The sequence below is a fragment of the Lissotriton helveticus genome, chromosome 3_1, assembly GCF_964261635.1.
Source record: "Lissotriton helveticus chromosome 3_1, aLisHel1.1, whole genome shotgun sequence".
In the NCBI taxonomy this organism is placed as follows: domain Eukaryota; kingdom Metazoa; phylum Chordata; class Amphibia; order Caudata; family Salamandridae; genus Lissotriton; species Lissotriton helveticus.
In genome coordinates this window covers 1,239,200,844-1,239,272,932 of record NC_136061.1, presented here as the reverse complement: position 1 = coordinate 1,239,272,932, position 72,089 = coordinate 1,239,200,844, and positions in this window count along the sequence as shown.

Here is a 72,089-nt window from a genome sequence, read left to right as displayed (position 1 = left end):
TGCCCCAGCACACACACCCCTATCAGTCGGCATGGCAGACTTTGGTGCAGACAGAGATTACGCCTAAACAATGAGAGACCTTACAAACTGATGTTTCTCACCCCATCAAGCCTCTCTATCATGTATCCAGGCACATCCTCTCACTGCTGGCACTGAGGGGACGAGTGGGGGGACTTCCAACATATCAGGTGGTCCTGTACAGTTATCATAACCTACTGTAAAGAAATCTTGGGCCACATTAAGGAAGTTGTGGGATTCCCCATTCTGTCCTCATACCCATAGTTATTCTAGGCATTTGGCCCTCAGACCTTCATGCAATGACTCACGCTGACTGGAAACTCATTAGCTATCTTCTTCTCGCAGCAAGCTAGCTCATTGCACTTAGATGGAAACGAAACAGAAAATCGCTCTCTCCATATCACAATGGTTTGTCCGTATCTGGCATATCCTGGCCATGGAGCAGATCTCGCACACTCTGACGCACACAGACAAACAGTTTCAGTGCATTTGGGAACCCCATATCCAATTTTTAAAGCGCTTAGAATTCACTTGCTTTAGCCCTGTGCGGCTTCACCTGCTCCAACTCTTTGACCATACCATCACTTGTCTCCCACCTCCATATTCCACATCACGCCTACACTCGCGATCAAGGGAGACTCGAGACCCTGTGACATGCAAGGGATACCCCGTGCCCTTTTCCCGCCCTCTCATCTGCTGATCTTGACCTGTTTCTATGTTGTTGAAATTCTGTATAATAAATATAAATATAAGAAGTTGCAAAGCGCCCTCTTCCTTGCACCCATGGACACAAGCAGCTGCAAGATGATATACTTAGGCAACTATGTCCCTAAGGGCTACAGCCTGTCTGATGCTCTTACAACATGCCAGACGCTTGTCAAACTACCAGCCGTCTGCATAGGCTAGAGCAGAAAATTCTACATGCCCCTTTGAGCCCCAGGAGGCTGCTTACTGTTGACTTCCACTACAGGTTACCCATGATACGAATCACAATGCTTGCTTAGCATGTGGCGGAGCAGTGTACCTACACGCCGCCGAGCTCTTGGTAGTTCACTTATTATCATAGCTTGCAACATGTTTAAAATGTACTGTGACATTGTTTGACCTCCTTTTCTTTCTTCTTTCTCGGCACAGTGATGGCTACTATGGCCAATCGTGTAAGCTAAGATGCACTTCAATAGAGACCTATTGTAGCCGAGAGGCGTCAACAGTGCACTGGAGGTCGATTGTCTGTTATGCCTTGCTTGTTGAAAATAATAAACAGACTTTCAGTAAAAAAAAACTATTCAATGATGACGTTGAGGTTTTAATAAATATATAGGAAAAATAACTTTTAGAAGGTTACCTTACCTGAAGTTCCCAGGACTAATGTGCATTAGCACTCCAGATTCTTCCAGCTGGTAATTAGCCTTGTATATGCGTGAAATGCTCCCAGGACAACAGGATGATCTGAATGGGCTGAGATGACTCCTTGAAACCTCAGACAATATGCAGGGTGGAACTGTGGGCATCCTTTTTTAATTCTAAAGTGTCAAATTCTGATTGAGTGTTAAACCCTGCTTGTCAGGTCTGCTGGGTTCACATTACAGTTGGGGAACACTTGAATGGGGAAACAAAAGGATGATAAGACAGTTTTTGTGGATCCACAGTCATGTTGCTGAAAGAATCTGATTTTGTCCTATCAGGCTTTTGTCTCTGGGTTTACATATTACCCTTGGGACAACTTGAAAGGGAAGGGAACAGGATGCCAAGATAATTATAGTGTGTTCACTATCTAGTTACTGAACGACTGTGCTTTTATCATACCAGGCTCCTTTCTCTGGGTTTATTGTGGATACAGTGGCTGCCGTAAACTGGATTTTAGTGTTAGATGTGGGAAGACATTTAGATTACCATTGTACACTCCCCTCTCACTCCCCCCACACAAACCCAGCCATCAGAGCCAAAGTTTAGTGTAGCTGAATACGTTATTAATTAGGGCATGGCCAGGAGTCATTCCCACTCACTTACTGCCTGGCATAAATGTGACACCTCCAAGCACCCACTACAGAACATTTTCTGAACCTGAGGAAGATCAGACGAGGGCTACACCTGCAATCTGTGATCTGAGAGGAGCCCTGAAGGGCTGGACCTTGCTCCCAGAGCAAAGCAGTGGACTCCAAGGGTAATAACGGTGACCTCCTGTTCAAACTACAGAATACAGCCAGCTGCAAGAGGCCTTTTGGGTAACTGCCCAGCTGCCCTGTGGCAACTAGACCAGCACTGGACTACTTCTGTGCTCTGCCTGACACCCTGTGAGTATCTTAGTGCCTCTTCTGATGTCCTGGTATATTTTAGAAGTGTACTTCTGGCTGTTCTGGATTTGGGCTTAAAGGACTAAAGTCTGATGGTAAACTGTTTGACCAGGCAAAACCTCGTTGATGTATACGACCCGTGCTTCATAGCAGTTGACCTCAAATTGTATATAGGTTGTAGTCTATGGTGAACATTGCCTATTATTGGTGCTTTGTGCATGTTGGTGCTATTTCTACTTAAAACTTTGAAAATTCATATCTCTCTTTTCCTTTAATGGATGTTTCATTTTGGTTTTAGTTTGTTTATTACATTTTACACAATTTTTCTAATTCAGTTTTTTTTTTTGCTGTATTGCATTTTTGAATTTATTACTGTTTTGGTAGTACATTAATACTCTAAACATTGCTCTAAGTTAAGCCTGTCTGTACTGTGCCATAGCTACTAGAGGGATGAGCACAGGTTAATTTAGATACAAGGGAGGTGGCACCACACTGCTTCTCACTCCAGCCCAGTTCTCCCCATTGCATTTTGGTAAATCCAGAATGATTACTTCAAAGTTGCTGTAGTTTTTCACCAAAGTTGGAGGCAGGTAGTGCTGTTATCTCTAGACATGGGTTTCTGGCTTTAGACCTTCATCAGTAGAGAGCAGAAGTAGTAGAGAGCAGAGAAAAGTCACCTAGGGTTGCTGAAATGCTATCCAAGTCTTTACAGGTCATAGCACCACTCCACAGGTGTTCAGGTGCATCCCAGGTGTGCTTGTTAGCTCGTTGGTTCAAGGGAGCCTTTTAAATACAAGGGAGGAGAGAGCACACTGCCACTCATCCCAGCACCGTTCATCTCATTGCATTTTGTTAAATGCAGTACGCTTACTTCAAAGTTGCTGTAGTCTTTCAGCAACAGTACCACTCCACTGGCACACAGGTGAATCCCAGATGAGCTCACCAGCTCGTTGGCTCAAGGGAGCCTTTTAAATACAAGGGAGCAGGGAGCACACAGGTTAATTTAGTAACTTTGAGGGTTCACCTTGACGAGGGTTGTGATTATTCCTTGAGGTGGGTAGTCCCCCACCCCAAATAATAATCTGATTTCTTACAACTTTTGATATGCTAAAAGCACTCTCTTGAGCTTACTGCCACCCTTCCATCCAATATAATAAAGTGCTCTAGGAACCATTTCAGGAATTCTGGGACACATGGATGTTGACTGCCATAAATTGTGTCACAGGTCATTTTACCACTGATCTCCCAAACCCTGACCTATTAGTGGACCCAAAACTGAGCATCAAGAACATTAACACTTGATCCTCACCTCAGAGTAGCAAAGCAGATCGAACTAAGACTAACTCAGTGAGATGATGCAGGGTTAGAGAGCTGAACTCACAATATCTTTAAAAGCATATAATACATCAAAGTCCAACCAGTGTTTTCCTTTACCAAAAGAAAAGAACTTTGTTCTACCACCAGCGCAGTACTATACGTGCAGTGACACAGAATATGACTTTGCATGGGGCAAGCAGAAGGCTATGGCTAGAAGTTGCAAGGTTATCCAAACCCTGAGAGTTGTCCTGCAAGAATGTGTTCAGGCCCCGCTCCCACAGTCGCTTCTAGCTTCTGGCTAGCCAGAGTGAGCACTGGGAGTCGTAGTCCAGCCAATACGGCTCCTGATGGTAAGGACCCCACTATAAGGTTATGCCACCCTAGTGACCTGCCCCACTCTCAGTAAGCTTTAGTAAGGGGTTTGTTTTAGGTCCTACCACCATTTGTAGCTGTCTGTAGGTGATGACTGCGATCTCATCCAACTCCGCCACTCTGATATGGGAGCAGGTAACAATCTTCACTTGCAAGCAACCCACACTGGGGTATTGAGGACATAGCAGCTTTGGAACCTTGCAGGAATGCCTGTTAGACACTTTTGGCTCCATATGTTGTCATTGTCATGGGAGAATCCTTCAGGTAGTCATGCCAGCCTAACACAAAACCTCCCACAGAAATGATGGGACAGTTCACCCCAAAGGAACATTGACACCAGGTCCCTTAGCGAGATTGTTAAGGGAGCCTAGTAGGTGGCTAGAGTTGCAACTCAGTGCCCAGGCAACACTTTTCCATGTCACAGCAAACAAATGTGGGTAGAATCAATGTAAGTGTGTAGTTTATTTATTGGTCTTTGGGAATTTGAGCAGAAATATTGCAGTTGAAGTTTACAATCCCAAGCTGAGGCAAAAATGTCTGTAAACTGTTCTTTCAGATCTTAGGACAAATGTGTCATGCAAGGGACATTCGTATTCCAGCACTTTTCAATTTACTTAAAAAAAATTAAACTATTCAGATGATCATAATTGCAATGTCAAATAGCTTTTTGTAAGGTTGCTAGGGGTGTAATAACGTTTGTAGTGGATGAGTCTTCCCTTTCTTGGGTAAGAGGAAGAAACTGCAGCATAAAAATGCACGAAAGCATGATTGTTTCACCTTTATAGAGGCTGAAGTCAGAAAATGTGTGGTATGTTATGTTTACCTGAAAGTGGATCAGGTTAAATTGCTCCAGAGGCCTATCTTTAAATTCAAGACAGCCAAATTAATTGTATTACATTTAAATGTATTTGCTTCGATGCTAAGACTTCGAAAGAGGTAAAGGGGTATATTGGTCCTGCAACTATTCAAACCATAGGTCTTCACTCTTCACACAAATCCCACCAGAGAAAACACACATATTTGTTTTTAACTAATTAGTAGAATTTGCAATCCGCATGTTACACATAGATTTATTTAGATGCTACTTCACATCCACTCTTCTCCACCAACACTCTTTCAGAGGATGGAACATGTCACCTGAAGGTAAAGCAGATCTTGCAGAAGACATCTCAACAACCTGGGCTATCATACTCTGATAGTAGGATTTGGTCAGCAGAATATACATTACTCATATATATTACCTTTAAACTGGAGACTTAATTTGAGGCTCAGAAGCGCCAGCATAAACAGGACTTGGTGTTTTCCATTTCTGCTTTGCCCCTTCCATCTCCCTGCCCAACTCTCCCACCCACCTCCAGCACTACCGCCACCCCATGACACCCCCATCATCTGGGCACCGGCAGTGCTGCTTCTGTATCATGCTTGTGTTTTTAAACGCCAAGTATAACCCGTTTAGTACCTGCATCCTGTTTGTAGATTTACAAAAGCATTCCTTGTTTTTCCATACCGTTGTCTGCTGCGCCGCTTGGGACTCACCAATCACTAATGTCTGTGTGTTTTCACTTCCTTTTTGGTTAGCCTGGGCACTGACTTCCTTTTTTCGTTCAATCGGGAGAAACATATCATTGTGTTTTATATGTTTTACTACCTAACGCTCCTTGTGGAATATGGCTATTATGCGATATTTTGAAAAAGCCAAATCTCCTCTCCTGAGCTATCCAAGTGAGTTTTGGACTCTCTTCCTTGTAAACATCGGATTTGTTTTAAATTTCAGGCCTTAACGGTCGTTGTTGCTGACATCCCAATTCTCATGAAGCAAAATGTAATAACATAGGCACATCAACACTTTAACTGGTGTGTCTTTTGTAAATCTTACAGTTGCTTATTTTTCATTTTATGAAGAGATTTAAGCCACCCCTTCCCTCCTTTTGCATTCGTCTCTACTTTGCAGTTTGTTTAACTCTGTGCAGTGTGGAACTACATTTTCTTAGTTTTGCTGCAAATATTTCAGTAGTTTAAACCACCCATGTTTTTCACTTGCCTATTTTGCCTCTGTTGATCTTTGTTCTGATAAACCCCGGCCTGGAGGCTTGTGGTACACCCCACCAGGTAAATGGGTGTGGTTTTTCATTGCCTGAGTGCATTAACCATCCTTCATTGGGTTGCTCTTTGTCTTCAATTATAAAATATGTCCCCCCCCCCCCCCCCACCCCCCTTCCCCACGCCACTTCTCTCTACTTGTCTTCATTGTCGGACTGGAGCAGAAAATAGGCGGGCACCAAAATAAAAGTATCCCACATTAGCAAATTAAATAGCTAAGAAGGTGGCCCATATTTGCAAATTGGTGCAGTTTTGAACTTGTTAAGACCAGTTGTGTAGGTGTTTTGCGTATGGGGTCACTGCATGCATTTTAGCTTGCTGCAGGCATTGTTTGTGGTAGTCTCAGACCATTCAGCAGACCATAGAATAAGCCCATAAAAAGACAAAAAACGATCCCACGCACTAATATGTGTGACCAGCCCTTGGGGCACTTCCTGATTGCCCCTTTGGCAGTGCTGCGATTGGAGAACATTTACTCCAGGAACACATAAATTGGGGGTTAAAGTGTGGTAGAGGAACCAGGGTGGAGTCAAGACGGGCGGAGCTTGAAAAGCAGAGTCTGACAGTCAACTTATGCATTTAGTAAATAAATAAAAAATCTGCTGCAAAGAAATTGCCAACAAGGACAAAAGTGACTGCAAATCTGTTCTAGCTTACTTAATTGTTTACAAAGAGGCTGTATTTTAAAATATCTTACAGCATTAAGACACCCGCTGCAGAGATCTTTGCGTACCCAGCAATTTTGAGGAGATTTTAACAGTGGTGAGATCACACTGGTGATTCATGCACTTCTGGAAGAGTTCTGTGTTTTGTCCAATCACAGTTTTGACTCATAAAATAGCATTGAGGATTAATGTGCATGCTGCTCAGCGCATCGTTCTACATGCAGGTCACAGACTTATATTTTTTGTAGCAAGATAGTACATAAATTACAATCCTTCAAAAATAGCACAGTGATCTATTTACCGGCATCAAGGAGCTGCATGTAAACTGTTAGTTATGAGCTGAGTTCCATATTTCTTTTTCTCAATCTGTTGTTATTCTAAGATTGCAAAGAAGGGCTTCCCTGGGAATTAATACATTTTTCTTATTACAGACAATCCTACTCACTGTGTTACATTTTATATCCTGACCTGGTGTTTCTCTTTAGCCTTCACTCATAACATATATGTCTAAAAGTATAAACGATATGTGAGTCCTACAACTTATTACCCTCATTGTCTTAAGTGACATTTCCTGTGCATTGATACACATACTTGTATGATTTATCGTATCTAGGTAAGTGATGTAAAGTAATCTGACACCCTACAGGGGGACGAGTAGCGCTATAAAAGAGCTAAATAGAAAATCAATTTGTTGGTGTCCTTTAAATCCTTACTAGTGTAATTACACGCACACATAGATAAATCTTGCATTCTTAAAGTGCAAGCACATCTTTTACATATGGGGTGTTGAAAAAAGCCAAATATCTGCCTCTTAATCTTAGTTTCTGTAAAGTACTTGGGAATCGATATGCTATGTGCCTTAATTTCCTCCCATTGCATTGGCATCTAGTTGTTAGGCTAGACTCCTTATTGCTCCCAGCCAGGATGATACTTGAACAAGAGAAGGACAGATCGCCCTTTAAATCAGGATTTTTTTGGGCCCAGCTGGAACTGAAAGCCCCCTCAATACCTGCAGTTTGCTGCATCAAAGGTAATTCAGACTATATGTGGGGCTGATGAATTGCCTGTCAGTGTCAGAAAATAATACTAGGGCACACACAACATATTTTCCTGGTTCTGCTGCCAGAAATAGCTGCCTAAACCAGGATCTGGCGCAATTCCCCTACTTTACAGCACTGCCTATAGGCCATACAGACCCTGCATGTGTTCTGCACAATTTGTAAGTATCTTCTGTTTCATATTCATGGCATATCCCATCAGGTCTCTGTCAACGTCATAGTGTTAATCTTCTTAGATATTTCCATCCCATGAATCGGCCATTTTGCTCTTCTTTTTGTAGGGTACTGATTGTGCCAGAAAAGGACAAACATACGGTGGAATCGACCTTATCTTGACTGAATTCAGCTGCCTTTCATCTTCATTAGTGCCCCTTTTAGATGTGAGTTGACAGCACATGTCAAACAGATCGGATGCTTATCGTATACTAAAAGGGGGCTTTGGGTGCAACCCCATTACATCATTGTTTTTTTCACCAGACTTTTTCATCAATTAGCTTGAGATTTTGTCAATTACATCTTGACTCAGGCCAGAGGAGTTATTCTTCTAACCTAATGCTGTTAACTGTTATCATGCACTGTTCTGCCTACAATGTAGGGTTTGCATTAAAATGCCAAAGGAATTACTTCATAACTATCGGATTCTATGTCAGACCGGAGGCTTCGTATTTTGCGTTGTCTTACTTTACTGCAGGCACAGCAGCCAATGAGAAACAACCATGTTATGAAGAAAAATCTTCTATTCCCATAAATACTTCTTATGACATCACTGATAAAGCAGAGATGTTATTTTTCATCCATTTACCACAATTTACACAGAAATGGTTTGTGACACTATTTTACATGATAATGACAATGGGCGTCTTAAGATGTACGTTTCAAGAAACATACAAATGAAGTTCTGATTTAGATAATGCATCTTAAAAGCATGCAGAATGTTAGAAATAGTTTTCTGATAACACATAACAGTTAATAAGTTGATGTAAAACTTTACATTTTAGTAACATGTGATCTTATGCTTCGATAAACGTGGTAAATAAATGATAATACAGAACATTTCCATTTAAGAATAAAGTTGCTTCATGTGTTAGAAAATGGATAATAACACTAGAATTTGTAACATGTGCCCTGATATTGACATGTGTTACACGAGGTTATGTTATGATTTGCACTTCGTAAAAGTTAATTTCTGATGTGCTTTTAACTCCTGTATGATATATTAACGTATAACGTGCAAAAGAGACTTAAAAATGTTATGTGAAATGATAGTGGGTATTAAAAAAAATTATGAGTACCCTTTACTTACATGAATTAATTGCAATTCATAATGAAGTGATATTAATATGATTGATTGAAGAATTAATATACCATTCTGTGTAATGTGAGATTCATATTTTAGCACAAATTCATCGCGCATGAGCTGTATTTCATGAAGACCTCAAACTTTGCTTCCTTTTCAAGTATAAACTTATGAACTGAATAGACTGAAACCTATGGGAACCTTTTATAAAGCTACAACTTGTGTTCTAAAACTCAATCAATTCATTTCATGTTTGTAGCTTACTTTACTAGACTTGCAACAAAAATGCTACTACCTAGAGCAATGCTTGAGAAACCGATAGACAAGAGATGAGAGCATGAACTCGCTCGCGTTCTAAATGCAACAAATGATTATATGACTAAACTACAGTGGTCTTAAGGAAACTGCGAGTAATGGATTACTTAATTCTTCTGGATGTGTATACTTTAATCTTACTACATCATCTCATTCTATCAAGAGTGAACAATGGTACACAGTGGTCAGCAAATTTGGTGATGTCAAGGGGTGTAAACCTGGATGTGATGGAGTATAATTGCCTACATTTTGAACTAAGGAGCGTCACCCTTTTAACCATCTTGCGGTAAAGAGACTGTTGATTGGGACTTCCAGAAACAACGCAAACTGTGACGAAATACTGCGTTTACTGCCAGCTGGTATTCTATTGTAGTGAAACCTTTTCGGCTGAAAGGGTTAGCGTCAGAACACCTGTGGCATTGACGCTGCTGTGGGGACAGAAGCAAATGATTCTGTCCATGAACTGGAACTGGCCATTTGGAATTTACTGAACTTTCCTCATAGGGTTGGTATGAGATGTGAAAGGGCGAGATTTTGATCGATACCTTATATCTATTGATCCAAACCTCGATCTGGTCGACTGAACCTTTGTTGCCTGTCTTGGAAGAAAACAGTACACCTATCTGCAAGTTAGTTCACCCAATAAAGGACTCTACTCTCAAAGATCACGGACAACTTCTAGGTTTCAAAAGTTTATTGTAAAGATATAATGAGCTGCAAATACAGACATCTCAGAATGAGATTCACGAGATACACAGGTCCAATTACATACATGTGCTCTCGAAAAGCCCTCAGACGAGCAACAGAAATCACTAACACAAGTTCTAAAAATAGTAAAGCTATCAGCATAGACGCATATCGCTCCTTCATTTAGATTGGAGGAAAACAAACACAGGTTAGTCGTCCCTACCCTGTTCTAGATGGTATCCCTACTTAACCAAATCCCAACCTAACAAAGGTGTCAGCAATGAATGACCCCCAAGGGAAGTCACCCACTCTAAGTCTCTTGGTGAAAACCTAAAGTTCTCCAGTCATGACCCCTCACTGCCTACCCATCCGCTCTCTAAAGGGTCCTCAGGTCTCTGCTCTAACTCCACCCAGGGGTGCTGTCCCTAATACAAAACAGTCAACAACATTTGAGACGCCCCTTGCGAAACGCCTCTCACGTGGTGCAACTTCAGGCTTTTTCCATGATGCTTTGTATTGGGCCTCAGACGTTAGAGTTGACCTTGCTTCTCAGTCTCTTCTCCGGCCCGCTGATACCCCTTAAACATTCCAGAACCCTCCTCCATGTCTGGGCCGTCCACTGAACAGACCTCTATTCATTCATTTATAATTGGATCCCCCCTTTCCTGTTGCAGACAGATATCTGCCGCCAAGAACCCAACTCTCATAGACTTCTAAAAAGGCTTGCAACATTTCTCAGCCCAGACATGTACGTGTAAATCAATGCTAAAACATTTCAGGCCTACAATATTTCTCATTATGATTATAGCACTCAACTTCTTCATTTAATTAAAGCATGTTAATACTCTTATTTTATTATTCAGTAAACATTTTTATAAATCCTGGCCCATTTATGCAATGACCAAAAACGTTAAAACAATCTGTGTCGTGAAAAGAAACACCTTCCCTTTTAGCTCCAGCTCTGGCCCTGAGGCCTACCACGTTCTGCTCTTAACCACATACCACCTTATGTTTTATCAGCTTCACGACATGGATTCAAAAATAATCACATCTAATAAAGTCATATAATGTCACACATTTCTGTATTAGTTCCACTTCTACTTAAATCTCTATATTAGCTATACATTTAGAATATTTCAGATACTATTAGCACTCATGGCATTTCTCTTCATGTTTTGTGCTTACTACAGGTAAGTGTGATGTACTCATACAATTAAATCAGTTTGCGCTCTCTCAGTTCCCCCCTTTGATGACCTCTCGGGGTCATCACTAACATTTAAACTGCAGTTATTGCTGGCATTCTCTGCGCTTCCAGAGCTCTCAGACTCCTGTACTGATTATCTTGTATGGCAGCCAATCTCTGCAGCTGCTCTCTTTGGGCCCTTTCTGACCTTCTTGCTCTGTACCATTTGAATACCCTCACCAATCCCCACAATATTATCCCACAGATCAATATTATGATGATAGGCTTTAGGATGTACCATACAAAGCTTTTGCCTAAGGCGGAAAACCACCCTCCAACTGTACTCATTCCGTGGCCCACCTTTTCCCAGACATTTTCTCTACTCAAGTCTTCGATCTCCTTGTGTATATTAGTTATGTTCTTAATAACCTTCTCAAGGGGCTTCGAAAGGTCTGGAATGTAAGTGCAACATTCCTGGACCTTCAAAGCCTTACAGACTCCGCCCTCTTTTGCTAATAAGACATCTAATGCAAGCCGATTTTGAAGAACCATAGCCCTTATCGATTGCATCTCTCCTTCTACCAGCATTAAGGACTGAGCAGTGCTGGCAGACAACCTGTCGACAACTGTTGCCAATCGTCTAATTTTAACATCATTAAGGATTATTCCCAAAAGAGGGAACATAGCTCCAAAGACATCTCCAACCATTTCGGCATCACCTACATCTCTCCTTCCCCTCGATGATGTCTGACCCTCAATGATCACTAAGTCTTGTGCATGATATATTTTGGGGAAGACAATTGCCAAGTAACATGATCCATACCAGTTGTCAGGTAGTCTCACGTAAGCATTTCTTCCACATACAAAATACACATTTGGAATCACTTGCATTCCCTTCAGGAAATCCTTAGTGTAGTACTCTAAATTAAAAGCATGTTCACAGTCAACTTCACCCACGTATACATTTTCATAATACGTTTTGGCTCGGTGAAGACATAGCTTTCCTCTCTGCGCTTTATCTAAAGCTATTGGACCACTACTACCCTTTCTCTTATGTGACTTCTCTTCCTCGGTCCAATCTAATTTCCCTTGTCCTGATTTTTTCAAAATCTTTTGTCTCCTGTAACGATCATCCACCTGCCCTATGAACTTTTTCTCGACTTCTGACACCTTGCATGTCAGATTATTTCTACGGGCATGTGAAGTATCTAAGGTAATCCAAGGAATGAAGAACTTGGCCAATCTGTCTTCACTCTTCCAGTAATCCCATTTGTTCATCTGCTTATAATTTGGGACTTCTGGCAACACTGAATCATAATTTGAGAAATAGTATTCAAAACTATCTCTCTCATAAAATATACTAAGCAATAAGCTACATGTAATGCCATATGTCAGAGGGAGGTGATGATAGCGAATTCCTTCATCTACAGATGCAGGCAACTGCATGCAGACGTAGCAATCCTTAACCTCCATGGCATCCACGTATTCATATAAAAGTTTAGCATAAGCATTTGACCTAAAGTCTCCTTGGGACTCGTCTACATGTAACCTGCGGGCTTCTGCAGCCAATAACGCTTTCTCTTGAGTGTTTTCCCTTTTCTCACCAGCAACAATAGGTGTAAGCGTTACTACAGAACTCACATCAGTTACCTTTACCTCTTCTTCATGTCCCTTTACATAAGAAATTGTTACCACTAAAGCTATTAATATTATCACTCCTACTATTAGTGTACCTATTATACATTTAGCTCTGTGGTTCGGGGTGCCGGCCTCCATTTCGTCAGATACCATAGCTCTCTCTTTATCTTTGCAAAAAGTTCCTTTACTCTCGTTCCTTTACAGTCTTTTTTTAAATCCTTTTTGTCTTTAGAATCCACACAGCTGGAGGCTGACAGCCTTTTTCGCAAAAAGTCCTTTAACAGTTCAAAAAGACAACCCTAGCCCTTCTCCATCAACTCAAGGGATTCCCTAAAATTCTCTGCTTCCTGGGCGCTAGGTAATCTTCTTTTTCTGCTTGCTTTATTTACAATCCTTTAACAGTCAACTATCAGATTTGTGGTTGCAGCTTCAATAGCATAGTTCAATATTTCCAAGCGAAGAGTGTGCTCTTCATGTGCTGTTATCGTTGTACCAAAGTCGGGGAATTGCAATTCTGTAAGAAACATATGTTTTAACTTGCTGAGGCGGGGAGGTCTGGGGAGCACGAATGTTAGTGACCCTTCTTGTTCGACACCGGGTACCAACAGTCGTATTTCCACGGTGATAATGGGCTCAGAACTGGACACCACCACCGCTCGGATCCTCCCTGTCTCCGGTTTCACAGACATTTGTCGCCAGATATGTCCACTCAGGTGTGGAGTATCTTCTGTTAGGCACACGCACTCTTCTTGACCTTCTTCGGTCCGGTGCTTCAGCGCCCTGAGCACCTTCTTCTGGGTCTGAGTCTTCTGATATCGGAGGAAGGGTTGCTTCTGGAGTTGACCTCAGGCTAGAGCTCCTTCTTTGCGGCCAATTTGCTTCTCCACGTGCCCTTCTACTCCTTCTCCTTCTGGTCTGTTCTCGCTCTCTTTCAGACCTGTCAGGGTCAGACTCGTACTCCCAGCTACTTTCTCCTTCTGTAGCGTCTTCAGTTTCGCTGTTGTACTGACCGTCCTCAGCTTGGTCAGACTCGTTCCCTGCTTCCGCGGGCACCTCTACAGCTTGACTAGCCCCCTCTATGGCTTCTTGGTCCTCAGCTGGACGTCCATCCGAGAGAGGAGCTGTTTCCAGAGGTGCTGGAACCCTTTTCGTATGTGACGCGTGGATCCAATTGGGCAGGCCTCCCACCTTTACAGCCGTGTTTGTGATCAGGATGACCTGGTAGGGCCCACGCCAACGAATATCCAAGCAGCTTCTTCTCACATGTTTCTTCACCAGGACCCAGTCCCCAGGATACAGGTCATGGCAAGGGCCCTGGCACGCTGGAACCTCTGCAGCCTGCACCTGAAGGGACACAGAACGCATGGCGTCAGACAGCCCCTTACAATAGTCCAGGATCATATCATCTGTGATATTTAACAGTGCAGTAGCTGGAATAGATGGCAGCCTCATTGCTCTCCCCATTAACACCTCATGTGGTGACAACCCTGTTCTTCTGTCTGGGGTACTACGAAGGCTCATGAGAACTAATGGCAGGGCATCAGGCCAACTCAGAGTCGTTGAGGAGCAAACTTTAGCTATTCTGGACTTGATCGTGCCATTGATTTGTTCCACAATTCCTGAAGCTTCTGGTCGGTAACTGCAATGTAGCTTTTGATCAATATTTAGTGCAACACAAATCATCTTCACAAGCTCGCTGTTAAAATGTGTTCCCCTATCTGATTCCAAAAAGGCCGGCACCCCGAAACGAGGGATAAGTTCTCTAAGCAGTAACTTAGCCACTGTGAGGGTGTCGCACCTACGTGTAGGGTATGCCTCAACCCATCTGGAGAACACACAAACAACCACCAGGACATAGCGGAGGCGGTTGCATCTTGGCATTTCAATGAAATCTATCTGCATTCTGTTGAATGGACCTCCAGACCTTCCTATGTGACTTAGTGCAACTGGTGTTCTTTTTCCTACGTTCAGCTGCTGGCAGGTCACACAACGCTGGCACACTGCTTCTGCTGCTATTCTAAACTTAGGATTGTACCAAGTCTGTCTAAACACTCTCAGCATAGCATCTCTCCCTAAGTGTACGGGACCATGTATGAGTCTAGCCATTGGACTCACCATCTCATTGGGCAACACTGCTCTGCCGTCTGCTGAGACCCAAAAATGAGTCTCACCCATTACACATCCTGCCCTTTCCCATGTTTCTTTTTCAGAATCAGGAGCATTTTCTTGCATGATTGACAGTTCATCCCAAGTATCAACAGTTTCCAGTATCATGGCTAATTCAGTTCTTACATTTATTCCACCCACATCCACCTCTGTGAAAGAGTAACCTTGTTCCGCGCAATACCGCGCAACTTCATCAGCATATCTATTGCCTTTCGAAACAAAGTCCTCATTTCTGGTATGTGCGATGCACTTTACAACTGCGATACTTGCTGGACATTGCAATGCTTCTAACAACAGGCGCACAAACTCTCCATTGCGAATGGGAGAGCCTGAAGAAGTCATGAACCCTCTTTGAGACCATAACTGCCCGTAATCATGAACTACCCCATACCCATACTGGCTGTCGGTGTATATGGTGACTCGAATTTGATTGCCTGCTAAGCAAGCACGTGTCAGGGCAATAATCTCGGCTACCTGAGCGGAGTGTACTCCTTCCAGGCACCCAGCTTCCACAACTCCTTCAATTGTACAAACAGCATAAGCTGCTCTCAATTGCCCAACTTCGTCTCTTACACATGAGCCATCGACAAAGAAAACTTCGTCTGGGTCGGTCAGTGGCTCATCTACGATGTCGGGTCTGGGTTTGGTGCATAGTTCAGTCACATCGAGACAGTCATGGTCTGTATATTCATCATCATCATCAATATCATTTGGAAGTGGCATTAAGGTAGCAGGGTTCAAAACAGAGCATCTCTTGAGGGTCACATTCTCTGCAGCAAGAATAACTTGCTCATAGCGCGTGAGCCTACTGTTGGTCAGATGCTGTGTTTTGGTCCTGGTCATCAATAGTTCAACAGAATGTGGAACGCACACCTCTAACGGGTGCCCCATGACGATATTTTCACATCTCTCAATGCTGACACCCGTTGCAGCAACGGATTTGAGACATCCGGGCAACGCTGCGGCTACTGGGTCTAAAGTAGCCGAGAAATAAGCAACTGGTCTACGGGCATTCCCATGGATTTGGACCAACACAGACAACGCGCAACCTTCTCTCTCACAACAGTAAAGAAAAAATTGTTTATTGTAATCAGGCATTCCCAATGCCGGAGCACGACACAGGTCCTCTCTCAGCTGTAGGAACGCCATCAAACAGTCTTTGTCCCATGGTACCGGATCACTCACCTCCTTGTGCGTCAGTTTTTGCAAGGGCTTTGCTTTCAGTGAAAAGTTCACGATCCACTGTCGGCAATAACCCACCATCCCTAGGAACATCCTGACCTCTCTCTGTGTCTTAGGCGCGTTCATTTTCATGATCGCCTCTATCCTGTCTGGTGACACCTTTCGTTTGCCTTTCTCAATTCTGTGTCCCAAGTACTGCACCTCTGTCAGGCAGTACTGCAATTTTCCCGGGGACACCTTATGCCCATTGGCAGCTAGGTGATTTAACAAAGCAATGGAGTCTTCCCTGCAAGCTTCTTCTGTTTCTGACGCCACAAGGAGGTCGTCTATGTACTGGACCAGAACTGACTTCTGGGGCAGCACTAGACTTTCAAGATTTTTCTTCAGAAGCTGGTTAAAGATCGATGGACTCTCTGTATACCCCTGAGGGATACGACACCATGTTAGGACGCGATTTTCCAGCTTAAATGCGAAAAGAAAATGGCTATCTTCGTCCAAAGGGATCGAAAAGAAAGCCTGACAAAGATCGATCACAGTGAACCATTCTGCTTGGAATGGAATCTGAAACAGTATCACTGATGGATTCGGTACCACTGGACAACATGAAACGACTATGTTATTAATCTTTCGAAGGTCCTGCACTATCCGAAATTTCCCATTTGGTTTCTGCAGACCCATAATCGGGGAGTTGCATGGACTACCCACGATTTCTTTCAGTATTCCCTGTTTAATCATAGACTCGATCACGGGTTTTATGCCTGCAATCGTTTCTGGAGTCAATTTATATTGGGGTGTTCTTGGGAACTCAGCATGCGGCTTCACTACAATTTTCACTGGGTCTACCCCTTTGACCAATCCAATTTCTTCCCCAGTGAAATCCCATACTTCTGATGCCACTGTCTCTCTCAAGTCCCAGGGAAGCTCGTCTACTGTCAAAGTAGGGTACAGCTCAACACATATCCTTGAATTCGCAACTTTGAAATCTGCATCATCATCATTAGTCAATACCTCCACTCCCTGAGGTGTACAATATATAGTACAATTCAATTTACACAACAGGTCTCTTCCTAGCAGACACACAGGGCTTGAATCGCAAACCACAAATTGGTGCTCATCGCTGTACTTCCCTATTTTCACCTGTACCGGTTCTGTCAATTGGCTGGTTATTCTCCTGTTTGCGACCCCTACCACCTGTATGGTCTCTCCAGACATGGGCAGGTCTGGAACTGCAGCTGATCTGATCGTAGATCTAGTGGCTCCTGTGTCCACCAGAAATGTCGTAGGGCACCCTGCTACTTCTGCTTCCACATAGGGTCCCCTCTGATCTACCTCTAAGGCTGCCCCAAGGGTGCAGTCTTCTCTTTCCACTCTCTGTCCGGTTAATGGGTCCACATAATAGCACTCTTCACCTTCCACAAACAGGGGCATTTGTCTATAGGTCTTACCCATACTCCCTACTCGAGGAGGTTGCGGGAACTGGGCTCGGGGAGGAGCCCCCCCCCCTTTGAGCACCTTTCCTTGGTATGGCGTTACCCCTCTTGTAGGTGCGCTCTGGACCTCTTCCTCCTCTATCTCTTGTTCTCCTATCTCTACATTGTAGGGGCACTCGCGTTTCCAATGCCCCAGCTCGTTACACTGGTGGCACCTAGTCGTTTTCTTCAAGGTAGCTATGTCTATTCTGGGTCTAAAGGTGGAACTCTCCTCATTACCCTTGTTCTGACTGTACTGCTTCTTTCCTCCTGTACCTGTTCCTTGCTGCTGTTGCTGCGGTCCCCCCTTCCCGGCTGCTTGCATCTGTACCACCATCAACTTTTCTTTTAGTTTCTTAGCCTTGGAATCTATCTCATCACAGCAGTACCTGGCATATCTCAATATTTCGTCTAGGGGTTTACTTTGCCAACAGATCGAGTGTTGCTGAATCATTAAACTAATATCCGGTCTCAGTCCCAGGACGAACTTGGACACGAATTGCCCTATGTCTTTTGGATCCATTACATCCAAGCCGCTATACTGTTTAAACGCCTTCAGCAATCTCTCGTAATATTCATGAACTGTCTCTTTGGGTTCCTGTCTTGTTCGGTCTATTCTGACCCAATCTATGTCTTGCATTGGCACCTTCTCTTTCAGCCAAGTCATCACTCTCTCGAATTTTGCCATCACAATCTCGGACGGCCCATTAGTCTTGGCATCTCTCTCTGGCTCCGTTGTGGGCCACTCAGCGCTAACCTTGCATGCTGTCCATAGATCGCCTGGTACTACAATGTCAAACAACGTGTTCAGATCTATCCATAGGACCTTGGAAATTTTTACAAACCTCTCGACTTGCTTGTACCACTCCACAGGGTTCTCTCGTAACTTGGGGAAAGAAGTGGTAAAAGCAGCTAAATCTCCCCTACTCCAAGGGACATGTACATAGTTCCCATTTGCAACTTCACGCAAAGGGTAAGCTTCTATTCCCTGCTGTCCTGGTGTCATACCAATCATGCTTCTTCTGCCGGTCCCTTTCTTGGACCACCTCTCTTCCCACTTATCTAGTGCCCTCCATGTCCTAATTCCAGTAATCAGTTCCCTTATGTGTGTTTTCAGCCCAATCGTTCTCCTCTCATCTAGGTCCCGATCTGAGTAATGTAGCCTGTGGTTACCCTGTAATGCTTTGGTTCTTGACAAGTCCACCATATATTTGCCTGCTAGTTCGACTAACTTCTCATGGACTGCTCTCGCCTTTCGAGTGATGTCCTTTGCCATATACAGTATTTCATCCTGCTCATACATTTCCATTCTTTCTAAAGGCAGGGTACCATCTACCATGTCATCCAGGTCTGACCTTAAACTGGAGACATCAAGTCTCTTGGCTTTTATCTCAGCTCGCAATATGTCTTTCGAAGGGGGCTCGCTGGTCTCCCTACCATCCCAACTTCGAGCTCTGCGTTTGGGCTCAGGAGAGTTAATGGGTGGCCTCCCTTGCTCCCATCTCTCCAGGTCCCATGCTCGGCCATCCGATCTTGGAAGGTGATGGAACACGGGCCTGTTATCCCTACTCTCTCTCTGCCCACTCTCGTCTTCTTCTCTCCTCTCACCGCACATCTCTCTGTTATTTTCCCTCTGGTCGCTACACTCCCTTTGCCTCGTATCGCTCAGTATCCGATACGATCCTTCCTGGTTCCCCATATTCCCTGGGCTGCGCTCATTTCTGTCATCACAGGGACTATGGTGCGACCTCTCACAACTCCCATTCTGTTCTCTGGTGCCAGGCACACAGTGTGGACACTTAAAGCTGTTCCTGTACTCTTGCGCTCTCCTCTCCCCTTCTCTGAGTATTGGGCACGCCACCCCTCCACTCCCGGGGCCCCCGTTTTCCAGATCTGTTCTACCTCCCTTCCGGGCCCAATGGGTGACTCCCCTACTCCCTCTACAGTCCCACTCCGGACTACTCTCCCCAGCCCCGCAGTGAGTCCGTGCTCGGCTGTCCTGACTTTCCCTTTCTACTTCTGCCGCATTGATGCACTTTTGAGCCTTCACTGCCTCGTCCCACTGCTTCATGTACTCATTTAGCTCTTGAAAGGATTTTCGTCCAGATCCCCTCAGATCCATTGGCCATCTAGGGCCCCCAGGATCTCCTCCTGGGTCCCCTACTGTGTGCATCGGGGTGCTCCACTCTCTGGGTATCGGCATCTGACTTGGAGAATTAGTGGTATCGTTCCTCCTTGCCTGTTCTGCTCTTTCTCTGTCTTTCCGTTTCCGTTCTTCCCCTTTTGCTCTCTCTTGGTCATATATCGATATTATAGGACCTATGGTAACAGGTACCTGTAGTGCATCTGGTAATGGGTAGGATGTGGCGCTTTCCGTTTCCGGCGCTCTTTGTACCACAAACCTACCGACTACCTGTTGCACCTGACTAGGCTGGAGCAACTCTTTCTTTGGCTCAGGATCCCACTCTGAACTGGGAAGCGGTCTATGCTCTCCTGCATTGCCCCCCTTTGCTCCTTCAGTATTCTCGACCTCTCCCCCTGCTCTATTATACGGGGGTGGCCTGTCTGTCAGTAATCTGTTTATCAGGCTGTCCTCTGTTTCGCTCTCATCATCTTCTTCCAGGGGACTTTTATTTACTGGCGCCTCTAACACTGGGTACAGTTTATTTATTTCCAAATTATGCACTCTCCATCTTTTAGCATCCGCATCCCACCTGGCATCCTGCACTGCCCTTACCGAGCGTTTCACCCTTTCTTGTCGTCTGTTCATATTCCTTTCATGCGCTGCCCTAAGCCAGGCATCAAGGGCTTCGAACTGGGTTGGTCTAGGCAAGGGTCTCTTTGAGGTCATGACTGATTTCAATCGATGTAACACCTCTAATCTGAACGTCCCGTACTTCGGGAACGTCAGTTCCTCATTTCCTTCAGTAATCTTACTCCACTCTGATATCCAAAGGATCGTATGCAACCCAACATTTACTGCCATATAACGAGCTGGCGTACCCTCCGGCGGGGCTTCTTCCCCTTCATACGATCCTCCCTTCTCTTTCCTAAACAGCGCTTTCAACCATTTAAAACACTTCATAATTATGCGCACAAAATCCAGCCTCGCTACTCTGTTTACTTCCTGATGACAATCCACCAATCCTGTCGCGGCTTTGCTAGCTTGGCCTATCACAGCGCGGTCTTTCTCCTGTCGGCCAATCACGTCGCGACACCACCTGACGTGTTCGCTAGCTGGCCTATCACAGCGCGGTCTTTCGCCGGTCAGCCAATCACTGCGCGACACCACCTGACGTCACTTTTCTCCGCTTCGCAGCAGCACCCCTCCTTTCTCAACTCGTCTCCCGGTTATGCATGCGTCCCATTCATACACCGAAAAATGACTACTTCCAACCAAGCGGTCACTTCTCTCGACTGTACGTCCACAGTCTATCTGTAATTGTCAACACAACTGACGAGATGTCTATCGTCTCTCTGATAGGTTGCTTACACACACAGTAACTTCCGACCAGCGTCCGTTACTCACGCACTCACTCTTACGTTCCCCCTATCTCGGTCTCTCGGGTGATCAATGGTACCTCATGACCCCCTTCACACTAGTTGACAATTACTCTAGGTGTCCGATACACCCGAACCACTTAAGCTCTCCTTGAACTTAAGATTTTCACCGGTTGCGCGCGCTCACAACCTGTTCCACAGTCACTCTACAGACATTCAACTCCGCCAAACATTACAACATAGATACAATACAAAACACCGCAATCTAACACGCATAACCCTTTATACTCACTCTCGACCGATACTGCTGCTTTTTCTGTCTCACGTCATCCGGATCTTCTTCTGCGGGCTGTTCTTCCGATCATCGATTTCTAGGGGCCTTGGGGTAAGCTAACCTGGCCTAGGTCACCGTCCTCAAGAAGGCAACCATCCTCTATAGCTACCAACTGAAAGGGCGAGATTTTGATCGATACCTTATATCTATTGATCCAAACCTCGATCTGGTCGACTGAACCTTTGTTGCCTGTCTTGGAAGAAAACAGTACACCTATCTGCAAGTTAGTTCACCCAATAAAGGACTCTACTCTCAAAGATCACGGACAACTTCTAGGTTTCAAAAGTTTATTGTAAAGATATAATGAGCTGCAAATACAGACATCTCAGAATGAGATTCACGAGATACACAGGTCCAATTACATACATGTGCTCTCGAAAAGCCCTCAGACGAGCAACAGAAATCACTAACACAAGTTCTAAAAATAGTAAAGCTATCAGCATAGACGCATATCGCTCCTTCATTTAGATTGGAGGAAAACAAACACAGGTTAGTCGTCCCTACCCTGTTCTAGATGGTATCCCTACTTAACCAAATCCCAACCTAACAAAGGTGTCAGCAATGAATGACCCCCAAGGGAAGTCACCCACTCTAAGTCTCTTGGTGAAAACCTAAAGTTCTCCAGTCATGACCCCTCACTGCCTACCCATCCGCTCTCTAAAGGGTCCTCAGGTCTCTGCTCTAACTCCACCCAGGGGTGCTGTCCCTAATACAAAACAGTCAACAACATTTGAGACGCCCCTTGCGAAACGCCTCTCACGTGGTGCAACTTCAGGCTTTTTCCATGATGCTTTGTATTGGGCCTCAGACGTTAGAGTTGACCTTGCTTCTCAGTCTCTTCTCCGGCCCGCTGATACCCCTTAAACATTCCAGAACCCTCCTCCATGTCTGGGCCGTCCACTGAACAGACCTCTATTCATTCATTTATAATTGGATCCCCCCTTTCCTGTTGCAGACAGATATCTGCCGCCAAGAACCCAACTCTCATAGACTTCTAAAAAGGCTTGCAACATTTCTCAGCCCAGACATGTACGTGTAAATCAATGCTAAAACATTTCAGGCCTACAATATTTCTCATTATGATTATAGCACTCAACTTCTTCATTTAATTAAAGCATGTTAATACTCTTATTTTATTATTCAGTAAACATTTTTATAAATCCTGGCCCATTTATGCAATGACCAAAAACGTTAAAACAATCTGTGTCGTGAAAAGAAACACCTTCCCTTTTAGCTCCAGCTCTGGCCCTGAGGCCTACCACGTTCTGCTCTTAACCACATACCACCTTATGTTTTATCAGCTTCACGACATGGATTCAAAAATAATCACATCTAATAAAGTCATATAATGTCACACATTTCTGTATTAGTTCCACTTCTACTTAAATCTCTATATTAGCTATACATTTAGAATATTTCAGATACTATTAGCACTCATGGCATTTCTCTTCATGTTTTGTGCTTACTACAGGTAAGTGTGATGTACTCATACAATTAAATCAGTTTGCGCTCTCTCAGATGCATCTGATTTTCCTAATAATTGATTTTCTTCAGGATGAAATCTCCCTCGGCTGAGGAAGGTAGTTCCTTCATATTTGATTCTCGCAGAATTTGCAAATGCAGATTACTCCTGATCAATTTTTAAATGAAGGCTGTGTGATAATTGTTTGAAATGTAAACAGTAATATATTATGATAAAATACTCTGCTGATTCTGCTTCATTTATTTGTTTGTGGTTGAGTTCAAATTGATTTGTTGATTAACAATCTAAGAAGTGAGTTTAATTGGGAGATCGTTCCCGATATTGAATGTTAGCAATTATCTCCAGGTCCTCATATGATAATTGCTCATTTTCTAAGTATTCCGGTCCCTTTCAGCACAAAACAAGATCTATCAGAGGACCTAGGAGATTAGATATGGTAGCTGAGGTTGGTCTGGGATAGGAGAAACAAAATCAAATATAATAATTTATGAGACCCAATACGTTGATGCTAAAACTGTTTTTCTGGTAGCGTGTCGGATGGTTCACTGTCTGACAAAACTGGGATATAAGGGGGATGTGTAATAAGGCCACTACAGATTTGCCCAAACCGAGAGTTCAGTGATCTTTTGACGAAATGCCAGTTTTAAAGGCGAAGAGGCGACGAGAGAAGTGGTGTGAGTATCATTAGGGTTGTGCAATATATGTTGCTTAATTGTGTTACTAGCGAGAATAGGTAGAAAAATGTTTTAGTGTTTTGTGTTAAATGAGGTATTGTCGTATTGAAGTTGTTCTAAAGTCTGAATTGACTTAAGATCCCGGGATATGCACCCAAGGATGGTCTCAGCATGGCATACATGGAGTAAGTTTGTCTGCTGTTTCAAAGGTGCTGTGTATGAGACATCATCGGCAGTACCACCAGGGAACTTTGTGAGAGTGTGAAGATTGGGGCTTTTCTCACGTGCACGGAGATTAATCGTAAGGATTTATTTCAGGTGAAGGCGCGCTGGTTGAGATTTTGCTTAGGTTGGATGAATAAATTCTGGTTGCATGGAGATCTATAACTTCTTTTAGAGAAGCAGAGAAGAATGTATTTGTGTTTAGTGGGTTGTTTAATATCGGAGTTGATTAATTCAAATTATGAAGGATGAGTTAGTTGTTGAGAGGAGTTGGTTTGAAGTCATAGAGTGTCGCGCTGCGATAGGACGATTGGTGTAGAGCCACGCTGAGATTGGTAGAGAGTTACAGAGAAAGCCACGCAGTGATTGGGAGCCAAAACTATAATAAGTGTATTTCTTCGGAAATACGAGTGAAATAATTTTAAAGGACATTAAATATTTCATTTATAATCATGAACATTTTAAAGAGCTTAAAAACACTGATACATGCAGATGTGCCTGTACCTACTGGAGAAGGAGTACTGAAGGCACCTGAAGACACGCCTACTTTGTACATGACTTTAGAGAAAGAATATCATGCATGTACTTGATTAGAGAATTAGATGAAGTATACTGAGAAAGATAAACCTTTAGCTTTCCCTCAATATGGTACCTATAATGTATGAATTCTTTAAAATTTAAGGAGACATATTAATTAAATTAAGCCCCCACCAAGACCTATGCAACTCAAAGCTTCTTGGGAATGGGGATATGTGGCCATCAGAATAAAAAAGTGAAATATCAGGACCAATATAAGAACACATTAAATAAGTATGTAGAGGCTAAGTGGGATGCTAAGTGGAAAATGTGGAGAAGGGCTATTGCAGAGGGAGTGTAAATGTATCCCATATTAGTCACGGAAAAGAATTATGGAGAAAAATGCAAAGAAAAGAAGAAACATTCTTAAAACTCTCAAGCTCTTACGTTAACTGATGAGAGTTGTGAAGAGATTGATGATGAGTTTTTGAGTGAAATATTGATGAATCGACCTCCACCATACAATGAAGAACAGTTACAGACAGGATAAATTTCATTTGTTGAAATTTAACCAGATTCACCTCTTTTTCTGACTGAAGAGCAAACACCCAGAGGAGTAGGGTTTAATAACCCCTTAATACCGAATGCTCCAGATGATCTTTCAGATCTAGTAACCATAGGACCTGTGGTTCCTGTGTATCAATCAGGTATCGGAGGCCAGTAAATACATGCATTAGCCCCTTGGGCGCGGCCGCGATTCTGCGCCTGTGCGGCACATTCCGATCGCGGGTGCGGTCATGACGGACGGGAGCAGTCATCAGCACACGAGCACTGTGTGCCATGACGGCTCCCGGCCATCATCAGCATGGAAGGGGTTAATAGTTCCCTCTGGATTGGGGGAGTGTATACTGTTCCACAGGAATTGAGTGGAGATCAAATAAATTCAAATTAGACATTTCTGAATGTAGATACTTTTCGAAAAGGGAATGAATCAGTAGTTCGTGCAGGGACCCGTCAAACTACTCTGTCACACAATGAAGTAAAATTAACACCATTATCCAAATCTGCAGAAGGGATTACAGAGACTCCTAACAGAGGACCACAGGCTATGAAAGAAAACATTTATAAATGAGAACTCGAAGTTCTGAAACCTGTGTTACCCCATGGGTGGAGGGACCTAGTGGAGGATCATCAGAGGGTGTATCAAATCAAACAGATGGGACCTACCCCACAGGCATTCAATGACTGGACTAAGGATATAGCTCCTTCTACTTTTGACAATGGTATGGAAGAACACAGAGCTCCAGGGATAAAAAACTTAAGTGAAAACTCACTTGATGTGGCTAAAACCAAGGTGGAACTGGAAAAAATGATCCTGGGTACCATTACTCCTGGAAGGATTGCAAATTATCGGGCTGATGAATCATTGCTCATATGTAAGGATATCACTAGGAGAGCTTGAAATACTCATGAGAAGTTGCACAGAAATCAAAAACATTACAAAATAACGTATTGATTGGATTTCAGTGATAAAGATCTTGAGTGTAAGCGCTTTGTGATTGTCCTTTCAATTGGCCCCAAATACCAGTATATAATCACTATCATTAAAAGCATGTGTGGCAGGCAGTATTATGCAGCAAATGACATCCTCGAAAGGTTCTGCAGCTGACTACACCCCAAAACTTAGACTTTTACATATAAACAAACCAATATGGGTCAGAAACGTGGTATTGCACCGAGAGTTTTCATCTAGCAAGAGTTGATTATATCCCTTGTTCAGATCAAGACGAGAAAATACTGTGGCACCAGTCAGCTGGGGAATCATGTCTGCAATGTGCAGACATAGATGTTAATCTCTCTCAATTGCCTTGTTAGCTGGGTGCATGTCGAAACAGATGTACACGGCACCACCACTATGGTGAAATACTTGGGGCCGGACCAGTAGAGTGTTCAATGATGTCATGCTTTAGGAGCATTTCCGGTTCTTTCACAACTGTTTCCTGCAAGTGAAAAGCAATTCAACAATGTCATTGAGCAACAAGACAAATATCCTCATTGATATGAAGTTGCACTTTCATGGTCTTAAGCTTTAATAATCCAGAAACAATGGCAGGAACTGACTTAGTATGTCTGCATGTGCATTTATGGTATAGTTAATGGAAATCAGATACATGTCAGCAGCAGTACTGAATCTGAGTAAACATGCCCGTGACAAAGTACCTTGAAGAACATGATTCTGTGCTTGTATCTTCTTCTTCTTGTGTTGCATGGTTGCTACAATTGATCCTTGGTTTTGCAGTGGCTTGCAGGCAGCCCACTTGTATACCTTTGTCTCTGAAGGTATGAGACGGGGCACCGGTGACAGTTCACTGTACTTCTCTGCTAGCATGATGTTTATCAATGTACCACTGTCAATAATAAAAGGTATGGAACAACCAATCACCTTTAGTGTGATTTTGGGGCAATGTCCAAGGGAACGTGGTTGTTTAACTCTGTGATCTCATTTGGACTTGGCCTCTTCTCTGCATGAAGGTAAACCCACATGCTCATTTCATTCACCAGTCAACATCATCCTTGCACAGCCATCTTCTTCACTGTCACTCGACAATGATGTTGAGGAACCTCCAGAAGATGAATTTGATGGCGATCAAACTTTTTAGCTTCCACTTGTTCAATTGGTGTTGTCGCTTGCTCTTGTGGCCATGGCTAGAGGGTTTCTGGAACTTTCTGGCATCCATTTTCACTTCTCGATCACGTCTTCAGTTTCCCTAAGCTTTGCAAACCGTTACAACATGGTTTTCTTTCCCACAACCTTTGCATGTTTGTCCAATGGTGGGACATTTACCTTCATGAGGAAAGGAGAATCTGCATAGGAAACAGAATTTCTTTTTCCTCTGAGACATCACTTTATTGCCCTCAATCTTGTGTTTCTGCTTACTTTTCATGCTCAATGCTGATTCACTCTGAGCTACTCCAACTGCCATATCAGCAGCTTGTGGATCTGCATTTTTTTCTGCACTTGCAGAAATGAGCACTCTCTCCAGATTAAGAGTCTCACGCAGCATACATTGTCTGAATGAGTCAGAAAGGCAACCATCAATGACTCTGAATTGGATGGCTTTTTCATCATTCAATTAATTGGACTTGCTTCATGAGGACCTCAAGTATTTCAACAAACTCATCCATTGTTTCTCTAGTATTCTGTCTGGCTTGGTGAAGATGCACCTCTCATAGTCAACGTTCAGCATTGAATTGAACTTGATACCTAATGCCGCCTAAATCTGGCAGTAAGGTTTTCATCAGATTTGAGTATTTTCATTATCGCTTCCTTCACTCCATCACTTGCAAGGTTCTTTAGGTATTAGATGATCTTTTTGTAATCTGTTTCTTCTAGCACGTCAATGAAATCATTGAATGTTTCAATTCAGACAGTCCATCTGGCTCCAATTTTCTGTTTGTTGGTGGTATTGAATGGAAGTACCGGTTTCAAGAAGACGGTGGCGACATATTTGACACTGGTCTCTGCAGCCATTGGATTCATTCAAATCGTGAAGACTTTTGCGTTGTGTAGAGCACAACCAGTGACTTTAATGGTTGCCGCTTGGGGTAGCATTTGCTCCGTAAGCAAAATCCCTGTGCATTCACTTGTATCGTTGTGGATGCCACTCGCTACTTTGGGAGTGCACAGGTCCACGCCAGGACTTAACTCGATGTCAGATGCCTCGTTCTTCATTTTTGCTAGAGAGTAAAATTATGTTCTTTCCACCTAAGCACCTCTGCTTTCATTGGCGCACTTCTCTGCACCTGGTATCACGGCCTCAGTGCTTCTTTGTACCTGGTAGATGCTGCATTTAATGTTATTGTACTGTGTGTATGCTGGCTTTGTGTTGTGTTGTGGCGTGGTATCTCTTCTTTTGGCCTTACCAGTAGGATCCGGGTTGTCTGTGACTGAACTTTCCATAGGGCCTTCATCTTCTTTGAAAGCCTTGCACTTGCTGGAGTTGCACTTTGACTCAACATACACCAAACGTTGACTGCTTCACTTAGACTGAGGCGCGTGTGGCACGTACAAGCAGTACTGGACCTTGGCAACCTCTCAGGGAGAGCACTCTTGTTACTTCGGATTACAGATCCCCTAACTCATCACCAGTTGTAGCATCCTCCTCAGCCAGCAGCATGCAAATAACTAAGCCACACTCTGAGCTTTGTAGTGCATGTCTTTATTCTTCAGACGGCAACCATTAACTGTAAACGCACTGTGTGATGAACTTTGTTACCACACCAAGACACACCCAATCGATTATGTCATTCTCTCTACGGAGTCCACCAGGGACCAGAAGGGTCCTGCTATTCATATCTACAAGACATTACAGGGACCTGATGGGGAAACTTCTGTGAAGGTATAAGGTGACCCCACTGTCAACAACTGGGAAGTCGGATTTATGTATGCTGAGAAGCTGGGTTCCATGTACAGTTGATTGGCCAAGTGTATACAGTGAATGAATAAAGAGCTACAGATAGAAAACTTCAATAGGGAGGATATAAAAGAAAAGATGCAGTCAATAGAGCCTCAAGATGAGGACCGGAACAGGGTGAGAACAAGCTGTATGTAAAGCAGTTTTGGAGAATGGTGACTTGATGCAGATACGGGGGAATGTAAGAGCCAGAAAAGGTGAATTCAAAACCCTGACACCCAAGAAAGGTGTGAAGTTTTTTTTTTAAATAGTAATTTTGTAGTGTGCAGAAAAATGGAATGCAAGAATGGTAAGACAGTGCAATCTGCAAAAGATTAAGACTCATGGACCAAAGGATGGTTCAATGGTAACTGGAAATGATGAAAACAAGACGTAGGCAAAGAAAAGAGCACCTTTGCGAGTGCAGAAAGTGCCTAAAAAGTTTAAATGTATTAAGGTCTGTTGATTTTTGAAATATAAATGTAAAATTGTAAATTTTTATTACTCTATTATTTTATTTTTCATTTTTTGGAGGAGGAGCATTGTTGTACATGTTATTCTTTGTCTACGCTCTCCCAGAAAATAGAGGTTAGAATGTGCAGTGTAAGGTAGCTTTTTTATGATCAAAATATTTTATTGATATTTTAAATAACAATAAAACAATACAGGGAGCAAGCCAAATAGATAGAAAAGGTTGGGAAAAAGGGGTACACTTGTCAAAACATGTACATAAGAGATGTACATAAGAACGCAATCATCAGGTTCAGCAAAGCCTTTAGTGTTTGAGATCGTACAGAATTAACAGTATGTTGAATCGGAGATTTGGCCTATGAAAAAGTATGTGGCATTAAGAGAGGGAGTAAATAGGGTGTGGGTTCAGGCTTAGTTGGTGTATGTGGGATGTTGTGGTTATGGATGGTTCTTAAGATGTATATTTGCATGCTAAATATGTAACATACATATCATTATAGGCATAGGCTAAGACAGAAGTAGAGTGCGGGGGTGCGGACAGGTAGAGGAATAGGAGGCAGGTGAGAGGTAGTCATGTGTGTCCAAAAAAGAGTTAATACCTAATGGGTAGTATCAGGGGTTGAAATAAGATGGTAAGTAGATATTGGATGAGGTGGGTTTCTCAATATGGGGGTAGGGTGCTGTTGAAGTTGCCTAGCATCTCCCATATATGCTGTGAGGTTATAGGGTGTCCTTTACTAATGGATTGGGGTATATATGTGCTCCTTAACCCCTTGCATGCTGATGACGGCCCCCATCCGTCAGGCACTACAGCGCTCATGTGCTGATGACGGCTGGGGGCCGTCATAAACCCGCCCACTCGCGATTTTGCCACACAGGTGCAGAATCGCAGCAGCATGCAAGGGGTTAAGTAGGTAACTCAAGTCCACCAGGCAAGATATGACACATTGTTACTAGATTTCCAATCAATCAAAATCACTCTGATGGTGATTGTCATGATTCTGCCATGTCAGTTTCCTGGTGCACCTTGTCTGGCACCGGTTTACTGTTTGCTAATGTTTTTACTAATGCTTGTTGTGATTCTGCCACTTGTCTGTACCAATGGTTGCAGACTAAGCTGTTATCTGTTTACTGTTTTCTATTGTTTTTGCCAATGCTTGTTGTGACTTTGCCACGTGTCTGAGCCAATGCTTGTTGCAGACTATGATGTTCTCAAGGCCTATTGTCCCTTCACAGTTCCAGTAGTTTACCCGTGAGTTGGAATCTGGAAGCTAATAGGGCCCACACCCTGTCCTGGAAGCTTCTTCATGAGCCCTTTAAATAGGGGCCAAACCCTGTTCTCATTGGTGGCTATTGAGAACCTTGAGCTTGAGCAGCAGCTGTTCTTGTTCTCCGGTTGCTGTAAGAAGATTCCGGTTGCAGCAAAAATACTTCTGTTTTCTTTTCCCAGGTTGTAGATCCTCTCTCAGCTACAATTAGGTAGGATTGTTCCTTTCTTAACCAAGAGCACTGTGAAAAGAACTATGTGATGTTTTTGCTATTTTGCATTTTGAAAGAAAGTTGCATATCGCGCTGAAATGCTTTATGAGCATTTACATGTTTGGTAATCTTGGCAGTGTTGTACATCGCGCTGAAGCGCTCTTTAGCCATTTACATGTTTGTCATTTTGGCACTGTTGTACCTCGTGCTTAAGCGCGCTTTAGTCATTTACATGTTTGGTCATTTTGGCCCTGTTTGACATGTTTGTTGATTTTGGTATTTTTGTACATCGCGCTGATGCGCACTCTGTGGACATTTACATATTGATGACTCTGGCATTTTGGGCATATCGCGCTGAAGCGCTCTTGGGGCCACTTGCATACCTGATGACTTTGGCATTGTGTCACATCACACTGAAGCTCTTCCTGGACATTCGCATATTTTGAACTCTTATACATAGCGCTGAAGCGATCCCTTGGGTATTTGAATATTAATCTGCCTCATTAGCATATGTAATGTGTTGAGCATTGCAAAAAGGTTGTGGAAGTACCACTGTGATATTTAACAGTGGTTAAAGCACATTATTACGGAAACATAGTGTCTAAAAGCCAAGTGGCTTTTTATATGAATGTGTGCTCCGTTTTGAAACATGGTTGTTTAGCCATAAAATTGTATCCTTGACAATTATAGGAACAGAAATTGCCAGTGAAGCCTGAGAAGACGTACACAACGACTGTTCTATGCATAACCTGCTTTTCTTTTACAGGTATGTTGTCATTCCTTAACCCATGTTAAATATAGTCAAAGACTTTACGAAGCACGAAAGGAAAGTTAATCAAGGACAACGTCTCGATTCAGGTCTCCCTCCCCACAGTACCCACCCTAATTCCATTCCCACGTCTAGCCACTTTGATACTCAGTGCAGTTAAGCTTGAGTCAAGGCTGCTGGAAAGTGGGCTTTTTGAGTGTACTGCTCCTGAGGAACCCAACAGAATTTTACCAGTTCAGACAGAATAACTAGTCCACAAAATTAGTTCCTCATGAGCAGTATCTTCGGGATGGCCACCATGGAACATTTGTGTTCTATGTTGGGAACCATGCGGAAAGAACTGTCAGCTGCTAGGCAGGAAACTGCGGCGTTAGCTAATAGGGCGACTCTTTTACAGACATAACTAGCGCCATCTCGGCCTTCTGAGGTAGTTGCTGCCAGTAGCTCAAATCCATCTTGAGTATCGGTAATGGTTCCAATGACTGATCCTTGGGCACCTCCAGAAAGGTTTGCAGGTGAGCCCCATGAATTTCAAGCCTCTTTAACATAAGTGCAGCTACACTTTATGGTTAAACCCACATCCTTCCCCGATGTTCAACCGCGAATCGCCTTCTTGATCTCTTATTTGAATGGAGACGCTGCCATGTGGGCAGTCCCTCTTGTCCAATCGGATGACCCATTGCTTTATAGTTGGTCCTGCTTCAAAACTGAATTTGAAAAGGTCTTCGACCGAAGAACACCAACAGGATCAGCTGATCGAGAGTTATTAGAACTCAAACAGGGAAATAAAGACCTGGTCCATTATCTAACCCAATTGAATCGCTTAATAGCAGAAACAAATTGGCCAGAGGACAAAAAGGGCGGCCTTATATTATCAAGGCATAAGGGATGAATTAAAAGATTTGATAGCTCCAATAGACCCTCAACCTTGAACATGTGAAGACCTAAAAGCCTTAAGTCCTAAATTAGACCAGAGAGTTTTGGATCATAAAGGAGACAAAAAACGGTTGGAGTCCAGACCTTCATTCAACCTAAAGAAAAAACACACTTTGTATCACAGGATACTAGTGAACCAATGGAGATTGGAGGTATACGAAAACCCTTAACCTCTGAAGAAAAACAGTCTAGTCGGAAAAAAGGTCTATGTCTACATTGAGGCAAAAAAGGACATTTTGTCAAAGAATGCTTAGCAAAGCCAAATACAACAGCGACCAAAGTGGGAAACTAGAATACTCGGGGAATAGCCAGGAGACTTCCTCGAGTACTAAATCTTTCACTCCTGACCAGACTGTTGCAAACACATTGCAAATCTCCCCATCTAGTATTAAATGTACAATTTACAATTTATCAGCAAGAGCCTAAAACTGCGGTGGTCATGGTGGATTCTGGAGCCACTGTCAACTTTATCGATGCCTCTTTCACAACAACATTAGAAGTACCTACCTTAGTAAAACAAAGCCAGAAATGGCTCATGCGGTAGATGGCAACCAATTAACATCTGGACTGATTACTCATTCTACTATTAAAGTAACCATGACATGTTTTCTCAGGATCAAACGCACGTGAAGGAAATATCCTTTGATATCATTGATGCTCCCCAATTTGGTGTCATCATCTGGATGCCTCGGTTGACCTACCATAATCCCACAATAGACTGGTCTAAGAGAAGTGTTACTTTTCAGTCAGAATGGTGTCAACAGGAATATTTACACCCACAAGAAAATACGTCCAAACTCTTAGTTCAAGATCATACCAAGTCTATTGCTCATTATATTGCTACAGCTGCGGAGCAGACCATAGAATTACCTGCAGTGTATGAAGAGTTCTTAGATGTATTCTGTGAGAAAAGTGCTGAGATCCTTCCCCCTCACAGAACATATGACTGTAAAATAGACCTTGTACCTGGTGCCAAAATTCCCTGTAGCAGGATCTATGCACTTACTGAACAAGAGAACCAACATCTTAGAGACTACCTAGACAGATTTTTGAAGAATGGTTTAATTCGCCCTTCCAAGTTTCCAGCCGCATCCCCTCAGTACTTAGTGCCCAATAGTAATCGGCAATTACGCGTGTGCATAGACTATTGCGCTTTAAAAAACATAACGATTAAAAAAGGATATACTTTGCCACTTATCCCCGTTCTCTTGGACCAGGTAAGATCAGGAACTATATACACCAAGATGGATCTGAGCGGGGCTTACAATCTTGTACGTGTCCGAGCTGGAGACGAGTGGAAGACCGCTTTTTGAACTCGTTTTGGTTTGTTCGAATACTCCGTAATCACCTATGGTTATGCGTCGCCCCTGCAGCATTTCAATTTTTTATAAATGATGTCTTAGGAGATTTTCTTGACAGGTTCATCATCGCTTACATTGATGATTTGTTGATCATCTATTCACAGTCTGTCTTGGAACATGAGAAACATGTAAAACTGGTATTACACACCCTGCGCCAACATGGCCTGTTCTGTAAACTATCTAAGTGCGAATTCCACACCTACAAAGTAGGATTCTTAGGTTTCATATTGTCACCTCGAGGAATCACAATGGCACCCATAAAAGTCCAGGCAATATTTGAATGGCCAGAACCAACCTTAGGGAAAGATATCCAGTGATTTCTAGGATTCGCACATTTTTATTGCTGCTTCATCAAGCAGTTTTCTAGCAAAGCATGTCATTTAACAAAATTGCTAAGGAAACATGTTCTGTTCCAATGGACGCCAGAAACCAAATCTACCTTTCAAACCCTAAAACTGAATTTACAACAGCCCCTGTTTTAAATCATCCAGACATCAATCAGCCTTTCATAATTCAAGCGGATGCTTCAGACACTGCAATAGGGGCAATTCTATCTCAAAAGGATGAACGAACTAACCAATTACATCCCATTGCATTCCTATCCAAAAAATGTTACCTGCTGAGATGAGGTATACAGTAGCAGAAAAAGAACTGTTGGCTATTCGTCTCGCCTTTAAAGAATGGCGCCATTATCTTCTAGGTGCAAAACATACAGTGACTGTCTATTCGGACCATCGCAATCTCCAATTTTTACGATGTGCTCGGGCTTTGACACCTCAACATTTACATTGGACCTTATTCCTTGCAGAATTTAATTTTGTTATAACGTTCAGACCTGGCAAAATACATAACAAAGCAGGTGCTTTCTCTCAATGCGAAACAGCAGAAGAAAAATTGAAAAGTCAATTACACCTCCATCCATAATTGCAAAAGAACAAATTATTGGAGTTACTATGTCTGCACAATTTTTTCAAGACATAAGAAAAAGTATGTAGTTAAAATAGATCTCAATTTGGCATCAAAACAACAAAAGAGAACTATTATTCATGGGTTACCATTTGAAAATACACTCCTATACATTCCATAAAAAGTCATTACAAAACCAAGTCTTACAATGGTGTCACCCAAAACCATTAGCTGGACATCCAAGAATAGCAAAAACCCAAGAGCTTGTCCAAAGACATTTCTGGTGGCCTACCTGGAGACAAGATGTTATCCAATATGTAACTCAATGTGACATTTGTGCTAAAGCTAAAGGAGATCATAGCACAAAAAAAGGATTATCGCAGCCCCTTCCTACTCCAATGTGGCCCTGGGAAGATATATACATGGACTTTATTACAGACTTACCCAAGGATCAAGGAAAAACCACCATTTCAGTGGTGGTCGACAGACTGTCAAAGATGGCTCACTTTATTGCTTGTGAGAAAATGCCAACAGCAACTTAGTTAGTAACCTTACTGGTTCAAAACATAGTAAGGTTACATGGCTTGCTTCGCACTATTACTTCTGATCGAGATGCGCAATTTACGTAAAAAGTATGGAAAGCTTGGTGCAACACTTTTCCCAATAAAAAGAAACTTGTCCACAAGTTTCCATCCAGAATCGTATGGCCAAACAGAGCGAGTGAACCAGGTATTAAAACAATATCTACATTGCTAGTTATTTAAACATCAAGGCTCATGGGTGAATCTCCTCTGGGAAGCTGAATTCGCCTACAATAATTTTTAAGCACGCTTCCACGAACACGTCACCATTTTTCGCGATTCATGGCTGTCATCCACATTACGCCCTATTGCTGTTAGCACAACCTCACACTAATATACCATCTTTGAACTCTAGATTACAAGGAATGCCTGCTATTATAAAACATTTACAAAGAAACGTACAGAAAGCTAAAACCAACTATAAAAGATTTGGGGCCAGATGTAGGAAGCCTAATACCGGTCGGTAACAGGCAGAATTACCAAATTTCGGCCGTTACCGACCGGTATTTGGCTTTTCAGATGTAGGGGCCTAATTTAAGGATTCGGTAATTTACCGAATCGGTAATTTAAGGAGTCGGTAAATTACGAATCCTTAATGTAGGAAGCACTCAAGTGAGTACTTTTTACTTGTAAGGATTCGTTATTTACTACCAACTACAAGTTGGTGGTAAATATCGAAAACCTTAAAAAAAGCAATTTTGTGCTTTTTGCAACTGTGCCATGTGGCAGACATACGTGCCCTTAGGGCATGTATGTCTGCCACATGTACACCCGTGCACTATACAGGGGTGCAACAGGGTGTCAATGTGACACCCTGCCACCCTTGTAAGTCTACCCCCTTCTACCGATTCGGTATTTACCGAATCGGTAATTCTCATTCATTCCTATGGGCCTCCAGGCCCATATGAATTAATTAGGGAATACCGATTCGGTAAATACCGATTAGGTATTTACCGAATGTTACCAATTCGGTAAAATTTACCGAATCATTAGCTACATATCATTTACCGATTCTAAAATACCAAATCAGTAAAATCCGGTATTTTAGAATCGGCAAATGATATTTACCTACATCTGGCCCCTGCTGATATAAAAAGAAAAATAGGCCAAAGCACAATACTGGTGAATTCGTCTGGCTCTCTACCAGAAATTTTAAGTTAAAAAAGAAATATAGATTCCATCCACGATTTATTGGGCATTGAGATTGAGAAATATGTAAATCCAGTAGCATTTAAATTAAAATTACCAAGTTCTATGAAAATCTATCCTGTGTTTCACACTTCGTTTTTAAAACCAGCAAAGAGCACACAACAAGCTGGTCCACCACCTCTCCTCATTGAAGATCATGAAGAATATGAAGTACACAGTATAAAGGCTAGTAAACGCACAAAAAGAACATTGCGGTATTTGGTTTCATGGAAAGGCTATGGTCCAGACAAAGACTCATGGGAACCAAGTGATGCTATTAATGCACCACATTTGATACGTAAATTTCACAGACAGAATCCAGAGGCTCCCAAGTGACTGGAGGTGTGAGCACTCTTGATGGGTTTGGACTGTCTGATTTGATTTATTTGATTGTAGGATTTATACAGTGCACAAATGCCCTGGGGCGTCTAGGCGCTCAGCAGAGGAAAGTGCCATGGTTTCAGTTGAAGGTGAATTAAGTTAGTTTGAAAAAAGCCATGTCTTAAGTTGCTTTCTGAATCCGAGCAATGTTGGGCAGCTTTTAATATTTATCGGGAGCGAGTTCCACAGTTTCACTGTACCCAGGAGAACGCTTCTTCCTCCCCAGCAAGCTTTTCTACATTTTGGTGTCTGGAGGAATTTGCTCTACGCTGAGCGTAGGTGTCTAGGTGGATGGTACTAGGTGAGATGTTGTTTCAAAAATGCTGGTCCATTACCGAGTACAGCTTTGTACCCCAGGCATAGGGATTTGAAACCTATTCTTTTCTTCATAGGAAGCCAGTGGAGTTATTTCAAGCCTTCTGAGATGGACTGGAATTTGGGAATGTCCTGCATCATTCTGGCGGCCGCATTCTGTGCTCGCTGAAGCTTGACCATGTGCTGTTTTTGAAGGCCTAGGTATAGGGCATTTCTGTAGTCCAGTCTAGCCATAGCTAGAACCGTCACTAGTGTTTTTACTGCTTCAAAGGGGATGAAGGTGTGTACTTTGCAGATTGATTTTAATGTTAGAAACACCAAGGAGACAACCTTGTTGACCTGGTGTTTTAAGGTCAGTCTGTCATTAAAGATGATGCCCAGGTTCCTTACTTTGTGGACTTGGGTAGGGTATGCTCCTATACTGGGAGGCCACCAGTTCTGTGACCAGAAGGAGGTATCAGATCAATAGGAGGACCTCTGTTTGGTTCTATTGAGCTTTAGGCAATTTGTCCCCATCCATTGGTTTATGTGCGACATGCATTGGCTAAAGCGGTCAGCTGTTTCCTCGGGCTGCTTGAGATGAACACCACATATTGGGTGTCATCTGCGTGAGATATTAGAGTAAAACCAAATTGCCTGATGATATTAGCTAAAGGGGTCACATAAAGGTTGAACAGGGTGCGGCTTAATGAGGAGACCTGCGGCACCCCACACAGTAGCGTAAACTGCTTTGAGCAGGAGTCACCGATCTGAACATATTGGTATCTGTTGTTAAGATAGGATTTCATCAGCTTTTGAGCAGAGTACTTGACTCCTACTTCTTGGATCCTTCTGATTAGAATGTTGTGGTTCACAGTGTCAAAAGGCACCGAGAGATCCAACAGGATCAAGGCGGCCTTGGCACCCATGTCCAGTAATGCCTGGATTTCCTCTGCTGCCATAATCAAGGCAATTTCTGTGCCATGCCCTTGTCGGAAATCATACTGAGAGGAATCCAACAAGTCTGCCAAGGAAATAAAGGTCGTAAGTTGGGAGTTGACAAATTTTTCCAATACCTTGGCCAGGAAGGGAATCCTTGCTATTAGTTTGTAGTTGCTATTGTCACTGGGATCTAGATTGTTTTTTTTTATTTCGACAAAGGAAGAATTGACATCATTTTCGATTTGACTGGAAAGACACCTGAAGTAATAATTTCTTTAAAAAGTATGCTAAGTTGTTCGCTGATAATATCCGGTGCCATATGAAATATGCTAGGTGGACAGGGGTCTGAGGGTGCTCTGGATTTTATTGATTTGATTACCTGCGAAATTTGTTCTATATTTGGTAGAGCAAAGGAGTCCAATACAGTGCTGGGGCATGGTTGTGGCGGGAGTGACTGCCATGCCGTCGTCCCAGTCAGTGAGGGATTCAAAGATGGTTTGCACTTTGTCCTTAAAATACCCTGCGAGTTGGTTGCAGAATGCCACACTGTAGTCCTTTTTTATGGTTCGGGAAGTTTGACTAGTTTCTTTAATGTTGTGAATAGTGCTTTGCTGGAGTTACCTGCCTGCTGGATTTTATCTGAGAAGTAGCTGCTTTTCTAATCCATTGCATCTTTAATAAGCAGATAATTGAAAGGAAGTCCCCTGCAACACTGTTTCCATCATCCACAAGTCACTCCCCAGGTACCTAACCAAACACTTTTGGTCTTACAACCTCCAATGCAAGATCCGACTCTCTGAACCTACTGGCTACCTTCACACATAGGCTCAGTGTTTAGTAAATCACTCCATGTCCATTGGTGTACTCTATGGAAAGTCCCCTTGCTTTTCAGCTGCCCTCCACCCCACAGCCCCATCTCCTGTACACTCTCTTCTTTCCCTAATCTCCCACAGTAGACCAATTCTAACTGTGCTCTTGAAAAACAACGATTTCTTCAGGCCTCAGTGTCAGTCCCCGAGGTTTGGGATTGTTTGTTGTGGGGGGAGGTGCATGTCATACAGTCCTTGCCTAGGCCGGTCCTTTGTTATTCTGCATATGACAATGTGCAGACTGGCTTTATGAGCAGAGTCAGAATACCATGTGCACACCAACCCTAAGGCTTTAGCATCCTTATGGGTTGTGCACCTGTGGCCAAGCCAGCCCAAGCAAGGAGCCCAGTTTATCCACAGTAATAAAAAACGAAAAATCACCTCACCAAGTGGCCAAGCCATGGTCCCGTCAGTTAAATGCAAATTCTCTGTCTTTCCTACTTCAATCCTGCTGCTTCCTAGGGCCTTGCAGCACTTAAGCCTTGCAGGGTGGAATACTGTCCATTTATGCTTTGCAGGATATCTTGCACACACAGAGATAATGTGGATAAGTTTGTTGGGTACAAATGTTTTGCTATTTGATTCCATTACCACCTGATCCAAATAAGACTCTTTTAAAAGACATAATTAGGCTTGCTGGATAAGGTGCTTATCCGGTATGATTAAAGTAACATACTGTATTTGACTTCCAATACCTTTATCACCTCTTGGAGTAAGCTTTGACTGCTCGTTAATGAAATCGTTGGCAAGGCAAGTTTCTAAAAGAAATTACTCTTAAACAAATGAAATTAAATGAAATGAAAGTCATGATTCTGCCACGTCAGTTTCCTGGTGCATCTTGTCTGGCACCTGTTTACCGGTTTCTACTGTTTTTACCAATGCTTGTTGTGACTTTGCCACTTGTCTGTGCCAATGCTTGTTGCAAACTATGATGTTATGTTTACTGTTTTCTATTGTTTTTGCCAATGCTTGTTGGGACCTTGCCACTTGTCTGTGCCAATGCTTGTTGCGGACTATGATGTTCTCAAGGCCTATTGTCCCTTCTCAGCTCAGTAGTTTACCTGAGAGCTGGAATCTGGAATCTAATAGGGACCACACTCTGTTTTGGAAGCTTCTTCATGAGCCCTTTAAATAGGGGCCACACCCTGTTCTCATTGCTGGTTATTGAGAACCCTGAGCTTGAGCAGCAGCTGTTCCTGTTCTCCGGTTGCTGAAAGAAGATTCCGGTTGAAGCAAGAAGACTTCTGTTTTCTGTTCCCAGGTTGTAGATCCTCTCTCAGCTACAATCAGGTGGGATTGTTCCTTTCTTAACCAACAGAATTGTGAAAAGAACTATGTGCTGTTTTTGTTATTTAGCATTTTGAAAGAAAGATGCATATTGCGCTGAAATGCTTTTTGAGCATTTACATGTTTGGTGATTTTGCCAGTGTTGTACATTGCGCTGAAGCGCTCTTTAGTCATTTACATGTTTGGTCATTTTGGCACTGTTGTACATCGCGCTTCAGCGCTCTTTAGTCATTTACATGTTTGGTAAATTTGGCACTGTTTTACATGTTTGGTGATTTTGGCATTTATGTACATTGCGCTGAAGTGCAGTTTGGTCATTTACATGTTTGGTGATTTTGGCAACTTGGTACATCGCGCTGAAGCACTCTTTGGACATTTACATATTGATAACTCTGGCATTTTGGGCACATCGCGCTGAAGCGCTCTTGGATGCATTTGCATACCTGATGAATTTGGCATTGTGTCACATCGCGCTGAAGCGCTTCCTGGACATTTGCATATTTTGAACTCTGATAGATCGCTCTGAAGCCCTCCCTTGGGCATTTAATTATGAATCTGCCTCATTAGCATATGTGACATGTTGTGTATTGCAAAAAGGTTGTTGGAAGTACCACTGTGATACTTAACCGTTGTTAAAGCACATCATTACGGAAACATTGTGTTTAAAAGCCAAGAGGCTTTTTATATGAATGTGTGCTTCGTTTTGAAACATGTTTTTTTAGCCATAACATTGTATCTTTGAGAATTATAGGAACAGAAATTGCTGATGAAGCCTGAGAAGACGTACACAATGACTGTTCTATGCATAACCTGCTTTTCTTTTACAGGTATGTTGTCATTGCTTAACCCATGTTAAATATAGTCAAAGAGTTTACGAAGCACGAAAGGAAAGTTAATCAAGGACAACGTCTCGTTCCAGGTTACCGTTCCCGCAGTACCCACCCTAATTCCCCTCTCCCGTAGCCACTTTGATAGTCAGTGCAATTAATCCTGAGTCAAGGCTGCTGGAAGGTGGGCTTCTTGAGGGTACTGCTCCTGAGGAACCCAACGGATTTTTACCAGTTCTGACAGTGATAGTAATTAGGAGGTCAAGAAGGAAAATGTCCAATTCAGAGAGACCAATTGGAGTGTCTGCAAAGTGTGGATCTAAGTGGGGAAGCTAATGAGATGGTTGTCTTGAAACATTTTTGTAATTGAGAGGAAATGTTTCACCAAAAGGAAGATAGATGTGGGCAAGAGAAGATCATATGTTCTTCATGCCCAGGTGATGAGTCACATATCCACCATGCATTGGAGTCTTTGAGTTTGAGTTTGAACAGCTTAGCTGGAGCCCAGTAGAGGAAATGAGCAGGAAATAATTTGTTCTGGGATAGTGAAGGAGTTAGTTTGTGTTTGAGTAGGTTTGATCTGATTTTCTACCAAGTCTCCTCACTGGGGTTGGGGGAAGAGGGGTGGGAATTCCTTTGGAAGAGAAGTGAGCAGGGGTTGACTGGCCACAAGGGTGGGGGCCGATTTTGGGCCCCTGGGGGTCGTTTTTGTTACAGGGCCGTTTATGCAGCATAGCTGCAAAATCTGCCCTGCAACAAAATCGACCGAAAACCGGCCCTGGCAAAGAGCTCAGACCTCCCTCTGGGGGGCCGTCCAAGCACTTTTCCGGGGCCGGTTTTGGTTCCCAGTCCGGCCTGGAAGTGAGCAGACGATTTGTGTGGTAGTGGGGGTTGTCATGGGTTCCTAGTAGTAGTAAGTTGTTTATAGAATCTAGAAGCAGTGAGACCATTCCTGAGAGTCAGTTGTAGGTTACAGAGGAGAGCTGAATTGTGGAGAGGACCAAGTTTGGAGAGTTTGACTTTGAATTGTAAAAAATCATAAAAGTACATGTTCGAAAAGTCATACTTATGTTTTACAGAAGCGAATGAGAGCTGTTCAGAATTTACATTGTCTGATATTGTTAATATTCCTTTGGCTGCCCATAATGAACCAATGGTTAATGAATTGACAGCTTGTCGTTTTTTATTGTTCCACAATAATATAAAGTATGATATTTGAATATTAGTTGCTAGTGCTGTGTTCAGATATCATGTCTTTGAAGATGTCCCTGGAGTGCTTGGAAGGGTAGTGTGACATCGTCAGGGTAGTTAGCAGTGGTGTGACATCGTCGGGGTAGTTAGTAGTGAGAAGGAGTGCCAGATTGAGGACTCCATATCAAGCCAAACAGGCTTTTTTAATGGGTTAGTTTCAAACCATAGTGAGCCTTTGGCTTTTAATTATGCAAATTGATAAGTATATCAATTTGGAAGTCTGATACAGCTTAGTCAATCGTGAGGAAGAAGTCTGTGCAGAAATGAACAGGGAACATACTATATAGAAGTTAATCAGCTGTGAGACCATCATCTTAATGGTTTCAAGTCTCCCCACCAGGAAATATGTTTCGATGACCATGTGAATAGTAGGTCCTTTATTTTACTTGTAGTTTTGCTTTCATTGTTAGAGATAGATTAAGAAAGGTCCTTACAAAACCATATCCCGAGATATTTGATGTTGGGCTTCCATGCGGTTGGAGGAGCCAATTATCGAGGGGTTGCAATGGATATTCAGGGGCAGAATTTCGGTTTTCTCCCTGTTCAGGGAGTTGCCAGAGAAGGAGAAAAAGTCAATTCTATTTAATTTTGCAGTGATGGCATGTGCTTGGGATTCTGTAAATAAAATATCACCTGCGTATGCAGCTGTTTTATATGGAGTATCATTGAATGAGTTGCCCGTTATTTTAGGTGACTTATCTAGCATTAGTAGGAGTGGGTAGATGGTGAGCAGGATCAATGAAGGTGATAGGGGGAAGCCTTGACAGGTTCCCTGCTGTAATGTAAAGGGGTGTGGCAGGGCTCCATTAATTCTAATTCTAGCCACCAGATTTGAATGTAGAGCCTTGGTCTTACCCTAAATTATGTCTCAAGAGTACAGCTTAAAGTTATGGCCCTGAGACTTTATCAAAAACCTTCTCTGTGTCTAAGGCTAAAAATGCTGCTGAGGGGAATGGGGGTTGGAGGCTTTCTCGATTACATGAGTGGAGGCGGATGTTGTCGCTGACCAGGCACCTTTGATAAAGTCAGATTGGGTGGGGTGGACTATTTTAGGGTTTGAGGGGGCAAGTCGGTTTGCAAGGATTTTTGCGTATATTTTTGCTTCCATGTTTATGACAGATATAGGTCTAAAACATTTATGATCAGTAAGGTTCTTAGCGTCCTACGGTATGACCACAAATGCACTTCATAGGCTGTCCCTATACAGAACCGGACGCAGTGAAGTGGGACAGGGTCGAGTCTCTGATGTGTCAGTGATTATAGGGGCAAACATTTTGTAAATTGATTTTGAAAACCGTCCGGTCCCAGTACCTGTCCGGATGGGATACTTTTTATGGCTTGATTAATCTCTGCTCTGCTAATTGGTCTGGCCAATAACATTTGTTCACAGTTGGAGCTTTTTCAAATTGGTAAAGTGTGCAAGAATTCTGGGCAAGCGGTAAGGAGAGTGTTGACAGAAGGAGTATATATTTTGAAATAGAAGCTCTGGAAAACCTAAAGTATTGCTTCTGTTGATGGTTATAACTTATCTTGTTCATATTTAATTCTATGGATAATGTTAGAGTTGCGCCTGAATTTTAGACAGGCCAGCAGGGACTTTCTGGCTTCATTCAAGTTGAATAACGTTTTGCCCTTTTGGGCATGAACCCATAAGTTTGCGCTTTTGCTGATTATAGAATATAATTCATATTTGAGATGTTTAAGGATGGACAGGTTCGCCGGGCATTAGTTTCCCTATAGGTCTGCTCTTTGGCTTTTATGTCAGATGTTAATTGATCTAGGAAGGACTTAATAAGCTTGTTTATCTGGAACATCTGGCTTATAATGAGACCTCTACTGTTACACTTCAGGAAATCCCAAAGAATTATGGGAGAGAATGTGGAGTCTTTATTTATCTCCATAAATTGAGATAGCTCATTATAAAGCTCTTCCTGAATCTCTAGGTTCATACACCAGGTCTTTGCTTTGGTAGAGGGTTGTAAGGAGTTAGAGAGTTATTGAAATGGTTGTGTGGTCTGAGATAGTGATGAATTCTATGGAGGCTGAGTGGACTAGGTGTTCTGGAAAAGGTGTTATGTGGGGGGGATGTAAACTCACTACCAGTGGGATGTTGGAGTTCCCAGACACCTGTTAACTTGTGAGCTGAGCACAGGGCATCTAGTGATTTGTGGAACTTCGGTGTTCTGTATCTAAAGGCAGATTGTCTGTCCAGAGGGCGTTCCATTAGGAGGTTAAAGTCACCAGCAACAATAATCTGTGCATTTGGGGGTAAAAGCGTGATTTTAGCGGAGAGGTTGTCCCAAAATGTGGGATAGTCTGTGGTAGGGGCTTATATTTTCACAGCATTCAATTCTGTAGTGGAATTCTGTAGTCGTGCTATTAACTATTTGCCATCATCAGCCGGCACTGATGAAATAATTGAGAGTCTAGAATTCTTGGAAATAAATGTTAGAACCCCATTTATTTGTTATTGCCAGGGAGCAGGCAATACCAGCCTCCTATCCAGAGTCCATGGATAGGGTCTCTTTATATCCAACCATAGTATTTTGTGATAAAAAACAAGTCGCCCGTGAGAGAATGGCAGTAATCATAGTATTTTCTACGCTTTACAGGGTGGTTAAGTACCTTGGCATCGAGGGAAACCACTTTAAGCATGGCAGTGCTTTGGTCACCCATTAGTGTATTGAGGATTCGTAATGGGCATGTTGTTGTGGGTGGCCATTCGTTTCTGCATGGCCATTGAGGATTTGTGATCGTCACATGATTCAGGGTGGGAGTGGAGAGAGAGGGCATTACAGTAGGGTGAGGGATCATGTGTAAACCAGTTACTCTCCAACAGGCAGAGAAAGTCTCAAAAAGACAAGGTGAAGAGTGTGGGGCAGTGGGTAGCAAGTGGAAAAGAGCAACAATTCGAACAGCAAAAGGGGGCATGAGCCTGCCACAACAACATTTTGTTGGCAGAATATAAACACCAACAAGAGGGCCCTAATGGGCAAAAAGCATATCCATAAACTGTTTTCTGACTTAGTACAACTCAATGCAATAGAAGTGCTTAGGCAGATAATTCTTGTAACTATGAGCAGGTGCAGTGAACATAAGAAACATTACAATTGAGGTATTAAAACGGACTGTATGACAATGGCATACAGTTATAATATGAGTGGTCATAGAATGTTGGAACAAAATGAAAAACATCATGAAGTGACATGTAGGAGGCACTAAGTTGCTGGAGTGTAGGGTATAAAATGTTGTAGTAAGATGTTTTGTGAACTGCACTGTAGTATGCGAGAACTGGTGGGACATAACATGTAAGTGTAAGATAAAAGCGCACAAACAATGTCTAGGGTGCCTAGTGTCATATCAGTACCATAAAAGGAGACATTTCGAGAGAAGACAGTACATAGGTCAGCATATAGGTGCCTTAAAAGGGAGACACAATCAGGTAAGGGACTTTGGAAATAGGTGCCTTGTTGAGACATTAACTAGGTACTGGGGGCCTCATTTATGAGAAGTGATGCATCGCTGCGTGAAAGCAACGATGCGTCACTTCTCAGTGCGCCCTCCTTGCGACATGATGGATGCGTCATATTTCTGTATGACGCATCATGTCGCAAGGAGTTACAGTATTTCTGACGTATCTGTAGGCGCAAAAGTGACACAACTCCAGCAATTTTCCTTTCACCTGGGGCAAGCCCGATGTGAAAGGCCTGCGTCAGTCTTAGTGTGTGGGGCATTATAGTGCTCTGTGCCATTGTGCATCATTGTGCAACATTATGGAGCATTGCGAGGCATAATGAAATATTATGGAGCAATATGGACCTTATAGAGCAATACAAGTGGAGCAAATAGGAACAATAAACTAAATATATGTTGAGGTATTGCAGGGCCCTGTAGGGCATCCGCAAAGTCAAACCCATATGTTAGAGTTTGAGTTTCTTGGAAGTTTCTAGAAAGGCTAAAGTTGTTTGTTAGTTTCAACTATGACCAATCTGGGAGTTTTTCATTTGGGTTTCCACAGAGTTATCTAAGAAGACTCACAAAAAGTCATTGGGCTCCGAAAAGAAATGTGTCTTATTGTGATAGTTGATCTTCAATTTATAAGGACTTATTAAAGAGTGCTGGATTGCTCTATCGATCAGTGGTTTCTTAAAAGCTAGCAGCGCTTTCCTTTTGATAACGGTGTCTCTGGCGTAATGTTGGGAGATGTTGATCCTTGCACCCTCACACAGGTAGCACCCCCCGATTGGGGAGTGTCCCCCGGGCTCCTATAATGTCCTAGTATAAAGGTTTCACCAATGTAAATGAAAGATTGACATTAAAATGTTTCGTTTTGCAAGATGCTTGTATTTAATCCATTATGTTCAAGTCACATCGATTTTTTCTGTCTTTAACACAATCCTTTTGGTTCAAAATAATGCACTCAAGCAATCCCAATGCATTTCGGCATATCAAAATTGCCTTCATCTGGGGATATACTTTCTGTCAACAAAGAAAACAACTGTTTTACTGATGGTAATATCCTGAAACGTTAAAAAAAGACAGTAAAAACTAAAAGGGTGCTCATTAATTAGCCAGGTCAAGTGCTGTAGAAACGGGTAAGTGAAAGCGATACAAAGTGTGTCACTTCAGTGTATCTAATGTGCATATACAGTCGTGTCATATGGAAAATTTGCTATATTAGCTCTCTAGTCGTAGACCGACGTGAACTGGCAGGGTGAAAATGGTTACTGTATCTTGGGTGCCTATATCGACCCGTAATTGCATGGAAACAATGGCGGGTCCGAAGGTAGCGGGACGCGGAACTAGGCGAAAAACGCCGTGACTGCGTTAAAGTGATTAAAGTGATGTTAAAACGTGCTCATATAGGGCAGGGTCTCTGTTGGCGGTTAGTGATGAGGCTTACCGTCTGTGCACGGATGACAGGTTGTATAAAGTTGCGGCGGTTTCCATGCCGGGTTAGGGCGTGTCTAGACCCCGGAAGAGGTTTAAAACAGTGGATGTTGCTAAGCAACGGGTCTCAAAACAAAAAACGGACGACTACTACTGAGTACTTGTGTTACTCGTATGAAAAACTATAACGGTGCGTAGTAGGAAAAGTACATGGTGAAGGTAGATGCAGATAACACACTGTAAATTAGGAAGGATTTCAACAGTGATAGATCTAGCGTTCCGATAATAGTCAATATTTTTTCGTGGGAGACACTCAGTATTGTGTAATGCTAAACTATGTTCATAAATCATAAGTGTCAAAAAGCACAACTAAACTTAAATGGGTCACTAAGCATTTCAGAATGAACTAATCATAATAGTGTAGAAATAAACACATTTAACTTCTGGGCTATCCCTTATTCGCACATGAGAAACTGTCTGTCTATAAGACGTTTATCATAGATAACATGAATATTCCACACGATCATTGAGACCGTGTGGCTTCGAACTAGACAATATGGAAATCCAATAGTTTTCTCTCCTTAAGAGTTCATTGTGGTTATCCTTGCCTTCTTCCTTGACAATTGTTTCCAAAGCGCAGTAGCGCATTTGGCTGATGCCATGACCAGCTTCCAAAAAATGTTGGGCAACTGAGGATTTAATCTGTTTAGTTCTGATATTCGATTTGTGTTCATTTAATCGTGTTTTGAGTTTTCTCTCTGTTTGTCCAACATATATTTTGCCGCAAGGACATTTTAACATATACACTGCATTGGAAGTGTCACAAGTCGCCGTGGCTCTGATCTTGATTTGATGTCCTTTCATAGGGTGATTGATAGTAGTTCCTTTGATGACGCTGTGGCAATGATTGAAGTTCCAGCATGGACTTGTACCTTTAAATTCGGTGGTGGTGCGGTTGGAGTGTTTGATAAGCTGGCCTAGGTTTTTAGCTCTAGTGTAAGCGAAGATAGGTTCAGAGTCAAAGATATTGTTGAAATCAGGTTCAACCCTAAGAATGTCCCAATGTCTTTTTATGATCTGTTTGAATTTATTGCTTACTGTCGAATATTTGGAAACTATTGTGATAGAATCCTTTTTGCGAGTCTCTGTGTTAGACAGTAATTCACTTCTTGTTTTGGTTGCACAACGCTGTTTTGCCTGCTCGAGGATCTGGTGTGGGTACCCACGGGACTCGAATCGTGATGTCATAGTTGAAATTTCTTGATTGAATTGATTAATATTGGATGTGATTCTTTTGGCTCTTATAAGTTGGCTGTATGGGAGATGATTTTTAAGTGGTTGCGGATGAAAACTAGAATAATGTAGAGTATTGTTTCTGTCCGTTTCTTTCCTGAATAAACTAGTTTTAAATCCAGTTAGTTCATTCTGAAATGCTTAGTGACCCATTTAAGTTTAGTTGTGCTTTTTGACACTTATGATTTATGAACATAGTTTAGCATTACACAATACTGAGTGTCTCCCACGAAAAAATATTGACTATTATCGGAACGCTAGATCTATCACTGTTGAAATCCTTCCTAATTTACAGTGTGTTATCTGCATCTACCTTCACCATGTACTTTTCCTACTACGCACCGTTATAGTTTTTCATACGAGTAACACAAGTACTCAGTAGTAGTCGTCCGTTTTTTGTTTTGAGACGCGTTGCTTAGCAACATCCACTGTTTTAAACCTCTTCCGGGGTCTAGACACGCCCTAACCCGGCATGGAAACTGCCGCAACCTTATACAACCCGTCATCCGTGCACAGACGGTAAGCCTCATCACTAACCGCTAACAGAGACCCTGCCCTATATGAGCACGTTTTAACATCACTTTAATCACTTTAACGCAGTCACGGCGTTTTTCGCCTAGTTCCGCGTCCCGCTACCTTCGGACCCGCCATTGTTTCCATGCAATTACGGGTCGATATAGGCACCCAAGATACAGTCACCATTTTCACCCTGCCAGTTCACGTCGGTCTACGACTAGAGAGCTAATATAGCAAATTTTCCATATGACACGACTGTATATGCACATTAGATACACTGAAGTGACACACTTTGTATCGCTTTCACTTACCCGTTTCTACAGCACTTGACCTGGCTAATTAATGAGCACCCTTTTAGTTTTTACTGTCTTTTTTTAACGTTTCAGGATATTACCATCAGTAAAACAGTTGTTTTCTTTGTTGACAGAAAGTATATCCCCAGATGAAGGCAATTTTGATATGCCGAAATGCATTGGGATTGCTTGAGTGCATTATTTTGAACCAAAAGGATTGTGTTAAAGACAGAAAAAATCGATGTGACTTGAACATAATGGATTAAATACAAGCATCTTGCAAAACGAAACGTTTTAAGGTCAATCTTTCATTTACATTGGTGAAACCTTTATACTAGGACATTATAGAAGCCCGGGGGACACTCCCCAATCGGGGGCTGCTACCTGTGTGTTAATTCCTCACGCTCTCAGTCGGAGGGCGATACCCCGGAGCACCAGACAACCGATTAAACCCATTCCCGAAAAAGGCAGTGCGTCCAGCCACACCCAATTTGATCCTTGCACCCTGCCATGAGATAGACTTCGCTTCTTTCATATGCGAAAGGATGAGTTCTGTATGCTAGCAGTGCAAGGGTTGAAAGATTAGTGTTTGCAAGGTAGTCATGTATTCAAGTTTCTAGGAGGCCACTCTGTGGGCATGCTTAATTTCGAAGTGCTTGTTGAACGTGACTCCCAAGGTCGCCGGGATCCATGCTAAATGGAAGGCAATGGTAGAGGGGGCTTTGGCTTCTGTTTCTTCTGGTAGACCAACAATTCTGAGATTCCCCCACCTGTTGAGATCTTCCATGTTGGTAATTTCAAGTTTGAGAGTGGAGAGAGCAATGCCGTGCTTGAATAGGTGTTTGAATTGTGCTGTGAGGCGGTTTTCTGTCGTGCTAATTCGACTTTCGGCTTTTGATACTCTCAAATTAATTTTTTGAAATCCCTTCTGATTGCAGCTACTTCCGTTTGCAGCATATCAGTGTTTGTTTTTGTGCTTTGAACTATGTGTGGACATTGTTTAGTTTTTTAAGGATCATCTTCAGAGTGGACTGGTTATCATATTTGTCTCTAATAGGCAATTGAGGGTTCATGCTTGGATCTTTTTAGCTCACTTTTGCCTTCTTTATCTTTGAAGGTTTTGTGATATCTCTGGTCTGCCATGTTTGTGGTGTCTCTGAATGTCCTCTGCGAGTATTAAGAGGGCAGGATATTAGAGCAGTAACAGTGCCAGATCATTGACTGGGTTGGAGACCAGGTGGCTGGTTATTTAGATCTGTGGTAGTGGTTAGCGGAGGGGTAGTCTCCCCAGGCAGACAGGGGATTACGCTGGCTCAGCCAATTCGATAAAGTTAATGACTATGGCAAATCAGGAGTAGTAAGAGGGAGCCATAAGAGGTCTACAGTGAAGTATCTATTGCATTTGCATGACATCCTATATTCACCATTCACAATTAGTGGTTTCACCAGTGTCCAGATTCTCATGTAGTTTTCTGCACTAGGCGTATTTTCAAAGACTGGTATGTACGGTGCTATATCACTAAGCGTGCGTGGTCTTGAGTACGTGTTTAGGCTGTGAGTGCCAGCAGAACACACTGAAATGGTGAGTCCAGGGCAATTATTGGGTAGTGGAGTTGAGGTCTGAAGGTAGGAGACGAACAGGGCACTTATGGTGTCATGCTCTGCATGTCCAATGCAAAAAAAAAACAATTGATGGACAGAATGCTGAACACTGTCAAACATGCAGAAAGTACTGTGCCGAAATCCATAACTTTTTTACTCACCATGCCATTCCAGTTTGTACTCAGCCATATGCAAATCAGACTTGGCCCTGCTCCCCACGGGAGCTACCAGCCTGAACTGTCAAACAACGATGTCCCTTGTTATTTTGTTCTGGTCAGGCACTAGCACCTAGACACAGCACAGAAATGCAGCTGTTGTTTGTGAACATGCAAACCTTGTCATATAGGTATGCGCAGCAAGGAAACACACAGAGAGACCGATATTTGCAGAGAGAAGATCCCAGCTGTATCTGAGATGTAGAACGCTTATCTGTGTATGCTAAGGTATGGGGTGTTGCTAAACCCAGATATATTTGCTGTATTATCAGTTTACTTCTGTAGAAGGGGAGGGGAGTTAGGCTATTCTATTTAATAATATAACAGGACATTTCATAATATATGGTTTATTGGCAATGCTGATGGTATTTTTTGATAGTCAGTTATTTTCTGATTGTGGCACGTATACTGCATTTCAGAGCACGATAGTTTAAATAAACATTTCAAACTTCCTTTGTGTCTCATTTATATATTTTTGTGGAAGAGTATGAGTGTGTGAGCGAAAGGGAGTGTCCTGTCACTGTTATCCCTGAGAGGGTCGAGAGTGTTGTGTTCTGGGGTGTCACTTCACTTGTGCTTCTGGGTATTAGTAGGAGGGCAAGTGAGACACTATGGCTAGTCGGACTCATGGTACTGAGGTGGTACGGTGACTCAGTCCCAAACTTCTGATGTTTTATGGTCCCAAGCAGAGTTCTGTTTCCGAGCAGAATCCCTACAACATGGCACCGCCAACGTTTGGCCTGGTACTTACTTGCGGCACCCCTGATTAGTGCTTGTGCTTGTGGCTGTTGCTATTGTGGCTAATCGCCGCTCTGCCGTTACTCAACACTTACTTGCACATGGTGTCCCTAATGCGAGTGCTCCTGTAGTTTGTGTGCTTGAAGCGGATCCAGCATACCATTTTGAAGTCTTTTATTCTTGGGTAACATTTCCCACTGTCAATGTTAATGTCCATATGTTTCATACTTATGCTGCTGCTGCAGTGACAAATGCTTATCATCCTATGCACTTCTTTAGATTACGCTTAATACAATTTGTTTCTCATGCGTTTCTGGCAGGTCTAGCTAGATCTGGTGCGCCCGCCACGTCACACCAAGCCCCCAGTCTTGAAATTAGTCCAGTTATTGTGAATTCAGTTATGGGCAAAAGCCCACCTAATCGTGAGGACATTCCGTTTTGGATTGCCCAGAAAATTGTTCACCTTGACCCTGTGTTCCCCCGTATGGGTCCAGGGAAAAACTCTGAATTTTAACTATGTATTTGCCCAGTGGTCTGGTTCCCCTTTAACTGACTGCAACACCTGGGGGACCGTGTTCGTCACAGTGTATATTCTGTGTTATGGCAATCCCTTGATGAGCGTTCGGCAGAACGTCCTCAAACAAATACAGAATAAACATGGGGCAGGACCAGTCCTAGATTTGGGGATGAAACCTGTTGGAAATGTTCCAGCTGTCTCCGAAATGATTCTTCCTAATAGTAAAGGTGAAGAAGCTTCTGTGGCTATATGTCAGCATTTTGGCACAATAGTAACTGCGGAGTGTGAGTTGCCTATTATTATTTCAGAGGTGTATACATTCTTTAGGATGTAACAGTTTGGGGACCAGACCATCAGTCTCCACCCTTGAAAAACCAGCTTCTCATAAAGATGTTCGGCCTGCCTGTGATTTTCCAAAGAAAACAAGGGACAAATTTAAACAACCACAACAAAAGGGTAGACCTCAGTACACCGCCACCTAAATACTCTGAGCGACATTCAAATTTCGTGACCACTCTAAAATTAAAACTCCTGATCACTTTCAGGTTCCTGATACACGTTCTCCTCGTTCCTTTCATGAGTCATCTGATCAATAGTACAAAAAGGGGAGGATGATGTGATCGTAGTCAAGGAGAGTACATGCCATCTAAGCGGGACACACAATGTACTTTCGACGTGAAGATCAAGAAGAATGATCAACCACCTCCTTATAAGCCACCTTTCCATTAAAAGAAAGTTGCACCCTTAACTGCAAATTATGCCCCAGAGGGTGAGAACCCTTCTCCTGGACAGGAGTTGAGAGGAGACTCTCCTTGACAGCATGGCAGAAATCACCATATGGCACTAGACACTCTGCCAGCTTCTGGAGGTAAGAGCAACTGAACCATTGACACCAGCATTGCACCCCTTAACAAACTCTATCACCTAGATATTCAGATTGCAGGTGATGTTAAACTCACCATTAAAGCAAATTCTTGTAACAATTTAACTTCTTCTTATGATATTCTTTTGGCGGAGTTAGATTCGGCTCCTCCTATTATTCTTGCTTGTCCCCAGGTAGATGTTATACTCCCTTCATTTTCGAATCTGGTTCCAGACGCAGTTAAATAGGTTTATGCTTCTGAATGGGCCCTTGCTGTGTATCGCAACAAAGATGGATGGGACAAGGATTCTACTTTCCATGTGAATCCTGTGCAGTCGCCTCCACAACCTCAACCTGAGTATCCTATTAAACGTGGCGCCAAAGAGGATGTTAAATACATTCTTCCTCAATTGGAATACCACGGAGTAATTGAACCCTTTGTTTCACAGAACAATAATCCTCTTTTTCCAGTTTCCAAACCTGATAAATGTTATCGTATTGTATTAGATTATCAACATTTGAATAATCATATCATACTTTTGCTGTCCAATATACACACAGTACAGCTCTTATTGACAATAGTGTTCAGAAAACTTTAAACCACACTTGATATTTTCAATGGTTTTTTCAGTCACAATTTGACTCTAGAGGGCTGTTATTGGTCCGTTTTTACCACCCTTGGCTCCCAACGGCGACATGCCTGTTTACCAATGGGGTATAAAAATAGCCCCATCGTTTTTGCAGCTCAAATTGTGTCCATTCTCCAGGAGATTGACCCTAATGCTTTGTCCTATGTTGATGATATCTACTTGACATATAATTAATTAAATATGCATTTAGCTAGAGTGGATCGCATAATTTTGCGGTTTACTGCACTTGCTTAAAATGTCAACTTTTCAAAATCTCACATTGCTATCCTCAGTGTTCTTTTAGTTGGTTAGGAGTTAACCAATGAGGGTATGAACTTGGCCCCTCAATTTTTAGAAAAATGTGCACAGTTGCAACCCCTAAATATGCTCCAAAAGCTAAAATCTTTGCTTAGCTTTGTACATTTTGGAAGAGCTTGTATTCCAGACTATGCTCAACGTGTTAAATCGCTCTACGCTTTGATTACAGTAGTGGCTGGCGAGTTGACAGAGTGGCGACGCAGTTGGGAGGTAGAAAACAGGGAATGGGGTGGGGGGGGGGGGGGTGTGAACCCGTGGGAGTGGATATACACAATCGGGGGAAAACATGGCGGCCGGCTAATCAGCGGGTCGCGGATGTCGGGATAGTGGTGGTGTCAGTCTAATGCATGAGGCCGATTATTGACCGCTGGCGCTTGTTCCCTGCGAGCGCTTACCTTGTGGGAATCACGGCGAGCTATCGGAGGATATTGGAAGCCGTTTGCCGGCTGAACACGGGAGACCTGCAGCAGCGGCAGCGGCGGATGGCGGAGAACGCAGAGCAACAACCCGCCGAGATTGAGATTGAGGGGGCGGAGTCGCGTTACCTGCCGGCTGGGAGCTGGGAGCGAGCGGCGCTGGGTGTCTGCAGAGGCCGCCGAGTGCTTGCAAAAATCGGCACTCCAACAAGTGGAGGAAAGGGCCGAGGGCTGGAAGCAACTACGAGCAGCCTCGAGCTTAAGAGTGTATCGCAGCGGACTGTTGCAAGACAAGTAAGCAAGAGGGGGAAGGAGGGAGATAAGCCCACAGGATATCAACTGAGGAGCAAGAAGTGGGACAAAGAAAGACGTGTGGGGATAAGTAAAAGTGTTAATACACAAGTGGAACAATTAAATAATATTGAGTCAGAGGAAAGTGCTTTCCCTAGTTCTACAACATATAAACTTAAGGTCTCACCGTCAAAGGGGGAAAAGAAAAAAAGACAAAAGAAAGAGAAGGCTGTGTTTAAGACCCCTGTAGCTCCCTCACTTAACCTATATTTTAAGCCAGTTCCAAAAGTGTTGGTGTTGAAACCGGATTCTGTCTCCCAGAATAGGGCTGGCAAGGTAGTAGAGTCTGAGTATATGGAAGAACGTGAACAAGATTGGTCAGCTCTTTCAACACCCAACCCATTTCAGGTTTTGGATTTGGATATAGAGATGGAGGGGGACAAGGGAGGAAGTTGTGATGTAGAGCCACTTACGGAGCAGATAGTTCAATCTAACATACCAGTTACATTAAGTGAATCAGCTGAAAGCTCACCTATTGATGCTATGGAAGATAAGGCGGAAGAAGATATATTTACAAGGAGAGAAGAAAATCCTATGAATAAAGCTGAGTCGACTTTAAGACAGCAAGAGAGTTTTGCCTCAACAGATGTCTCTGTCATGGAACTTTTAAGAAAACTTGAACAAGATATCCATTTAGGATTCGAAGCCTCTAGAAAGAATCAAGAGCGCATTAGTGCTACATGCGTCCTGCTAGAGGATAAGATAGATAAACTAACGATACGTGCAGGAGAGATGGAATCTGCAATGAAAACTGTGCAGGGAAGAGTTCAGGATAATCGAAAGGAGATAGAGACTTTATATTCTCAAGATAGGCAAATGGATGATAGGTTAGAAAGGCTTGAAAATATGCAAAGGCGTAATAATCTAAAAATTCTTAAGCTTCCAGAAGGAAAAGAAGGGACAGACATAAAGACTTTCGTAGTGCAGTTACTGAAGAAAGAGCTAGCACTAGAAGAAGAGGAGGAAAGTTTGGCCCGTGATATACAACGAATACATCGAGATCCTTTTAGGTTGAATCCTGACCGGGCTAAGCCAAGGAAAATTTAGATTAATTTTGCGACCTACTCATTAAAAGAAAAAATTCTGTCACTGGCTTTAAAAAAAAAATCTATTGTAATAGATGGAGTACCAGTTGACATTAGGTCAGATCTGTCACCGGCCACAGCAAATAGGCAATGGGAGATGGGAAAGCGATTGACACCACTAAGGGAGATTGGAGCCACGGCTCAATTAAAATTTCCCGCCTTTCTAAAAGTTATGTGGCATAACAAAATGTATAATTTCCGTACTGTGGACGAGGTTGATGCTTTCTTGGATGTTATTCACGATGTAAAGAAATAGGAATATCGGCCATAACAATTTGTAAAAATAAGAGATACCACCACTAAGACATCCACAGGCCTAGGCCTAGGCCATGGGAGTAATGGTTGGGTTTTCCAGGGTGGGAAGTGAGTGTAGGGGATGGGGTGGGATAGGGGTAAGGGAGAAAATTATAAAAAATATTCCTCATGAGCAGTCTTGCTGTGATTTAAACAGGAAGAAAAGATGGGCAGCATATGGCAAGCACGATGAGTATGATGAGTGGGGCCAGAGATAAGGAATTAAGGTTCCTCACATGGAACGTTAATGGGCTCCGAGTCAAATCTAGAAGACAGCTGATTCTGAAATACTTAGAAGACTCATCCGCACAGATCATCATCTTGCAAGAAACACATTTAACACAAAAGGAAAGTAAAGAGATATTTTCCACTCAAAAATGGATTGCAAGCGCTTTTTTTACATCCCAAGATCTGGTTACGAAGGGGGTGGGTATTTTGATAAGAAAAGGATCTGACATAGTAGTCGAAAAAAGTGTAGTAGACAGTAGAGGAAGATGGGTGATTTGTAGTTTGAGACTTTCGAGTGAAGTGTTGACAGTGGTGGGTTACTACGGTCCGAATATAGATGATCCCACAGTCTTAGAGAAAGTTGAATTGGAGTTATTAGATTTTCCTGGTAAGGTAATTATGGCAGGGGATTTTAACACAGTATTGGATGGGAAGATGGATAGAGCGGGTAACAATAGAGCAATAATGAACACTAAAATGACTGCCAAAGTTAAGTCAATGATGGGGCAACTTGGACTTTGTGATATTTGGAGATGTAAATTTCCACAACTGTTAGGATTTACTTTTCATAACAAAAAATATAAACACAAATCACGGATAGATTTTTTTTTGGTTGATAATCGATTGAAAGGGAGAGTTACAGGGGTAGATCATGTAGGGGCGCATCTATCAGACCACTCTGGGGTGAGTTTAAATTTGAGTTTGGAAGGAGAAGAAGTTACCTCAGTTTGGAGATTAGATCGGACAATTTTAGGTGACCCAGAAATCTTAGAGATTCTCAAGGAATGGGGTGGGGGGGAGGCAGATAAAAAAAAAGAAAACATTCTCCTCGTTTCTCCAGGCATAGGCTCCCAGAGTGCACAAGCAATGGATGTATGTATGTGGTATTTGTATAGCACTAACCTGCCAAAAAAGGCAGAGGATTGAAAGCAAAAGTACAATAACCTCTTGGAAGCTGGAAAACATGTTCATCTACTTGTTCTAGGATAGAATGCTGGAAGAGAGTACTGAAGATATGCTTGCTTGCTCCCCTACCTCTTCCAGGGAACAGTATGAATGCTATTGTGTGTCTGTCAAAGAGAATGTTGGAAGCCATCCCTCTCCACCCCTCTTAACAGAAAATTGGCGAAGTCATGCTAAAATTGCATCTGGAAAAGTCTTAGAAGCTATTCCACTTGGCCTGTTCCATGAGACAGTACTGTAGGTTATCTAACTCTACTCACTTCTGGATTGAATAGTGAACTGCATTGTACTCCACGCATACCAGGAACGAGTTCTGCAAGTTACTCTCCTCTTCTGCACCAAAGAGCTGAACACCACTCCCCTCACGCCTCCATGGAGATACTACTGGAGACCATCTCACTCTACCATGTTCAGAAAGAGAGAAGTGAAACTCCTTCCACCCTACTCCTTTCAGGAGAGGCTACTCGAAGCTTTCACACCCACTCTACCACTCTCAAAAGAGAGTAATGGAAACCTCCCACCTCTTTCCCGTCTTAAATGCAGATCTAGAAGTCACCCACTCCTGGGAGAGTGTACAGGAAACTCTGCCACTCTACCACTACTGGATGAGTCCTAGAACCTACCCTACTGGGCCCCTCAAACAAGACAGTCCAGTGGCTTAGCTAGGCCTGTAGCGGAAGGTACAGTGACACAGAGGCACAGGGCTGTTATGGGCCCACTGCATTTCAGTTATGGCTGCCATGTACAACCCAAACTCAGAACAGATGGCCCATTTTCTCTGTTTGAATCAAGGACCAAAGAAAGCTCTCTACTCAACTGTTCGCCCCCTCTCGGAAGAGAGTAAAGCAACCCATACAATCTACCCATCCAGGCAGAGACTTCTTGGAGTCATAGCCCTCTCTCACTCCTGGTAAAGAGTAGTGGAATACACCGTGCTTTCCACACTGCTTTGCCATCTATCCTGCTGCATCTCTATTAAATAGCATTGACACTGGAACTAGGGATGCTGGAGGTATTGCAGCACCCCAGATAACCAGAAGCAGTAGAGGTTATTGAATGTTTGTCTTGCAAGCTGTAATGTTTTGCCAAACACAAGACATCAAATGGCAGATGGTTTCTTATGTCCAGCAGCTGATAATTCTTTTAGTTCGGAGTTTATTTTCTCATTCCCAGTCTCGAAAAATTAAGGCTTTTTGTAACGACCCTACTGACACTTGTTGGGGTATGAAAGGAGAAGGCTGCAATATATCAACGCATTATAATGCATATGTTACTTAAAATAGTTGTTTGGTTTACAAACCTAACTTTTCAAGGATTAAAAAAAATATCAGCAACATTGAAAAACAGAGGGGCTCTTTATGAGAACCAGTAGAAAGTAAAGATGTAAGACCACACCCAATAAGTACAGTTGTGGTGCAGTGTTTAACATGTGTGGTGTTATCTAGCCATTCAGAGTTCTACTGCTCGAAATAAGAGAAAACATGGTAATTACACATTTTCCCTGTTCCAAGATGCAAAACTCAGATTATTCTGGTATTTCTCCATGCAAATTCTTCGGGGCTTCACCTGACTGGGCTTGGAAAATGTGTGGTATTTTTGCACAAGTTCGACTCAGCACAAATTTCAGGACAATAACCTAAACACCACATGTTAGACATATATTTGTTAATATGAGCTCCAAAATGGTCTATTGGGCCACAGCTCCACTCCTTGTACTAAACAGTAACCCCTCATTAAAAACACTTGCTCATTAAGTCGCATTTATATTTTTCCCAGCCCTATACCTTTAATATTTGCTGTCTATACCTTTAGTATTTGCTGTCACAAGCCAGCACCACGACTTTCAAAACTGTTGCAGCACCATTGTTAAATAGCTTTCTAGGTTTCACGAATCTCTTCCGGTTTAACACGATAATTCCATGAACTGAAACAATAGTGAGTCCTCAGAAAATAGAAACACCTGTGAATACTGAGCAACGTGCTTCACTTGGCCAAAGTGGTCACTTGAGGTATTCCTCGTGCTCCAGGCAGTCACTTTGTGAGTTGGTGGTAACTGGAAGGGGCTTTCTTGATGCGAATTACTTAGGCTGATAACAGAGCCTGAGAGGTTTCCTTTCTTCTGTTCTAAACCACATTGCATTTTGCTGGATGTTCTGGACCCAGTTGAGTTAACAAAACAACATGGGAAACTACTCTTGGCTTGATTTACCCTCTCATGAACGTTGTTTTCTATGTTTCAAGATGTCATAAATCCCAGGTGACCCAAGAAAGGTATTGTGAATCGTATCCTCTCCTTGCGTGACGTAATTCAGAAATGGCCAGTTGTTTACACTGCACAGTTAGGCATTGTGAAATACCTGCACCTCCTGCAACCTTTCTATTGTTATTTTTCTTGGTGGAGAAACCCCGTTCTCTTCACGCCCATGGACCTGTGAAGTTCTGTTGTCATTTGCAACCCGAATTGAGATTTTTCACTGCTCTTGGCAGGAGCAAATTTCCAGTCGTTGACAAGATGGGATGTGGTCAGAGAGCGTTTGTGAATACCTACAAATAATAAGCTTTGAACACAAATCTTGTCTTGGAACGCCCATTCCCATTCCCTTGCAGGGGATTTACTCTAGTGCAATCTTACTCCTTCGTGGCTCAATAGAACATTTCAGTAAAAGGCTTTCCAGCTGCAAGTTATCTTTTGTGAACTTCTTGAAGTGGAACCCACAAGCTTTTGTGTGTTTAAGACAAACTTACAAGTACACAACAGTTTTTTTGTGTGAATCAGGGCCCATATTCAATTCTTTCCTTGCACCGTTGTTAAGTACTTTAGGGGCATATTAGCAATAACCTCGTTAGAATTATCCCGTTTTAGCGGCAGGAAACTGCTGCTAAAACTGCGATAATGGGCTTGCTAATATGCGTTATAGAATTCCAATAGAAGCAGAGGTTAGATGTCCTCCACATCTAACCTGGGCTTCTTCTGGAATTCTATAACGCATATTAGCAAGCCCATTATTGCTGTTTTAAGGGCAGTTTGCTGCCACTAAAACTGCGATAATTTTAACGAGGTTCTTGCTAATATGACCCTCAGTTTTTTCCCACAGCTACTTAAGACACTTATGGCCCTATTTATCAAGGTATTTCATCACTTTTGCACCATGCAAGTGAAGCATGCATGACGCCATCCCGAAATGCGATTGATCAAGCCACGCAAGGCAACTTTGTGTGGTCGAGAGTGGCTTAAATCCAGAGCAACGCACGTAAATTGCTGTGTTGCATTACTCTGCCCTAGGGAGGTGTTCCGTGGGTGTTGCCACGCAACACCCATGGATTTTGATGCATTCTTAGATTTACCATTACTGGTAGACCTGGGAATGCGCCAAAATGCTAAGCATTTACAGGAGAGGCGTAATGAGGAGAAGGAAAATGGTACTTAGCAGTATGCATCTGTTCTTGGCATGTAGGGCTGCAGAACCACACACTATTGCATAGATCACCATCTGGTGGTGGGCCCGGATGATTGCACTTTGTTTTTCTTGGAAGAGTCTTTGTCTGTTGGATGACTCCTCCTGTAGATCGTAGTGTGCATGGGCATCGACTCCATCTTCAGATTGTTTTCGTCATTGGGCAAATGATGGAGTTGTACGATTATAAATAAGGATGTCCATGTATTGTGTATATAATTAAGATATTACTGGAACAGATATAGGTAGCTGGGGAGGCGGGTGGGCGTGTGTGGTTCTGCAGCCCTACATGCCAAGAACAGATGCATACTGGTAAGTAGCATTTTCCGCTCGAGGCATTTGGGCTGCAGACAACACACTATTGCATTGATTGCACAGCAGTTTCTCCCTTAGCGGCGACCACCCGTATCTGTTGCAGTAGTCTGAAATAACGTTTTGAGTACAGCCTGGCCCACAGTAGCTTGTTGTTTTGCCTGCATATATACACAGTAATATTTTGTAAATGTGTGCGGTGTAGACCATGTAGCTGCTTTACAGATATCATCTAATGGTATATTACCTAGGAATGTCATAGATGCCCCTAATTTACGGGTAGAATGAGCCCTAGGGGGAATGGATAGAGTGTGTTTTGCTTTTTGGTAACAAATTTGAATGTAATGAACAATCCACCTTGCAATGCCTGATTTTGAAATGGAATTGCCTTTATGTGGAGGAGAAAAGGACACAAACAGTTGTTTTGTTTTACAAAACTGTTTTGTCCTGTCGATGTAGTAGAGGAGTGCTCTTTTTACATCTAATGTGTGTAGAGCTCTTTCTGCAACTGTTTGTGGTTGGGAAAAGAACACTGACAACTCAATAGATTGGTTGAGGTGGAATGGTGAAATTACTTTTGGCCGGAATTTTGGGTTTGTCTGAAGAATCACTTTGTTGGATGGAGTTGTATAAATGGTTCTTGAATTGTTAATGCCTGAATCTCACTTACTCTTCTGAGTGAGGTAATAGCAACTAAAAATGCAACTTTCCATGCAAGGAACTGTAACTCACACTTATGTAGTGGTTCAAATGAAGGACCCATAAGTTCATTGAGAACAATATTTAAATTCCATACTGGAGAGGGTGGTATTCTGGGTGGAATTATTCATTTTAATCCTTCCATAAACGCCTTGATGGCAGGTACTCTAAACAATGACAAATGTTGTCTATTTTGAAGATAAGCTGCCAAAGCAGCAAGATGTAACCTGATTGACGAGTACGCTAAATTACATCTTTGTAGATGAAGTAGGCAGCATATGATGTTTTGTATGGAAACATCTAATGGGTTAATGTTGTTATTTGTGCAATACACAACAAACCTCTTCCACTTGGCTGCGTAGCATGCTCTAGTAGTGGGGCATCTCGCTTCTTTAATAACATTCATGCAATGAGGCGGAAGATTGAGGTATCCAAATTCTAAGACCTCAGGAGCCAACTCGCTAGATTGAGCTGCATTGGGTCTGGATGCATGATCTCGCCATGGTCCTGTGTCAGTAGATGTGGAGAGAGTTGTAATTTTTGATGTGGTACTACTGATAGCTCTAGTAGTTTGGTGTACCACTGTTGTCTTGCTCACGTTGGTGCTATGAGAGTTAATGTGAGGGAATGTTGCTGTAGCTTGTGTACCACTAACAAAATTAGTGGGAGGGGTGGAAAAGCGTACGCAAATTTGTTTGACCAACTCATCCATACCACATTGCCTTTGGACATTGGGTGTGGGTATCTGACGGCGAAGCTTGGGCATTTGGAGTTGCGGTGTGTGGCGAACAGATCTATCCCTGGCTGTCCCCTCTTGTGAAAGAATGGTTGAAGAACTTGTGGATGAAGTTCCCACTCGTGTATCTGTTGTCTTTGATGACTTAACAGATCTGCAACTTGATTGTGAACTCCTGGTAGATGTTCTGCTAACAGAAAGATGTTTTGAGGAATGGCCCACCTCCATATGCTCTGCGCCAGCCGAGAGAGCTGTACGGCGTGTGTTCCTCCTTGTTTTTGGATGTAATACATGGCCGTCATATTGTCTGTATGGACCAGTACAGCTTTTCTTGAGAGGTAATGCTGAAACGATTTTAGAGCTAGGAAAATCGCTAACAACTCCAAATGATTTATGTGGAGTAATTTTTGTTGCGGTGCCCATGTACCTTGTACTGTGTGTTTCTCTAAATGCGCTCCCCATCCTGTGAGAGATGTATCTATGGTTAGCACCACTTGTGGAACAGGATCTATGAACGGCTGTCCATTGGAAAGGTTTCTGGTGTTCCACCCCTGCAGAGAGCGAAATGTCCTGGCGTATACCACCACCAGATCTGTTATTTGTTGTTGAGCTTGATTCCACTGACTTGCCAAACACTCTTGTATGGGGCGCATTTGTAGTCTTGAGTATGGTACTATGAAAATGCAAGATGCCATAATTCCTATCAATTGCATGAACACTCGAGCTGGTAGTGAGTGCTGCGGCTGGAATTTTTGTATCAGAGTTTGCATACATTGTATCCTTGTAAAAATTGGGGTATGCAAATGCTTTTGAGGTATCTATTGTGGCACCTAGATACTGTTGAGATAGGGATGGTTGGAGGTGTGACTTCTTTTGATTTATTGTGAATCCCAGCTTGTGAAACAGACAGATGGTCTGATGCGTAGGCTGTACACATTGGTGGTATGACTTGGATTTTATTAACCAGTCATCTAGGTATGGAAAGACATGATTGTTGTCCCTTCTCAAGTGTGTTGCTACTACTGCTAGACACTTTGTAAACACTCGAGGTGCTGTAGTTACTCCAAAAGGGAGTACTTTGAATTGGTAGTGTTGACCTTCTAGTACAAATCGAAGGTACTTTCTGTGAGATTGATGAATAGGAATGTGAAAGTAAGCGTCCTTGAGATCTAATGTGGCAAGGAAGTCGCCTTGTTTTAACAACGGCAGAACTTGTTGTAGTGTGACCGTATGGAAATGGTTGGATTGTATGTACAGGTTTAGGGGTCTTAGATACAGTATAGGTCTGAGGGACCCGTCCTTTTTGGGTATGAGAAAGTATAAGGAGTAAACTCCTGTGTTTTGATGGTGTTTTGGGACTGATTCTATTGCATTCTTTAGTAATAGAGATGCAACCTCTTTTCTTAGAAGTATGAGATGTTCCTGTGACATGGGACGTTGTCTGGGTGGTATCGTTGGAGGAGTGGAAGTGAGCTCCAGGCAATAACCTGACTGAATTATTTGTCTTACCCACCTGTCTGTGGTGATGGAGTTCCAGACAGGTAGGAACTGTTGTAATCTCCCCCCGACAGGAGAGGAATGGTCTGGGGGAATGGAAGGGAAGTCACTGTTTGGGAGTAGAGGCATTGCGGTTGTTGTTGCTCTGCCTCTGCCCTTATTGTTGTTACCTCTATATCCTCCTCTGTAATACCCTCTGCTGGGTAAGATTTGGGTGGGCGCTTTATAAGAAGAGGAGGTGTTGTCAGTTTGAAACCCTTTGGAGGTGCCTCTATATGAGGAGTGACGAAAGGACACTCTATGGGTTTGAGTTTGTAAAGCTCCCATAGATTTTGCTTTATCTGTGTCTTTTTTTCATCTTTTCTAGTGCATTATCAACTGTTGGACCAAAGAGATGTTGCTGGTCAAAGGGTTGATTTAAAATACTGGCCTGTACTTCTGGTTTAAACCCAGAGATGCGTAGCCATGCATGTCTACGTAACAGTACTCCTGTATTTATCGCTCTAGATGCTGTGTCTGCAGTGTCTAATGCACAACAGATTGAGGTATTTGTAATAACCTTGCCTTCTTGTATTAGATCAGAGGCTCTGGTTTTATATTGCTCTGGTAAATGTTGCATGAGTGATTCTAACTCATCATAATGAGCTTGATCACATCTTGCTAACAAAGGGTGAGTGTTAGCAACTCTCCAGACATTGGCTGCTTGTGAGACGGTGTGTTTCCCTGAAGCATCTAAAAGCTTAGACTCTTTATCAGGGGGTGGAGCATCCCCTGTTGTCTGCGAGTTAGCTTATTTTCTCACATTTGATACCACCAATGAGTCTAATGGCACCTGACCTTTGACGTATGCTGGGTCAAATGGAGCTGCTTTGTACTTATTTTCTAGTCTGGGAATAATTACCCTGGCTCCGACTGGGTCTTTGAATACCTCTGGTGCATGTCTCACCACTCCACTAAGTATTGGTAATGTAGTTGTGGTTTTATGTGACAACAGTAGTATATCCATGAGGAAATCCTCTTCCAGATGATCTGTGTGTAAGTCTACTCCATGAACTGTGGCTGCTCTATGAATGAGCTGTGTAAACCCAATAGTGTCATCTGGTGGTGATGGTCTAGAAGGGTATGCGTCATCTTGTGGCAGATCTGGTGCATCTGACGCATTATAAACCTCCCAGGGGATCATCTGATGGCACAGGAAAATTGTCTGGGTCATCTGTGTCATCTATATGATGTTCACTTTTGACCCCCTGTGCATATTTGTCTTCATCATCATCATCCTGTGGTATAATGCTATGTGTGCTGGATGGTGAGTGTACTGGAGAAATATCTGTTGGTATGTCTGGTAATGGTGAAGGAATTCTTCTGGGGGAAGTTTGAGCATGCTTTTTGAGAGGAACTGGAGGTGGTTTAGGATAGTCCATTTTCCTCTTTTCAGGCACTGTTACAACATGTCCAGTCTTTGCATTAATATGAAGGGTCTTTTGCTTTGGGTCTGGTCTGAAAAGCTCTTCTGCCGATAAATCCTTTCTTGGTGCCGATTTATCTTGTTTGGGACCAAAATGCTTAGGTTTTACAGTGTCTATGGTCTTTGGAGCGGATTTTGGTTTCTGTTCCGAAGCATTGGTCTTTCTCGGATCTGCCAATTTTGGATCTGGAATCTTTGCTCCCGAAGTACGTTTGGAATCATCGACCTTCGCAGCCGAAGTGTGTTTCGATGCTGAAGCAGGCTTCGGGTCGACTTTCTTCGGGGCCAGAGTCTTCGGTTCGGTAGACTTGGGAACGTCTTTCGGTGCTGAGCTAGATTTCGGCTCGACCGGTTTTGGTACCGATGGCTGCATTAATGCCCGGGTTAATTTTGGTTTGAGGACCTTTTGCTTGTCGGGACCGACAGACGGACTGGAGCCTGAGTCGACTGGAGTCTTTTTTGTATTCTTCATTGCCGAGCCGGAAGGTGGGGCGGCAGAAGGTTTTGGTCGGTGTGCACCCGGACCTGGCGGTGGAGGTGGAACCGAAGCCTATCCCGGTATGGGGAGGTGAACAGGGTCGATGCTTGTACTCACGACCTGTTGACCAGCTCTAAGAAGATCGTCGTCTTCCGATTGGTCCTTGGCTGCGGAAGCTGACTCCTCTGCTTCGGAAACGATGTCAAACTGCTGCTGTTCTTCAGACTCTACTTCAATTGGAGCCTCATCTATGATGAGGTCTGTTGTCGATGAAGATGACTGCACCATGACTCTTCGAGCTCGACGGTCCCGCATAGTCTTCTTGGACTGAAACGAAGCACAGGCATCACAGTCTCGACTCTCGTGCTCTGGAGACAAGCACAGGTTGCAAACCTCATGAAGATCAGTGTGAGGGAATTTGTGGCCACACTGAGGTCACTTCTTGAAAGGTGTTCTTTCCATGAGCCGAAGGCCCAATGGCACAGTTGGGCCAGACGGCAACGACGAATGCTGGAATCGAGAAGCGCAAGCCTTTCCTCGATGCGGGTAACTTGGAATTACTGTCGAAGACGATACCAATGGTATGATGAAGTTCTGGAATTTGAAAAGAGATCGGTAACGGGACCAAATTATGAACACATCCGAACCCGATGGCGGAAAAAAAAAATCTGAAGATGGAGTCGAAACCCATGCGCACTATGATCCACAGGAGGCGCCATCCAACAGACAAACACTCTTCCAAGAAAAACAAAGTGTAATCATCCAGGCCCACCACCAGATGGTGATCTATGCAATAGTGTGTGGTTCTGCAGCCCATATGCCTCGAATATATCTTTATTTCTCCTCGTTACTTTCTCTTTCTTCGTTGCCTCAGGGGATTTCTTTTGTGCAGGAAGGTGGCCCTTCCTGCACATCAACAACTCTGCATGCAATGCAGGCACCCTTCTACCATGGGGCAATGGTGCCTTTGTTGGCGCTAGGCAGCCCATTGTGCGCCAGCACTGAGAAAAGGCTGGAATTGTGATAAATATGGCACATTCTTGCCCCTTGCCTGTAAAGCAGCGTAGCAAGGTGACTAGCTACACTGCGTTACTTTTAAGCAAATCAGCCCCTCATTTTTTAATTATTCCCATTTTCCCTTTTCCAGTAGCTGTAGGTGGAAAACCTATTATAACCTACATTCATCCTTGTGAATTTACATTCAGCAAAAGACACCAATAATCAAAACACAATATTTCTTTTTCTTTTTTAATTACAAGCATATTTGGTAAAAAGAAGTAAGCAAAACATCAAGATTACAAAACAGGAGCATAGCACCATCGACATATGTAAGTGGTCGGCTCCAGGTTACCTATGTTACATGGGTAAACATGCATAAAGTAACGATAAATGCCATTTTTTGTGGGAAGTCTGAAGGGAGGACCAGGACTTCTGTATAATGCCTGATCATCTATGCTGATGGTGCAACAGGGGTGGGGGATAAGATGGGTTTTTCAGGCCCACTGCGCTCAGTTATGCACCATGTTTTTTCCAACAATTACGACGACGATGATTATGATGAGTAAGATGACTCCTAAGACGATGCCCACAATGTTGAGAATCTTGGAAGTGCGTGACGCCTTGGAGGCACGCTCTGTGTCACCGATGCCTGCAGCATTCTCCACCTGCAAGGAACATGGAGAGACTAATTACTACGAGTATCAAACATAGCAACCATACATTTGGAACACCAATCACTCAATGAGTTCTCCCTTCAAGGAGGAGCTTGAGTATTTTTTCAACGATTCTAATCATTTCAAGAGGAGACCATGCCAGAGGAGGAGCACAAGGTTTGTTCACGTGATACCTATTAACCTCTTTATAAGGGTTCCGTCTCTTGGGAGGAACCAGTGGCTTATTCCAGTGACACTGACTAACTGCTTTAGGAGGAGCCTATGTGAGATTGCGGCTTGTTCAAATTATACAACTAACAGCTGTATAAGGATGCCTCCGTGGCAAGGAGACCAATGCTTTTTTAAGTGAAACATACTATTCTCTTTATAAAGAGGTCATCCCTAAGGAGGAGGTTGAGGTCTCTTGGATTGATTCTGACTAATCGCTTTATGAGTGGGCCACTACAAGGCTGTTTGAGTGATATTGACTAATCCCTTTATGAGGAGAGCCTTTCATTGGAGGAGGCGGAGGCATGTTTCAGTGATACTAATTGCTTTAGGAAGAGACCATGCCGGGAGAGGAGCTCATGATTTGTTCCAGTGATTCCAACTCACCCCCCCCATGAGAAGGCCACCCCAGAGGAGGAGCAGGAAACTTGATAGAATAACACTGACTGCAATTAAAATCTATACGTGGTGCCTAAACATGAGTGGGGTGCCAGGACACTGTCGTCACTGTCACCTCAAGGGGCCGTGCCTGTCGGTTCTAAGCTTAAGACTATTGCCCTCTGATCCAGGACTATGAATGCATACAGAGTTTCACTTGTCTCTTAGGGCCCGGTTAAAAGCTTGGCGGTCAGGGTACTCCATTGAAAACATGACGGAGAGCTTTGTCCTTCAAACAAAATTTCCACCCACCTCTTTTAGAGATGGGAAGACCCTTTTTTTTGGTTTTGAAAAAAAACTTTATTGAGCGTTTCACAAAGATACAGCATATCACATCAGTATTGCAGCTAGAAAAATAGCAGCCGAATAAAGCTCAATTAACCTGAACAACAACCAGGTCAAAGGTCACGTCCACAGCCCGTAAGTATCAGAATTGGACTTATAACAATGTACAATGAGCCATCCCACACTCCAAAAGAACGAGATGGGAAAATAAAGCTCAATTAACCTGAACAACAACCAGGTCAAAGGTCACGTCCACAGCCCATAAGTATCAGAATTGGACTTATAACAATGTACAATGAGCCATCCCACACTCCAGAAGAACGAGATGGGAAGACCTTAAGTATTCTGTTGACAAAGCCCCATTGGCTCTGTCAACAGAAACTTCTTCCAATGGCGAGATGGAGGAGGAACTCTGAGAGCTCTTTTTCCTGCATATTAAAAGCTTCATAAATTTGACTTACGCTAACCTATGTTGTGTTTACAATTTACTCCATCTTGTACCGACATCGCAAAATATCATGTGATAACTGTTGTTCTTCTTCTCATTCTAAATAGGGAATTGCAAGACTCACACTAATAAACTCAGAAATGTTCCCAGAGACTTTTTTCCCTCAGTACATAACCACGGACATGTCAACTGTCCCAGGGTATTGCTACACAATTTATCAATTTGATTGCTTAAATAAACTGTGAGAATATCTGCAGACCTAATTTAGTACTAACCTGAGAGAAATGTCGAATGTATTCGGTAATAAAAATGTGCTTTTTGCTCATTCCCTATTAGTGCATATGCTTAGAACCATGTACTCAAGCAGAATGTATGAATGTCTTAGTCTAAAGAACTATAAAAAGATGTGTAGATTCCTGTAGTAATAATTCACTACTCCAATGAGGGTTCCAAGTAAGTACTTTTATTCAGTCTAGTTCAAACAGGTGCTCCCGGCTTGGCGGCAGGATTTCTCTCACAACAATCTAACTCGCACTCCCGGAGGGAGAGCGGACCATACCAAGTGAGAAGCACAAGGAGGGGGGAAAACGGGGGGAATGGAAAAGAGTAAGATTACAACACACCTTCCCCCCTTGGGAAGATGGGGGAAAGAGAAGCAGAGGGGCTCCAAGCAGGAGATAGCGGGAGAAAGAGAGAGAGATAGAGAGAGAGAGAGAGAGAGAGAGAGAGAGAGAGAGAGAGAGAGAGAGAGAGAGAGAAGTTAGACAGCAAGATGACAAAGAGGTCGAGGACAGAGGACCCCATACCAAAATCTAAGTGGAATAACAAGAAAGACTTGAATGTTAACTGTGGTGCTCAAGATATGCACAGTATGAATAAGGTAGAAGAGACTAGTGATATATAATTGTTTGATTAAAATCCCTTAGCGAAGGCGTAGGGAATTTCATGAGTTGCCGATGTCCCAATATTTATCTGCAAACCCAGATAATGCTTTATGAAATGCAGGGTGGAGAAAATGGGGTCGTAGGATTAAATCTACCAACATATTACAAACAGTAACGGTCTAGTGCAACGTGGATAGACACAGTCAAGTTGTGGGCAGTACATTTCAATGGGTGCACTAGTATGTGCTTAGGCGTCCTGACATGGGTGGGAAAACCGGTCTATGTATCACATCCTTTTCACCCTTGGCTCCCCTTTGTCGAAACCTGCCACACAGTCTATTTCTCCCTTAAATTCCGAACTCCTCCTGCAAGTATTACCAACCATCTCCGGAAGATGGATACTGGCAGTACCCTTCTTTTCCTTGGGCAGTAACTTGGGCCAGTACACACCCCGGAAACATCCTCTGACACAATAAGACTCTCTTTCCAAGTCCTTATCAGTGACTGGACTAGGCCTTCTACTGCCCTCACTTCCTTGGCCATTACCAGTACCACGACCATTGTCGAGTTTCATTTCCAATAGCCCCTGATCATTTGCACGAGCCTCATCAGACATAAGTATGTCCACCTGTTCCCTCCTGAGCTTGCCATGGAAGAACTCATTTGTGTTTTCTAGACCTCTACACATCTGCTTCCTCCTATGATCATAAAATGGACCCTTCTTCCCTGACATGACTTTAAATGGGGAATCTTCTAGTATTTTCTGCGTTTTTTTACTCTCACTCTCCATCTTACCACCATCGAATCTTTGAAAGTATATTCCTTTATTCTCTCCCTTCGACTCAATATAACTTAAACCTCTTTCTCTTTCCAGTTCATACTTGTCCAGATGCTCCTCTGACATCTTGGTGCAGAATTCAGCCAACGTATTACTTTGCCGCTTCTCTTTGCAATTGGACTGGTTACTCTTACACATTTCCCATTCCCACTCTTTGGTTGTGGTATTTAAACTCTCAACTTCTCTCTCAAATTCTCCATTTTTCGCAATTTTTTGTTTCCCACCGTCTTTTCTCTCTTGTTTCTTACGTATTTCTCTTTCCTCCACCTGACTTTGATAAGTGTTTTGCTTCTTGTTATGTTTGTCCATAATAGCTCCTTTTACTAGTTCTTTATTACTTGCAGCTCTTTCAACGACTGTCAGACCCTTAGATGGCTGCGTTAGAACATTCAATGTTTCACACCTAGAGACTTGTATGCTTTGCATCCGTGCCCGCTCATTCCTGTGTTCTTTTCTTTTTTCACCCAGTGAAATGTTCAACTTCTTTTGATCCTTCCACCCTAGCATGGGGAGTCCATCTTCTGTTATATATATAGTACTCCTTGAATTGCTTTCCTTATAAACTAGATCCATAACTTTGTAGCCCATAACATTTATGTCCTCCCCTGCATACGTTTTTAGGTATATGTTGGCCTCTTTCAATTCATTACCATATTTTTTTGCAAATTTTCTGTTCCACTCACTCTTGCTTACCACACTATAACGTGACCCAGAGTCTGTGATTATTTCTGTCTCTATTACGCCTATAAATATGGTACACCTCTGGGTTATTTTACTAGCATTAGCTTCCTCTTTGCCATCCTTTCTTTCCTTAAGCACTTCATCCCTTTGTACCATTCCACCCGCAGCTTGTAAATAATGTTCATCCAACACATTCAAGATGTTCTCATAAATATTTCTGTCAGTTCATTTCATGAATACCTTCTCCATTTTGTGATACATTTTCCTTCCTCCAGTACCCAAACTGTGAAGTAATA